The sequence below is a fragment of the Perca fluviatilis genome, chromosome 6 (genome assembly GCF_010015445.1).
Source record: "Perca fluviatilis chromosome 6, GENO_Pfluv_1.0, whole genome shotgun sequence".
Lineage (NCBI taxonomy): Eukaryota > Metazoa > Chordata > Actinopteri > Perciformes > Percidae > Perca > Perca fluviatilis.
The window spans coordinates 12,749,882-12,821,970 of record NC_053117.1 but is presented as its reverse complement, the minus strand read 5'-3'; the positions used below and the strand labels follow the sequence as shown (position 1 = coordinate 12,821,970).

The window sequence follows — 72,089 nt, the reverse complement described above, 5'->3', positions numbered from 1 at the left end:
TTCACAGTTGTTGCATGAAATGTCGTTTGTGTTTAGCTCTATCATCTAATGTGAAACAAGAGCTTCGCTACCAAGCTGTCTAGGTCCGTTCGAGTGTATGGGGAGTGACGTAAGCAAAAAAAAAAAATAAGTCTGACTTGGATGTGGGCTTGATGTCAAGTGAGATGTACTAAGTTTTAACATCAATCCTACTGAGGATTTGTGGCAGGAACATAGCTGTTCATTCAGAAGCTATGCTGAGTGACAGAGCTTGATATGGGGGTACTATTGAAGCAATATTATTCCGTAGCTTGAACACAAAGAAGAAAAGGAAAACCTACAGTGTGCACATGGGCTAATGCAGCTAATCAGTCTTAAAAAGATGAGGCTAATACTTTTTTCGGCACTGCATTTTTCAAAACTATGTATCTGTAAAACACACATTAATATAAACATGAAGCTACTGTACCAACTACTTGTAAAAAATGCAATGCATAGTTTGTATGAGGTAGACACCTTGTAGCTGTACTATTTATGTTCCCTGGCTTGCTTTGATAGGTATTAAACTATTTGCTTTTCATTGTTTTATCAGTGGACAAAAAATCCATGAATGGCTGTATGGAACTGTTTTATAGTATCATAATGCTGTTTTAAAATGCTGCTCCTAATGGATTATATGATGTATGTTTTATTAGCATTACTTTAAAATGATTTCTTAATTTTTTTTAGCTTTGTTATCTCAAATGTTTTACTGCGGCAATTTTTAAGATGGTATTACAATATTATGTAACATTTTCATTTTTCTCGCATCAAGTATTAGCGTTCATGCTTTTATTCAAATACTGCATTTCATAAAAGAAAAGTTTAAAGTTAATATTTGAGCTTCTGTCCTCCATATTGATAATAAAATCAGAACCTCGGTTTGTGCATATTTCAGTAGTCCATGTAATCTGTTATTGAAATAATTAAATTGTACATTCATAAACACAAGACAATTATATTAATGTAAATATATGCTCTGAAATCACTTTCAAACTAATTTAGAAGCTGTTGGATGATGGATTGGATAATTTTCTAAGTTAGAATATAGAGATAGAATTTAGATTTAAGAAGTTAAACATGTCATCTTTCTGGAATAATGTGTGAAAGATGGAACGTGGATACTTTGTTTCAAAGTACTATTCTCACTTCCTTTAACAAGGCTTTGGTTGGATAGGTTTTCATTAACAGGATGAGCTGTTCAACAAACTTGTAACTCTTGGGATGAATAAAAGTCAACAAAAAAGCATAGGCTAGTCCTACATGTGGTGGCTGCAGGTGTTGCTGTCCTGCAGCTACATACAAAAGAGAGTCATGATTCGAGCTGGCAGCTGCCCAAGCAGCAGGGCAGAGGGAAGCTGTGGCCTGCACATTCCTCCACAGCATCTAATAGGAGTGATGACAGCAGGGAGCACAGAGCAGCATAACTGGCCACAGTGTTAGCAATACGAGCAATAACCTGGCCATTGTGTGTCTGGCATGAGCAGGTGTGCTGCAGGTACTGATAGACACATCCCTTCCACAGAGAGGCTGAGGTATGCAACAAGTGGATTTAAAGCGGGGGTTGATGCATATGACTGAATAAGTGAAGCCAAAACATCTTGATCGCCCCCTGGTGGCTGGCTGCAGTATAGGTCATGCTCGCGTGCTTTCTCTTCACGCACGAACAGATCAGTTTCTTCTCCTAAAAATCTCTCCTTCCTGCTTAGCAAATACGCCATCATAATAGCAATGCGCCTGGCTTTTAAAGGTAATGGGAGATTGGTTTATTGCATGTTAAGCCCAAAACACACCTATGATTAATTAAGACACTAAGTACAACCTTTTTGAACCATGCGCCTGGCACACGGACCCTTTTTTCTGCCGTTAACCTAGCAGAAGTGGATTCGTACACGCCCTAAACGCACCTGCGCCGTGCACTTAGATTGTTAAAATAGGGCCCTCTGGCTCCAAAATTACAAGATGGCAGCGCCAGTATCCGGGATACTGCAAAGTAATTAAGCATTGTTTACATTCATGCATGTTACCGCCACCTGTAGATTAGCGTAATAGTCTGATACCATAAACAGGACTGTGTATCGTTTCACCCGCGTGCATGCGCCTGTGCATGTGCATCTTCATGCGTGTGCACAAGATAAACAACACGGGGACCCACTCACAGAAAAACAGCGCTACTAGAGGTCTAAAATTCCACAGGAAACCTTTAACTAATAACTTTTACTTCTGTTGCTGTGACGGAAAGTTTTGTGTGCAATACTTGTACTTTCTGAGTATTTTCTAAGTCAGGGGACTCCGCTGGTTGCAAAAAGAAGTCTGTTTCTATAGAAGTCTATGGGAAAATGACCCTACTTCTCACTTAATTCATTACCTCAGTAAATATTTTCATAATGAGAGTATGGCCTCAGTCACTACTTTTAACTCTTTGTCAACAGCATGATGATAAAGCAGGGGATGCTTTAGGGGCGTGGCTACACAATGACTTGTCAAACACGACAGAGGCTTAGTCAGTGGCGTAAAAAGTGGGTATGCGCCTTATGCGGTGCATAGGGGTGCAGCCCCGTGTGTGCACCAAAGCGATGGTTAAAAAAATAATTAAAATAAAAAAAATGTTTGTTGTGTAGCTGCTGTTGTGCGTTTCTAAATCATTTCTGGATTTGCTCAATGTTATATAACATTTTAGAGGACTAACAGGCTAGAGTAGGCGCCCTGTCTCATAAGATTCCATCATAGAATGTTGACATAGCGAGGAGCAGGGGGGCGGGTGGGCACCGCTAGCGCTGAGGTACGTGAGTTGTTGTCTATGGAAAAAGATGGATAAAGCAAAAAATCTGTCAGGGACTAAAAATAGAAAAAGAAAGAGGGGAAAGTTGATGGCATGTTAAGGGATGGACAGCAGTTAAATAAGTGGATGGTGAAAGGCAACAGGTAGGATTTAAAGTGTGACGTCTGTGCTTGGAGGATTGCAAATATTCATGTTAACAGACTAGCTAGCGTTTGCTAACACTGGGAATGTAGCAGCCAAATGGCAGTTTACGGCTAGCTTAGAATATGCAAAACCGATGTTGCTGAGCTGAAAACTGGAATATATAAGGTAGCATGTACAACAAATGACAAGAATCTGGAAAGCATAACTAATGCAGTAACTCTGGTTTACAATATGCATAGATTTGCTACCAAACTTGGAGGCTTGCAAATATTCATGTTAACAGACTGTTCTCAGACTAGCTAGTGTTTGCTAACACTAGCAGCTAAAGTGGGGTTTACGGCTAGCTTAATGCAGACCAATGTTGCTGATAGCTACATTTAGATTTTGGTTAAACCCTATGGTACCAATCCCATGCATGACATATCTCAATTTTATTAAGGTAAAATAACAACTGTTAATAAATATAAGGTAGCATGCACAATAAATGACACAAAGCTGAAAAACATTACTTATGCAATAACTCTGGTTTACCATGAAACCATTAATATATTTTTTACCATTAGCTGTTCATGTTAGCTGTGCTGTCAGACATACAGGCTACTCTGTTGGGTGACATGGAAGCTGTAATTACAGGGTCACATCTCTATCCCTCTTTAAAGGTCTGTGCTAAGTGGCTCTCCATATTTGTACTTTTTAAAATCCAAAATGTGAATGTAATTTCAACAGCAGCACAACCTTACTTACCTTACAAAATTACTTATAATAGTTGTCTTATCTGATGCCATCACTAGGCTGATTTAAGAATTGAATTTAGGCTGCTATATTTAACAGTGAGTTCATTTCATTCAGGTGTGAGGATGGTGGATCAGGAAAGACAGGGGAAGGCAACCGGTAGGTCTAACATTAGGTGAAAGTGTAGGGGGAGCCACTTGATACCAACAGATTAATTTCTTAATATTATTAATATGGAAAAACTAATGTGGAAAATCTATTACATAATGTTTGTTTGACAATATGTCTTAGTGGAAACCAGTCATGACTAGTCGAACGCTGTGCAACGTGGAATCTCCATAGACAGTATGGGAATCTCAGACTCATTTGCACGGCGCTCGTTTTTCGACTAGTCATGACTGGTTTCCAAGATGGCTCCCGCATGTAAACATGAACGCGACTGTCTTTATAATCTATCTTTTTAATATACTATCTGTACACTTACAATGTTGTCAATGCTTCGCTTCACATTTAGGGACCCTCATTATGCTAACGTTAAGGTGTGGTGATATATCGAGCCTTTTTAGTGGTATTAAATAACGATTTAATTTGAGTGTCCCCATGCCCCAAATACTAGTATTGTAAGCTAACCAGCGGTCCGCGGTAGCCTCGTCAAAGCTCCAAACTCATTCGATTAGCATGAAAACATGTCCCAGAGAGCAACAGAGTAGGTACACATCAGTTAATAACCCCTAGGTTCGTTTTGCGCCGGAATTGTCCTTTAAACGTTGACCCTCTCACTGTGTGTTTCACTTCATCAAAGTTAATTGGAACATTTGGTCGCCTGAAAATGTCTTTTCTAGCGTTATGCCCATAACCAAGCTAGCTATCTAGCGTTAGCTGATTTTCTGTTCTGCCGTACGTGCAGATGAATGGCAGCAGTAGCTGGAGGTCCACGTTTAACCGGTACATTTTCCACTGGATGACTCATTTCAGAAGGGTTGAAAATCTGCAACTTCCTTTCTTCTTTGGATGACTCCATTTCAGAAGGGTTGAAAATCTGCAACTTTCCCCTTTTAGCGATTAGTTTAGCGCCAGCACCTATTGCAAAAATTTTTTTTTTTAAACGTCACATTCAGTGGGAGAACAAAACAACAATATGGCAAAGCCCATATCGCTGAACTTGAGGCTTCAAAACGACAGACCATAAAACAATGGTTGACGTAACAGATGCTACGTCCACTATTTTACAGCCTATGCTCTCCGCCCACCTAGAGCCAGGTTCTGTTTGAGGTTTCTGCCTGTTAAAAGGAAGTTTTTCCTTGCCGCCGTCGCACCAAAGTCATGCTCTTGGGGGAATTGTTGGGTGTCTCTAAATTATAGAGTGGGGTCTAGACCTACTCTATCTGGAAAGTGTCCTGCAATAACGCCTGTTATGATTTAACAATATAAATAAAATTGAAAGTGAAATAGAGCAACTTTAAGAGAAAATGACCATATTGTTTTTAATGTCCCTTATGGAATGCTGAAAGGATGTAATGAAACCTGGAGGTTGGATTTACCGGCCTTTACCATCTAGGCTGTAGATGGAGCCATAAAATTGGAAACTGTGGGACATAAAGTGGAATCTGTAAGTGTTTAGATATTCATATCATAGCTTTTACCAACAATAAATGCCAACATTATACTTTTGTACAACAATAAATAAACTTTTATCACTATCAGGGCTCGACATTAAGGCTTGTCCGGGACAAGTGGATTTTTTTGTAGGGCAAGTGGAAGAGAAATCTACTTGCCCCACTGGACAAGTTAAAATGCGATGTTACTTCACGTTATGTGCCACTCATTATGTCTGTTTTACCGATTTTATTTTTCTGATTTGAAACAAATACATTTTTTTCCCCACAATCCGTCGAACCAGAGTCCAACTCAGAATGCTTTGATTGGCCAATCAGGAGTCAATCCAAGTAATAAATAAACATAAATTTTTACCTGCCTCGGAAGAACAGTGGTGGAGCCTGGAGTGGAGCGTGATGTTTCTTCAGACCCGGCCATGTGCCAGGGAAAGCAACCAAGAACAATTAACCTTAGAATGAATCAATTAACCTTACCAGCTTTCAATGGTTTGTTCGTCAAGTGCCTCAAAACGTTAATGTTGAGCCCTGACTATATTGTACAGGCAATCGAGGATTGTGTAGTCCAGTAGACCCATGTTTGCCTGACTACATAGACCCCAATTGGAATGCAGACCATGTATTAGCACTTCTAGTTGAGTAAGAGTTGAGTAGTTTGTTAGTGTGTGCATTTTAGAAAACGGAGAACTATGTATACAGTAAGTTAATTTAGTTATAACTGGGCCTGCAAAAGGCCTAACAACAAAGTAATCAAATAAAAAGATGGGCATTGGGTGGAGTCACACTCCATGACATCCCAGATAAAAAATGAAGATACAGGAAGCCAAAAAGTAAAAAAGTGTTAGGAGATACTGTACCAATTAAGTACAATTGAAGAAACAAATTAATAAATGTAATTAAATTAATGAATTAGCTCAAACTTTCAGAGGCCAGAGCAATCAACACAGACTCTGTCTTTCTCTCCAGTCAATCTGAGGTTTCTTAAACTGCACACTGCATTTAGTACACAAAAATAAACAAACTGGTATTGCAAAGGGACTTTAGTGTGGGAGCCGGTGGTTTAGCCAACTGACAGAGAGTGTCCTGTTAGTGGGCAGGGAAAGGTGGCACCACTACACAGCGTTGCCTGTGATTCAGAGGGGAAAATGTTATCACAGTAAACCGGTAAACAGAAAATGTTCCAGGGCTCCCCTACGGGAACTGGGACACAAACACATAAAGCTCACTGAGTCTGAGGCTGCTGGAAAACCAATATCCAGTAAATGGAAATGAAGTCACTTTGGATCAAGAAATGACAGCACAGAACGTATTGTATTTGTGAGTAAGAAACAGGCCTGGCTACACTCAACCTTGATGTAGCTCATTGCAAAAATGTGCTTCCTTCAGCAATAGCGAGATCATTTGTTTGCTCAGCAGCTAGCAGCATGCACTAATAGCCAATGACAAATATTCAGTGTTACTGCCGTCTAAAATTAGGCAGGAGTGTTTGCGCTAATATTCAACTGGATTGAGGTCATATATTCAAAGGGCGCTTTGAAATTCTTAAAGGTTTGGGGTGTGAAAATTCTTGGAGGGCCTTGAATCATTTCAAAGTGAAAGAAACTTACCAACCTGGACAGACAATATGCTTTAAAGCTGTTGCTGAAATGTAGACTTTACCAGCATCTAAATAGCACATACTGTACACTTAAAGCCCAGTCACGTTCCTGAGGAAACACATTTCTAAAGAAAGAGAAGCTGAAACCTCTCTGGCTACTTTATATATTATATATATATATATTTATAGCACTGAATAGGAGGCGGCTGGACTGTTTTTTGTCTAAGGGTGCTATCACACCTATAGGTCGGTGGACTCGGTGCGATTCAGGGGTGAAGTTGCAATATTGTTGCATTTTTCAATTGGTTCGGGATAGCTTTCACACTGCACTTTGTCAAATCTGAGCAGCTGATAGACAGCGAGTGGAGGAGAGGGAGATGATGATGTGTTGTCACACAGACGACCAGCGATGGGTGCTCAGAAATAGCTTATGAATTTGAAAGTTATCATCTCTTAAATCATATGCTGTAAGTGCATGAATTGTGTGCAAGATTGAAATTGCAGGCTAGTAAATGCAGCGTTTTTGGTTCACTTCCTGTATTTGGGTCAGATCGCGTTCTCACCTAAAGTAAACCAAACTCTAGTTCACCTGTAAGCGAACTGAGACCCACTGTTTTTAAGCGGACCAGAGTTTTTTTTTTCTTTTTTTTATTGTCCGCACCAGAGTTCGAATGAGCTTTCACACCACCCAAAACGAACCGGATTATCCGACGAAATGCTCCAGGGTTTGTTTCAAATGAACCAAACAGCTCCAGTGTGAAAACAACCTAAAATGTGTTTCATCCACCAGGCTTCATCAGTTAATTTGATTAGTTATTAATTATGATCAGGGAGAAAGCCTCTGATTGGTTGACACACTCTACTGGATTCTGGAAGTCAAGATCAATGACAAACAACAAATGGATCCGTTTTCATGCCAAAAATGGATAAATTACCGTTTAGTTTTTGATTTATCATATCGTGTTGTCTTATTAGTGCGTGCTGTGGTTTATTTGCACGTGTTGTCTTATTAGTGCGTGCTGTGGTTTATTTGCACGTGTTGTCTCATTGTTGCGTGCTGTGGCCTCTCAGGGCCACCGTAAGTACCTGCACTCTTTTACTACGAAGCCACGCTGTTGTATGATGATGAGACACTTACACAGTCCTTTATTTACGGTGCTACATCATTAATAAAGACAGAAAAACTGTTCTTCGGCCGGTAGCCTACAACAACTGCGTGCTTCCTGAATGATAGCTGTCAATCAAGGTAAACTAAGGAGGTCCATGGGTGGGATCACCTTCAAAGTGACCAATCATAGGGGGGCCAGTGCCTCCTTTGGTTTACGCCCCAAAATGTCTAAAGTCAGTTTCATCCGCGCGAGCAGAAATCTACTTTGCGAGCAGAGTTTACCTGCGAGAGCGTGTATGCCCACCACCGCTCGCACAGCAGACACTCGCGGGCGCGTGGTGGCTGCCCTGTGCGCGTGCTGCTTAGTTTTATACGCGCAGGTGCAATTCTTTCCCTCTGCCTATGTTGTGTTTCACGCTCGCAGCTGCCTTTACAACTCTTGATTGATGAATTGGTGCGTGGATTATTATCTGCGTGTGTGAAATGATATAATTTGCTCATGAGCATGTTTCATTGCGCTTGTGAGATATGATATAATCCTGACACCATAATTTCATCTAAAGCAATTCTGTATAAAATAATTTTTTTGGGACTAAATAAGAAACCATAGAGAAAACATATTTATATATATAACATATTTAAGTTATCTATTAAAGATATAGTGCGTAGTTTCTGTCTCCCCTAGGAGGAATTCTAAGTAATAACAACACTGTTGGCGCATTAACATGACACAAGCCTTCCGTGATCCCCCCCCTCCTCCACGCAGTTGCCAGTAGCCAAGGAGGACACAAAGGATTAAAAAAACATGATGGGACTCTTCAGATAAGGTAATTATCTTATCTCGAGCTTCTGTGCGCATAAGTCGCCGGACGACATAACCATACAACATAACCATACTGAGAAATACAGAGAGTTTTGTTGAGCTGAGGCTTAATTAGCTTTGTATCAACTCATTTGGCAATGGCTTGAATGTAACTGACATCCATTCATATAAAATAGTTGCGCACTATAGCTTTAAAGTTTCAGCAGGTAACTTTTATAAAAAACTATATCCTGACAGTATTACATGAAACAGATAATCTGTAAAAAAAAAAAAATAAAATAATAATAATAATTATGTTCCTCTGCCTCCTCCTAGTGTCCCTAATGGCCTTTACAAGATTCCACCACAACCGAAGGAAAACAGCCAATCAGAGCCGAGGAGTCTTTAACACAGTCAATCACTGCTCGTGAACTGCGATCAAACTGTCCAACTAGGCAGCGCTGCTGCTTGGTTTTGGCTCAACTGTTCAACATGACAGCCAGGTCACAAACAAAAACATTTTATTTCTATGATATGGACTCTCAGTTAGCCCCCCCATACAACACTCAATGATCTGCAGTTACCGGTTTTTGAAGAGCTTTTTGACTGGTAGTGTGTGCTTGGTATGGGGATTGGGAGGCATCTGTACGGTACATAGTCTGCCTTGTCCTCTGAAGATGAAGGCCTCCCACACTCAGACATAACAAGCTGAGCGTACCTCCTCCCCAGGCATTTTTGTCTCTTCAGGCTCTCCCAACAATCCCATCGATTCCAGTCTGGGTTCACAATATAGAGAAAAAAAATGTAGTGTCTGTACAGTACAATACTATCTCATCCCACTCAATGTGGGTTGGAATACTTAGAAAACAATATACAAAACAATACACTAGCTACATTTGAATCAGCTGCAGTTTTTTCAGCAAATATGATCAAGTTTAAAGAATTTTAGCTTTGTAACGTAGAAAAAAATGGCACTATCTGTATGAGTTTTCCAAAAGTAAGGGAGGTTGACATACATTAATTGTATTCACTGACAGCAAAATAGATTTACAACAACAGTTTGCCACTTTACAAGCTGTGCACACCCTTGGCACACCTACATTTAGCATTACTTCATACAAGTTAAAATGATCTAATTAATTTGTTTATGAGCAGCTGAGAAGGAATTCATTTCGGCCTTCCTGTACTGAGTTCTGTGTAATCAGGGAAGTACGTGACCAGCAGCCAGTCTCTACATGGGATGTTGAAAACACAAAATAAACCCAGTAGAAAAGTGTTGCGTTTGTGATGGCTATCAGAGTTGGCATCTTTGGAAGCCTGTACCCACTCTCATTTTGCACTTTCTTTTACGCAATCTCAGGCAGTGTTATTGATGTAGAAACACACACATGTACTGTAGACTTGTGTTATCATGACCAACTGAGTGAGTGACAATCCTCAGATGTCAGCACTTTCAATTACAAGAGTTTCAAATCACTAAAAGAGAACTGAGGTTGACTGGACTTTGGCCAGAGAGACACTAAGGCCAGAGAGTTATACTGAAGTGATGCTAATCAAGACTAGCACTGAACATGAAACTACAGATACACCACAATGAGCAAACCTGCAACAACTGTCATTTCTCTATTTTCTCATTTATAGCGTTAATAAAATGCCAAAAAGGCCAAAAAATTAAAAAAGGTTTTAAATCAAATCCCTGTCATAAAACATACCGTTTTTTCTCCCTCTGAACTAGCCACCCTGGAGTCTGTAAGAGTCTCCAAAACCTCAGTGCATGAAAGAGTATTTGATACACTGGGATGTTAGAGTAAGAAATATTCTCGTCTTTCTTCATTTTTGATACTATGTTATTTAAAGAGTTGAAGAACCTGCAGTCTGACGTACAGACCAAACCAACAACCACAACCAAAAGGGAGAAAAATGTCTGACCTTCTGGTCCAGTTTATATTTGGAGGTATGGTGTTCCTCTTGGGTGTGCTTCCTCTGTATCCTCTCCCAGAGAGGCTCAAAGACCATCGGTTTGTTCCTGAGCAGGAGGGTCTGGGCTGACCTGAGTGGCTGCTGGTCATCTTTGGCCTCAGGGGCAGCAGCCAGAGTTTGACCCACCGGAACAAGACAGTGGACCTGAGAAGGGGCAGAGGCCTTCTTCACCTGGTGGTCACTGTCTGAGCCCGTCCTGGGGAAACCAGGATCTGATAGGTCAGTATCTGCCTCCGACTTCATGGAGCCCTTCCCTTCCTGGTTCAACTGAGACTTCACAAAAAGTTTGCTTCAGCAGAGCCCTCTTCCTTGACTCGTCCTGTTTGAGTTTTTTCTAAACCACAGAACACTTCATATGGTTGAACTAATCCGCACAAATTCACTTCACAAGTTACACACTGTCATTGTAGGGTAACTCATTTATTTACAACAGATTTGTCCATCTCAGCAGGGGGGAGAGGAAAATCACTTCCTTGACAGCCAGTCGAGGAGACTTAGTGCGGTGGTCAAAAAGACAAATGGGTACAATGTAGTAGATGAAAATGGCCTAAATCAGTCCCTCCAGAAAAACGCAATCGCATAATTCAATGCATAATCAGCCAAAGTCCACATATTTATGCGAGGGCCGCATTTTTTAAATACGCCGCACTTTCGCTGCATAAATTGCCAATTTCCGCGCAAAATATGCGGGGCTTGCATGATTTCATAATCCCCGCATTTTCGTTGCAAAAGGTCACAAATATCTTAGCAGAAAGTTGAAAAATGTTGCGTTTACTTCACACAAGAGCAGCCATTTTCCCCTGTTGCCATGGGAACGTTATGAAGTGATGTAATTACGCGACGTGAACATCATCGAAAAGCAGGGTGTTGGGGGAATCACTTTTTTTTCTCTTTTTCATCAAACTGCAGTTTTTGCAAGTTTCCCGCAATTTCATCGCATAAAATTGCATAAATATCCTGCATATTCCATCGCATTTTTTAAGAAAACGTCCCACATAATCAAGGATTTTTGCCCGCAACAATCACAAAAAAACTCATACAGTTTAAAGAAAGATGAAGTGCAAAAACAAAGGTTTGTACAAACAAAGAATACACTATAGGCGTTTTCATAGTTCTTAGGCTGCTTGCACACTGCCTGTGTGGCGTGAGCGTGGCGTTTCTGTCAGTTGCGTGTTAGTTGCGTGGCGGCTGCGTGGCATTTTCTGTCTTTGCACACCAGAAACGTGTCTGACTGGGCGCTGCTGCTGCTAGCCTTGTCTGGACACGTGTATGTTTCCCATTGATAAAATGAAATACCATGTTAAACATAAATATATAGTGATTTGATTACAGCAAAGACAACGTCGGCACTATTGATGGCAAAATAGTGTTACGACCCTTCCCTTTTCTGCCTGCTGTTGGCTTCTCTGGCTTTCCTGGCTGAGCTGGCAGTATAGGAGGGGCGTTAGTTAATTGGTGGACACCTGGGTAGGCCTCAACCAAGACTATTTGTACAAGTCATGTCTCATTGTTCGCTCGCTGCCTTTTCCCTCTCCTAGGCTCCACATCTTTTGGTTTGGGTTTGTTTGAGCTCCTTTGTTACAGATGTCATTTATCCACACATCTTTCACTCACCCACACATCACTTACACTACTGATACCATTGATTTCACACATGTTGTGATTCTTTTGTTAATAGTAGTTAGTTTACTTTACAATAAACACTTTATTGGCATTTTAACCTGTTTGGTCTCCCTCTTTGTCACATGTATTGAGCCGGCTTGTAGACTACAGAATATTTCGTTCTATATTGACAGGTGCAAAATCAATAATTATTTATTATTTTTTTTAATTCCATTTAGATCTGCATTTATGTCAAAACCTAGAGACTTTCAAACATCAGAATGTTACTCATTAAATGTATTTGTGTCAAAATGACATATAAGCATCTTTTCGTATTCTATTTTGCCTAGAAACGCTTTCAACACGCTTGCGTGTCATGTGAAAAATAGGCATTGGTCCTATTTCTAGCATGCACGCATTTTGAGACGTGCGTGTCACGCAGGCAGTGTGCAAGCTCTAACCTGTTAACATGGGAGCCGAAATAAAAACGGACACGCCACGCAGCTGACACGCTCGCGCCACACAGGCAGTGTGCAAGCGGCCTTAGAACCCAGTCTAAGAACCCCCATTTTCGTGACCGCAAGAACTACGAAGATAGTAGTTCTCAAAAAGCTGTTTTATAGGGACGTTTTTAGCTCCTATTCCAGAGTAGATTCTCTTCCAGCACAAAAGGAACTTTGTACAGTGTAATGTTAAGTAATTTTATTTCCACAGGGGCTGTGCACAGTTAAACATTAACCATGTATAAAAACGAGGAGAGATGCATTGCACCAGGTTTTAGCACAATTGCTATTTTATGCCCGTAGTCCCTGGGCAGGTAGGTAAGTGTCCAAACATAAGTGTACGTCGATAATTGATCGATCCCAAGAACCAATTCAGCACCGGCAACCGGCATTTTTAACTGCAAGCTAACTAGCCAGCCAGCCGCTAAAAGAGTAAAATTTACCAACTTAATACTTCATTTACACACTCTTCTCACAGCGTAGAAAGCACATTGCTATCGCCAGATGTGACAACTTTGTTCGGCTTATTTTCTGTAACCAGTGTAGCATGAAAGCCATTAGCAATTAGGCATTAGCTAGCCAGCCATCTGCTAGTTAGCCTGCTAATTCCACCATAGTTTCATTCTACACCGGATACAGAAAACTCTCCCTCAAGCATTTTTATGGATTCCACTGCAGTTCTAGGCAAGACCCGCCCTACGAAGCAGCTCGATTGGTTGTGGTTAGGCATTAACCTTGAGTAGTTAAGGTCAGGATAGCTGATTGGTCAGGAGATGGGACCTGAACACATCGGGTTCCACAGCGTTCCTTTTACCGATGTGAATGCAAACAATTCAGTTCTCGGGGGAGCTCCCCAGTTTGTAGTTCCTCTCAGGGAATCCCTAGGACTCTTTGGTCCGAAAACGCCTTTTGAATCTCCGATTGTTGTTACATTGTGTGAGTATGACATGTTAAGTCACATGACATTGTGTTAATTAATGCTGTTGCGTGTTTCTTCCATTAGGTTGCGTTACATTATGTTGTTGCTATCTGTCATGGCATGTGAAGTGTTTTCTACCATATTGTCAAGTCATATTACTCATCACCTGTGTTGGGAGTCATGAGGTGGAAGGGAACAAGAACTGGGAACCCATATCACTACAGGCTTTGAGTACTGGGACGTACTGGTGTAACTGGGCAATGGGCTGATGCGGGTGGTCTTTAGCTGCAATAACAGTCAAAGCATCAATAAAACAGTGATTTTATAGATGATTTCGATATACGTTGTGACACAATACAATTTCTAGGAATTTAAATGAGAAACTATTTATTATTAATAATAAAATCGCAAAAAAATAAGTATTTTTGGCTAAGTTAGTGGATTAAACATCTGATGAATCAAGACACTTCTCCACAATAATGGGAAATCTTGTAAATCCAATATTGCCAAAAAGTAGGCCTGCTTTTAACTTTAACAACAAATCATCTTGGCATTCTATTTCTACTTTTCTCTCTCTCAGTAAAGCATTTTCTCAGGTTTTGAAAACTGCTACAGACGGGTGACAAATGAAAGGAAAACAAGTGTCTTTGGCGTTGTTCCATCATGAGCAGTGTCAGCACATCTTGTCATAGATTCTTGAAGTGTGTAGAACTCTACGGGAGGGATGAACAGCATTCTTCCAAAAGATTAGGTGTTTATTGATGGTGGTGGAGAGCACTGTCTGACATGTTGCTCCAAAATCTTGGGTTGACATCTTTCATACTCATCAAACCATACACAGAAGTTTTGATTGGAAGCATTTCTTATCTTTCTTTTATCGCCATCGCGATATCAACTTGCGCAATAAACACGATACTCAAGGCCAGATGTACGTACATTTGCGAAAGTAGCGTTATCAGCGTTATGGCCAACCTGCAGAAAGCGCACGCTGTGATACATCAGCTTACGTCGTATTTACCAAACCTGCAGTTCATCGGGTAATCGCCGCCTTTCTCCGCCCACTATACCATAAATTGTGCGCATTTAAAAGCGCAATTGAATGGGCGATGTCAAAGAAATCCTGCTTGATGCATGTTATTTCGGCATTAGTGGTGGGGAAATGTATGTATTGACTAGCAAGTAGCAAGCGTTAAGTACTGGTGCTATGATACGGCTGAGGACAGACTGCGATATTCCCACTGCTGATGCTATGACTGTTTGAAATTATCCTGATGCCAATATTTGTAATGCAACGAGGAAAAAATTTCGCGGCCAGTTTTTGTACATACCCCAGAATACATAATTAGGCGCACTTTAGGCTTCCCCTCCCATCTCTTTATGGTAAAATCCCACTTTCCCCTTCGCCCTCCCATGAATGCATATGCAAGACATGGAAAAGTGCAATTTGCCATTTTCAGCTCCCGCAACAAGCAGTGTGCGCTTTTACCTCAGTGCACTCTTTTTTTTTTTTTTATCATTGTCGCGATATTCAACAGCGTTATCGCATATCGCATATTTGTGATAGTGAGTATCAGTTCACTATAAAACACAGGTTAGCCCACAAATAAATACAGAGACATATGCAGGTACAAATACAAAAGATTGTGTTTATTTTCTCAATAAAGTTTTAAAAACACAATTCTCTTTAATAATATTCAATCTCTTCAAATACAAAAGTCATAAACACATTTTACAACCTCCTTGATGAAGGTTCCCAAAGGACAATGCTACTGTCCACTGCGTCTCACCTTGAGCTTGATAACAATAAATTATAATTATTATTAAATAACCCTAAACTACTCAAAAGTAATTGCATTTCAAATACAAGTAACATACAACCCATCAACTGATTGTTACCCTTTTAAATATTGCAAAGAAAAACTCCCGGACACTATCTAACTTGCAAAACGTTTCGGTACTGGGCCTGAAGATGGAGTTTTTCTTTGCAACTCTTGACCTACTTGTCCCTGTATGTCAAAGAGGATACCTTTAGGGGTACGATAAGAGTGAAATAGCTTTTCTGGCAATTTGAGATCAAGTTACATTATAAGCTACTAAAGAGGAGCCGAAGCAGCTAAAGGCAGAGGCAAGACAAGACAGCAGTGGCAATGTTGAGTCGCGGCTGTCTGTAACCTCCCACAACCAGTGAAGCAGCAGGGGATATCTCTGAACTGGCATTGCCAGACCTTCCTCCACAGTGGTGTGAAGGAGGGTCTGGCTAGTCCACACAACATTCAGGGATAGGTGAAAAATGTGCTCTGGTTTATTGGCATTTCTTAAACTAGGGCTGTCAAACGATTCATTTTTTTGAATCACTGAATTTCTATAGTTAATCGCGATTAATTGCGTGTTTTATCACATGATTAAAATTCTATTTTGCATTTCAGAACTGTTTTTAAGTACATATTAAAAATGGAAAGCGATTCTCACCAGTGTATATTGATTGGGAATCAAATTAATGCAAAGACAGTGACTTTATGAACTTGATTATAAGATTTGTATTTGTTTATTATTTATTTATTTACTGTAAACAAAAGAAAAATGTGTGAATCTAGTCACACATTTGAATGGTACCGGTGCCTGAACCGATACTTTTTAGGAAAGTAAAAAAAAAGAAGGGTACTAAACAACAGTTGGCGACATTAAAGAATGGCTTGTTTATTGCTAAGGCCATATGGTCAAAATTAAATGATTTAATAATAATGTAATAACTACAACAATAACTTATTTGACTAGTAAATAGCTGTTGAACGACAAAAATAACCACCAGATGGGAAAAGGGCATTTAACAATAACTTTGAATGCACCACGAGGCTGTAGGTTACCAGTTTCATTGAACGCACCGTCTGTGTTTTTCCAACAACGGCAGCTGCAGATTGTTACATCCTGGTGTCAGAATCCTCTACAGTGAAATACAGACAAACTTTACACCGTTTAGCGTTAGCTGTCAGCATTGTAACCGTGTTTAATCCAGCTACTAGCTAGTGGTAGGCTAACGTTAGCTGCTGTTGAGTGTAGTGTTAACTAGCGTTTGTTTCAGAGCATCAGAGAGAAGCGCAGGCATATCAGTGGCACCGGAATGAGGCACCGAAATCCGCATTGCTATTCCTGCAGCAACCGGATGTGTTACGAGGAAGTATGGCAAAGTGCGGCAAAGGGTCAAAATAGTAGCCTGTTAGGCACGACGCCAAGCCGAGTGAAGTGAAAATAAATTAATAAATGGCGGCATGCAATTGAAAAAAATGAACGCGTTATGCTCGGCCCTTAATCGCGTCACGATTAACGTGTTAATGCTGACAGCCCTACTTTAAACCAATCACAATAATCTTAGGCGGCAAATAGCCTCGGGAAGGAACTTGTTTTGGTGGAACATGTGTACGTTAAAAAGTTGTTTTAGTCGTGCAACAGAAAACTCAGATTGGACAGATTGTCTAGCTAGCTGTCTGGATTTACCCTGCAGAGATCTGAGGAGCAGTTAACCATAGTCCTCATAAGAACGCCAACACAAAGTAAGCAAAGGGTGACAGACATCTGGCCGAAATAAGGGACATCCATTGGAATTTCCGGCGGCACCAGAAAGATCCCAGAAATGAAATGTCGTCGATAATAGACTTTCTGTGGACCAAACGGCGAAATCCGAAACCTGGTACCTCTGCATGTCTTACTGAAGGAAGGTAGGCTACACGCACAAAGACGGAACAGGGCGGAGAACTGGAACATCGGCTTGGACCTAGAAACGCCAAGGAAGAGTGGAGCTCCTGTGCGCCATTTATACTTAGCAAATGATTGCTTAAATCACAAACATTAAGGGCCCTATTTTAACGATCTGAAACGCAAGTATGAAACGCAAAACGCAAGTAGCTTTGTGGGCGGATCTCGGGCGCTGTTGCTATTTTACCGGCGGATTTGCCTGGCGCACGCCAGCGGGAGCTGCCGATGCGAGATGCAGCAAAGTAATAAATGCCCGTCTTGGCTGGGTGGCGATGTTGCTGCGGCCACTCGGAACATCTCCTCAAGTCTGGAGAGGATTGCTGCAGCAATGGAGCGTGGGCCTCCAAACGCACCACCTGCACCTGTTGTGCCCCTTCCTCTTCCCCCCACTCCATCTCCGTCCACCCGCTCCACCAGGACCATTACTCCCGGACCAGATTCCGCCGGAGTGTCCAATCCCACCGTAGTTCAACATCACGTCTCCTTAAGTCCTCTAATATTTCCTCATTTATGTCATCAACACATCCATGATTCATGGAAATGTGTAAAACACAACAAGCCACAAAGAATACTGCGACTTTTTGAGGACTGTAAGTGCCTCCTCATCTATCCAAACACATGAAGCGCATTTTCAGTAATATTTTCCTTTGTAATTATGTATGGTTCTCAAAAATGGGAACTGCTGTAGATGAGAGAAGTGTATGCGCGTTGTGCACACGCTACATTATGGCCAAGCATGCGCCCCTAAAATAGCATCTGAATAACACACTACTGACTTTAGACTAGCGCCACTGACTTTAGACCAGGTTTTTCCTGGTCAGTGGCGGAATTGTTTTCTGAAACTGCAAAATAGCACAAAGTAACGTTTGCGCCGGAACACGCCTCCTCTTTTCGCTGAACCGCCCCCGGGAGCGCAAATACATTCCCTAATTTACCGACGTGCGTCTGTGGAGGGAAAAGTCCGCTGTGCGTCGGGTGCAAAATAGGAATGATACATGCGTCGGTGTACAAAAGCAATTGCGCTGAGTGCAAGATAGGGCCCTAAATGTTAAGGGGCGTACCTCTAACCGACACTTTACATTCAAATATAATTTTTACTGTCCTTTTGCTCCGCTTGGTATAGCCACACAGCTGATGAGTGTGGGGAGCAGCTTCCGAGAAATCACCTTCATGTCCAAGAAGAGAGGCCTCAATAGGTGACCCAGCATCAAGCCACTCGGATGCATTAACCGCAGTAAAGGCAGGAAACCTATCCTCTGATAACAAAGAAAGAAAACTATATGACTACTATTAGGCCTACAGTTAGTAGATCAGATGATATACTTACATACTGATGGTGTAACAATAACACATGCCATATAATAATTGTAATAAAGTAGAGATGGTCCGATACCATTTTATGCTTCCCGATACCAATTACGATACCTGAACTTGTGTATCAGCCGATACCGTTTTAACAGCTGTATACTACTATCCCTGTTTGGATGTGATATGATTTCATTTCATTTTTGTTGTACAGCCTGACTCAGGTTAAACTCTTTATGAAACATGAAGAAACACAGACAATGAACACCACAGAACTTTCTTTTATTATCCAGTTTGACAGCGAGTTATAACAGAAAAGGAACATAAATAAACTACTTTAAAGTAGATTTTCTTTGGGGCTTAATAATGTGGTATGGGATCAATGCATAAACTCCAGTACTTGCCGATAACGATACCAGCATTTTAGGCGGTATCGGAGGCTTTTCCGAAACTGGTATTGGTATCGCAACATCTCTAGTTACAAGAGGGTTACATGCGTGCCCACCTTCAGAGGCTGTTGCTGAGGCCCTTCTGGATGTAAGGGCCTTCACCTTTCCAGGTTTGCATTCACGAATACGCTGCTCAGCCTCCCAAGAGCAGGTGTGGGAGCACAGAGGCCAGAGACAATGCTCTTCATCCTGAGTGGGACTGGAAGGGCTGCCCATGCCTCTGTTTACACAGCAATACTTGTCATTCAACCATAAAGGCTAAACCATGCTAACAATTAATTGCTATTACTGTACCAGTTAATGGCTGGTGAATGTTTAAGTTTTACCAGCCACTCAATAGATATATTTTTTTGGCTGGTGAGTGAAGACCAGCGTCTTGCATAGTTTACCAAAATTTAGCTAGTGATTGGTGCCAATATTGAACCCTGCTGTACTATTATTGTACTAACTACAAGATGCATGATGCAAGACACAATACATATGAACAACAGTGCTATATATGACAGGAGTTAAGCATTTTCCAAGATTTGACATTGTTAGCATTTTTAGGTAAACTATCCGATTCACCAGCCCATTGTCTTTAGAATTCATTTGTCTTCTCAGTGGCCATTGATTTAACTGATTAACTGATTTAGCTGCCAATTTGACATACTTCTTTTTTTTAAATGGTTAGGGGTTTGAATTATTATTAATCCTTTATTTGATAGGGACAATGCACATTAATGAACATCTGCATTGAAACAACAAAAACAGACGTAAACACGCCGGATTATAGCCACAGGGCTAATTTACATCCGTAATCCCAAGAATAATTTTGGAATGCACTGTAAGTGCTTTAAAGTGAATTTCCACGCATGTATAGAAATAAATAACCAAATTTGCTTTAAAAAAGGAGGTCATTCTGGAATGTGCTTCCTCTTTTCTGGGTAGTAGCCCGGACAGAGACATTTTTCACGCTGTAGCACAAAGAGAACAGGTGTAATGAATAACATAAATGGAAGCTGCAGTGTATTTAGGTGCTGTGGTTCCTAGGGTTGGGCGATGTCCCCTAAATTGGCAGTTGACGATGTTTACAGTAAAACGTTGTGATGGACGATGATATCGTCATTGTCGGGGGGGCGGGGTTATTTTTTACATAAATATTTGTTTCTACTACTGTGGGCTAACAATTAACACAGAAACAATCTGACATACATTTAAATGCTCTCTGTAAATAGTAGGGGTGGGCGATATATATCGTTTACGATAATATCGTCATTGTTGTGTTAACGATGTGCAAATTGACATTATCGAGTATTTAAATTACTTAGAAAAAAACACTTCAAAACATGCATTGGAACCGATTGGAACGCTACACATTCACTCATGTCAACAAAGATGGCGGCGTGCTATTGTGCAGCGGCTACTACTGCAGTTTTGTGTACCAACCGCAGGATCGTTGTAATGTACAGGCCATTTTATTTACCACGAAAACAGCACACTGCCGTCTACATAGCCCCCAATGCTAACATTAGCACAAGTTTGGCTCACTGCTTACCATAGTGAACTAACTTTAGCGCGATCATCTGGAGGGGATACATATTATAGCAGGGGACTTTTACATGGCGTCCTTAAAGTCTGCACTCCCCAGCTTTTTCCAGCATGCAGCTTGTGCTACTAGAGGGAAGAACACACTAGACCATGTATACTCTAACATAGCATACAGAACTGCTCCTCTCCCTCACCTGGGCCAGTCAGGTCACATCCAACTATTTCTGATCCCAGCATAAATCCCGGTCAGAAGGACTATACAGCCAAGTAGAAGCACTATCAGAACCTGGCCTGACACTGCCCGGTCTCATCCCCAGGACTTCTTCCAATAAGGACATGGTTGTGTGCAATATGTTACAGAACAGAGCCCTTTATTATTATGATTTAATCTTGCTTGTATGCTGCACAATTTACATTACAACAGAGGTGTAGAACTGAATGTTTACTCAGAGTTCAATGTTCCTACACTAGTTCAATTAGTATAGTATTCGTATTTTGTCTTTAAATAGTTTTTACTTGAATACTTACATTTTAAAGAAAATAAATAAGAATTGTTTTCATTCAACATTGTGCCCATTATTATAATCAGTGATTAAGTAACTCAGACTTTTAAAAACACAATTTTAAAAGATATCGTCTAATTATCGTTATCGTCAAAATCTGCAAAAATATCGAGATATTATTTTTTGTCCATATCGCCCACGCCTAGTAAATAGACAGTATTAAATGCTGGCGCTGGTAGGGGCAGTAAATAACAACTTGACCTACTTTTACTTAAGTACAGTGCTGTAAAGTCTAGACTCAATCAGATGTCCGTGATCTGCTTAACGACAGGAAAGTGGAACGTATGCCTTTAACAGAGCGACAGTAATAACCTAATATACCATTACTGAGTTTAAACTACATTCTCGGTTATATTAGCACTGAATAACGCATTCAATAAACAGAAACCTAACTCTGCACATGAACAGATGCGCAGTATTAGCTCACACAATAAATAGCACCCTCGTGAATTAGCCTACTGTTGCTAACGTACATTCATAAATGAGTCCAATGAGGGGATAAAGGAAAGTGTGATAGCTTTCCACGTTAACGCTTTTTTCTCTCTCGCTCGAGACAGCAGTGTCCAAGCCGAGGCGCAGAGCATGGTTACTGCATGCTGACATGTTACTAGTCCAGGTAGCGTTTGTCTGACAGGGTGGGGGGCGTGGCATCACGATGGTGGCTCTCCATCGTGATGCCGGTCAACCATCAACCCTAGTGGTTCCAAGTCCTTTTGGTTACGTACATGGATCTATCATTAATATTAAGCTACAGCAGGCTATTTTAAAGAGGGCGCGAGGGCCCAGAATGCATTCAGCTTGACATGTTCCCTAACAAGGCCAGTGGCAGATGAAGACATGTACTGTTAGAAATTAAAGGCACTGTTTTAAACTGTTGATAGTGTTTTGATGAACTTTGTCTACTGATCCAGCAAAAGAAGATCACGTGGACAGTTGTGCTAAGAGTCTGTGTGCACCAAGCTGTAAGAGGCCACAGGATGGCTTTAACTATTAACAAATAAGTGTGTGAACTTCCCATTTTTATGTACTGTCTGTCAGCAGTCAGGTGATCTTTGTATTTGGATCTGTGGGTATGTATGTCTAATGCTTAAACTTCTAACCTGACAACTGCTAGTTTATTTGCATATATTCAAAATATGTTGGGTGTGTTGTTGTTGACTATAAGATCATATTTAGGTGTGCTGTGCTTTTGTGACCATATAGATATTTAGCGTGCTGTTTTAGAGACAACCCTCTCTGGTATAGTATATAAAGACAGTAGAGTGTGCTTCGTAAAATGTTGGAGCCTTTTTGGAATTGTGCATTTTTCCTGTTTTGAAGACTCCTAGAATTGTGAAGCAGTTTCTCCTACTTGGAGTTATATTTTTCTTTCAGTTTACTTATTTTAGACTTAGTATAGTGGCAGTTTAGCTTAGCTTTTGCATTTAATAATTTTATTCTCTTTTAATCTTTTAGTTACCATGAATTGAATAAAAACAAGTAGAGCGTTGTGGCATCCTGAAGGACAGCGGCTTTTTTTTTCAGACATCATCCACCTTCTGAGGTTTCTCCACCATCTTTCTGGTAAAGCCCCTTGTGTATTCTAACCATTCTCTAATGCAGTGTTTCTCAAATGGGGGTCAAATTAAAAATATGTCAGTCATGCATTATTCCGAAAATAATTCTACACTATAATAATGAATGTGGGGATTCTGAACATATAAAATGTAGCATTTGAGTGTTTTTCAGTTACAATATTGTTCAATCAAAAATGTATTGTGCCTCTTTATATAGGCATTGTTTTTGCTGGCCAGGGGGTACTCGGATGAATACATATTTCAAAGGAGGTAAATTATTGAAAAAGTTTGAGAACCACTGGGTTAGAATGTGCTAATCAAGAGAGATTAGCCTAGAGGAGTTGGGACAGGAGCTAAAAGAAAGAGGATATGTTTTGAGAAGGAAACAGGACATCTTCTGTCCGTGCTCTCTGTCAGGTCCGCAACATTCCTCGGAGGAATGAGACCTTGCTTGGTGGTTGTTTTGTTTAATACATACACACCAATGGCGGCTGCTGGTCATTCAAAGAGGGGAAGCTCATTTTTGGCCTACATCATACAAATTGTCATTTATTTATGTTAATATTATAATATATATATATATATATATATATATATATAAATAATAGTAATGCAATAATTTAATTATATAATAATAATAAATAATAATGTAATTATTATAATAATTTATAATGTCCACGGGAAGGTTTCATCAAGAGGAATGGCCAGCAGTATTTTCTTTGTCACAGCACAGCCAGCTAACTTTGTCATACCAGGAGAGCTGAACAGACCTATAACTTTTCCCTGTCTTTTGCACTAAATCAATCTTAAGTGTTGATCTAACCCTGCTGCTTAATTCTAAGTTTCTCCTCATAAGGAAGACTTTCAAATGGCTTCGCCAAAATCAGGTCGACAATATTAGCATTGTCTGCCATCGTGTGCAGTTTGCTAGCTGGCTAGCTCACCCCTACAACACTAGCCTAGCCTACTGTATGAATGAATGAATGAACAAACATCTAACAAAACGATATTAAACTCGAAGGAGGAAATGTAGGAATTAGGTTAAACTGAAACAAGGAATGTGGAGTATAATTGTATGAAATGTATGATGAAAATTGGCTAGCAATTTCGCCAGGCAAATACCAAGAAACAGGTTGCAGCAGTTCGTCTTCCAACCATGGATGTATTAAGAGAACTGGATACAGTGTTCGGCGGGAAGCCCCGTACGTTCCAATGAGAGTGCTCAAAAGCGCATTAAGACCATAGACAGTATATAATGGACCAACAGACCCCGTGTCTCTGGACGGAGACCAGTGAAGGATATTAGAAGCACTTTTCCGGTGATCTCTTGCTTTACTGAGCAGCCTCCAACTGAGAGCGACAGCGTAAATGTGACGTGAGCAACCTGTCTGAAAGCGTGAAGTCTTCTGGTAGCTGTGCCGAGAGAAATCTCAATCATTCCCAATCTTACAGAGACGGAGAGCGTAGGTATATGTAAGGAGATAACATAGGCACAGGCTAATTACTGATCACTAACATGCTAGTTAACATTAGTCATTAAACCTAAACAGCTCATGTAAGTCAAAACTGCCTGCAAGCTTCTCCTGTACTATACGGTAATTCCTCTACAATTCGACACAATCGTTAGCCTATTTTTACAAAAACGTCTGCTACGGAGCCATAACGTGAGCTACAAGGTAATGGAGCCTTTTATACATTGTCGTGTTTCTTTAGAAATAAACAACGGACAAATAGAGTCTTTAAACTCTTCAGATGTAAAGTTGTTCGCTGTCAAGTGGCGCCAAAATGAATGCTAGTCAGTGGAATGCTAACGGGAGGTGATGGCCAGGTAGCAACAAAATGGCGCCATAGGAGGTTCGAGATCTGAAGCGAAGCTTACCCCCTTGATTAAGACAACATGGAGCTCGGCTTTTCCGCATTCTTGGCCCATGACGTCACGGTGGACACGCGCACTAGCAACAATTTGTTTGTGTTGTCGTAGCAACCGGTAGCAACATGCTCGTTCATGAGCTTATCTCTCGTGGCTCTTACAAGTGGCGAACTCATGAACTCGCCGTTTTCATTGTCTAAAATATTCACTAACGTTAAACATTGTGTTTTCGTTGTTCCCGATCGTTTACATGCTTAACTAAATAAACGATTGATGTATTTAGCTAGACAACCAAGGAGATTTAATCATTATGTCGTGCTACTAGCTAGCGCTAGCAGTTAGCCTGCAGTTTCGTGAACAGAGCTCATCCATGGCTTCATCTCTCATCCACGTTACAAGATTTACAGCATACAGCCCTCGGATGTATCATAAGAGAGAACCAAGGCCATGTAATCACTATGTCTGTAGTAACGTTATGTAGCTAGGCATGATCTTAATACAGCCACGCTAGCTAACCCTGATGTTAGCAACTAGCTAGCTAGCCGATAGCCCCGCCAGTTTGGGAAACGCTAATGACGTTACATCCACGTAACAGGCTTTACAACATACATACATCCCTCGGATGTATCATAACTTCATAAGATAATACCATGGACGTATTAATAGAACACATGGTGAATTACAACCATTAGCTATATCCATTATTACAGCTAGCTACGTGAGCTCGGGAGAACAGTCATGAGAGCGGACGTGCGCAGTCCCGTGGGTCTGCTTGCGTCCATTATGCGCGTTTATCATTTCAAATTTAATAATTCTGTATTCGCTTCTAGTGAATGTTAAAAATGTTAAAAACGTAACGTTTTAAACAAGGACCCTTTCAGTGTTCGGGCTGGTAGGTTGATATACCCCAAAACTAATTATCCGCTGAAATATAGACGTTTCTTTCGCCATGTAATGTCTATGTGAAAAGTCTTTCTGGGCCATGGGGTGCAGTACCACCGTTATCCGCTAAGCCCATGTTGGCATTTAGACTTAGCGCTCCTCCTGGGGGCTTGCTTCCAACTAGACTTGTAAAATCCGCGATGGGACTGAGCTGAGCTCTGCTTGAAGTTGTACAGTTTCGGCGACTTTTTATAGTACAAAATCGCTGTCAATCAAAAGGAGATACAGTCCTTCAACAGACCCTCCAATCATCACGCAGAAGCCCAGCGTCCAGGCCAGCCCCCTGCTCCATTGACCCGCGGAGACGCTGAGCGTCCGTGGGCGGGACATAATCGCAGCATTTATCCAATGACCGTCTAGTTTCGAAGCGCTGAAAAAAACTGCTCAAATCAGTCCCATTGAAGTCAACGGACGCTAGGCTTCAACGGGGAAATGCACTGAGACGCTACAGGAATGTATGAGAAGGAAATCGAGTCAGCCAATTCTGAACCAACTAGTCTTCGAGATTAACGTATTCTAACGCATTTTACTCAATAAAATGTTAACACAATAGTACATATTTGACCATTTAAATTTTAGGGGAAGCTGAGCTTCCCTTGCAGTCTTAAAGAAATCGCCACTTATACACACTGATGATAATACTGATTTGCACGACTGTTCGTGTTATGAGAATGCCCCTAATTTCATTTTGGTCATTGTTGTTTCCTACCCAGTGCTTAAGACACTGAAATAAAGCATATATAATCTCACTCATCCCAGGTGCGCAACAGCCTTGTGCAATTCCTAAAAAAAACAGACAACCCAGTTGATGGACAGGGAGGTTACGTAACGTTACTAGTCTGAGTCACTCAACCCGAAAGCAAGGATTTGTGAAGTGAGATCACCACGCAACGAGCGGTACTTGATTGGACCGTGCGCCTAGACTCCTAAACAGAGCCCAGATTGATACTTGTATTCCAGATTCTGAAGTCCATCAGAACCAGGAAATACTATAGAAAGCCATTACGTGAAGTCATAGTATGTCGAAGAAGGAGCTGATTAGCTACATTTGGTCAACTGTGATAGCTTTATAGCCCCCCCCCCCGGCTCGTTATACCTGTAATTTACATGCTGTTATGGCTGTTATAGAGCATCTTTGCTAACGTTATTAACAATTTTTTTTTAGCTAACGTTAAGTCTACTCCAGCTAAAAGAGATTTTGAATGCAGTCTGTCCGGCGTAACGTCTGCTCAGTCATTTTGAATCTTTGGTTTTTATGTAAGCTAAAACCACTAGCTAGCTAACTAATATAAAACACTTTCATCTTACCTTTCACCTGACCGTAATCAAACGTTTTACTTTTGGCTGTCAGCTTTATGCAATCTGGTAGCTAGCTAGTTAGCTAGGTTGGCGCTTCGGTTGCATAGCAACACTGTAACTTTACTAGGGTCTCGAGCACCACCTGCTGGTCTCCGGCAGTCATCCCAACATAAAAAATATACTGTATATTTTAAACTAATAACAATAATTGAGAAACTAAAGCTGCTCCTCCCGCGACCCGTCACCGGATAAGCGGACGAAGATGGATGGATGGATGGATGGACAAACTAATACACTCAGACTTGATACTCAGACTGACATCAAATTTTATATAAAGCGTATTTAAGGACAGCTGTATGCATAAGCGCCAAGCATATTTGTTTCAAATTGGTTCTACTAAATGTGAACCTTAAAAGATAAAAACTAAAAACTAATGCAGACAAAACTGATTGACACGCACAACAACACGCCAAGACAAGTGATAAAGGACATTTTCCATGTCATTTATTTTCTGGAATTAATTTCAGTTTAACAAAATTGTGTAAAAGTTCTACTCTCATAGCAGCAACCTAATGATTAAAACAACAGGATTACTGCTGATCCAACAAACTAATTTGCTACATTGCCACGTAAAAATTTGGGATTAATTTACATCACCAACAGATATCACATCATTAATGAAAAGTATTTGTTTTGATTCTTCTATGAATTACAGGCTGGTTATTTCAAACAAAAATCAGAGCCAGAAATTGTAGCTGTGGCAGCAGCTGTCAGTCACCAGGACAGCACGGAGGTGAAGAGCAGGCTGTCGGACTTCTCCATCCAATCAAGTTCATCAGCAGAGGCCTCTCTCGTCATCTTGGCTGCTCCACCGGGCAGAGACGGCTGGGTAAAGCAACTCCCGCCTGTCTTTAATGTTGAAAATGAAGACGCAGACTTGTATTATTCTGGTTCCATCTCAGTTTAGCCAGTCCAGATCATTATCCTCCTCATCATCACCAAAGAGAGGGGCAGGTGGGGGACGCCCCTTCAAGCTCTGGACACAAACAAGAGAGATAAGATAAATGCTGTCCATCAATGTTGTATTGATTTGTAATGCAGACCAGAATTCTTTTTTTTAAAGTAGTGATTAAAAATGACTGACTGACTTAACATTGAAACAAAACACAAGGAAAGGGCTGGGGTCGGGGAGGGGGTGATCTACAGATTCTTCCTCACCAGCTCATCCTCCTCTTCTTCCTCGCTGGGTGCTGCAGGGGTTTTTGCGGGAGCTGTGGTCTGGAAAAATGGCTCTTCTCCATTTTCCTCATCCATTCCCTCAGTCAGACTGAGAGAATAGTAGAAAAAGAGGGGCGGGGAGTGGGGGATGCACAAAAAGACCGTGAAGAAAATGGGGATGAAGCAAGCAAGAAACAACACTTCAAACAGGCAGTTAGTTTGCAGGAATCATGCATACATGAGTAGAGATGGGCGGCACAAATAGGTTACAATTGTAGTGTAGTTAATGAATTCTGTTATATTGGCCTTCAAGACTGCATCTGACGACATGTGACCAAGTCCCCAGGTCCAAATGACCTCTCAAATGAAACAAATAGGTACAAACAGTATATAAGTTAAGTTGTTTATTGGGTTCCAAACACACAAAGTTTTTAGATGCATTATCTTCATTCCACACACACAGAACCATCTGAGAAACTTTTTGGAAAAGAGCAGGCACTTTCAAAATATACTTTGCAGGTGGTTGGATGAATTATCCGTTTGTCAAACTATAAACGAAGCCAGTTGGGAGTGGGAGAAAAAAAAAAAAAATGTCAGTCAAGAAAAGCCTTCAGTGCCATTCTTTGCTTTTCTTTCAATGACGAAATCTCCAGTTCTGATATAACGGATGCTATTGCAGCAGCTTTGCTAACCTCTTTAGCCACGTTGTTGTTCTGAACAGCCGCCTCTCCGTGTTGTCACACACACCTAAAACCACAGCCGTAGCTGCCAGTGGCTCCTCACGGGACGCTGCCGAGATAGATTTTTGTGTGATCTCGAGATCTTGTGATATTGCAAGAATCCAGCCGCTGTGCAAGGTAAGTTTGGTACTGCAGTTGCAAGCAAACCATTTTCAAAACTTTGTGGTGCATTCAAGAATGCCTTGACTAACTATCGACTAGTCTTTGGCCGAAAAACATATAGTATATGGCCACTGCTATCAAAATAAGCAATAAGAATATGTACTGTACATAATGAAAGAATAATTTGGCCATTTCTTGCGACTATAGGGTGTTTTTGAATGTATCAACAGCAGTTTTCAAAGTGGCTTCTGCTTGAAAGTGCTACACAAAATTGTGACTTTATAAAAAGGTGATTGAACTGTTGCTGAGTTTTAAAGGTCCAGTGTGTAACGTGTCTAGTTGTTCATTATCAAAATCTGTGTTGCCCGTTCACAAACTTTATATTTACCATATATTACCATATATTTACCTCCACCATCAATTCCAAGTATTCCTTTTGGCTTGACATTTTACATTTGCATGAACTGGGGTCGACGCTCCATATTGATGCGCCATCTTGAAATACGTTAGCCGGTAAGGGACATACAGGACATACTGCTCCGCCTTTCGCGTTTTCGCTGTCACATGATAAACTCACAGGGTGCTGCTAATGCTGCTAATGGCTATCGTAGATTCCCGGCCACGGCTGCAAAACTGTGAAAAGCCGTTTAGGGTCGTCTTTCCACTTTTCCAACCATCCCAACTCTAACACAGTTTACTGATTTGAAAATGTGAAAATATATTGGCTCTATACACGCGAAAAGTAGCCTATTGCTTTTTTAGAGGGAGTCTGGTGGGTTTAGCGCTAGCGACTTCAGAGCTCTTTCTGGGTCAACAGAAAGGTCTCAAAGAGGTTTTAAATCTCTGAAGGGATCCTTTCCATAATGTTTTCAGACACTTATAATAACTTTTGTGAAGTTAAATACAAGCTGGACAATTGCCCTATTAACTTACATTGTAGTTTGTTTCGCCGCTGCTGACTGCAGCGATCTTGCTTAATACTGGACCAATGTCAAGGATTGTTGTTCCCATCAGTCACTTAGGCCCCGTTTACACGATGAAGTTCGCGGGTGAAAACGAAAAAATATTTTATCGGATGTGCCTTTCGTTTATACGCCGACGACGTTTTTGGGGCTTAAAAAAAGGGGCGCAAAAAAGTGAAACCTCCCTCCAGAGTGGAAATCTTAAAAACGCTCCACCGTCGTGTTACCGTCTAAAGGGTAAAAACGCAAAAGTCTGAAGACAGAGGTGTGGAGAGAGACGAGAAAAAGGCGTCCAGGTAGTCTGTTGTTACAGAGTAGGCTACAGAAATTATAGGCTCCTGTTATCTAAAAGATTATCAATGTAATGGCTCAATATTTAAATGATTTCAACAATGTGGATAAGGTTGTTATAGTTCGACCATATGTAGGCTATTCATTTGAGCCAGAGTAGGCGACAAAGTTGCGGATGGAGAGAGAGAGAGAGAGAGAGAGAGAGAGAGAGAGAGAGAGAAAGAGAGAGACCAGCGGGCAGAGGAGAGTCTGCTTCAGCCTCCTCTGCCCGCTGCCTCTCGCTCTCAAGCAGCGGCTGAAGGGCTGCGAGGCTCAGGGTATTGGTAGTGCTCCCGTGGGTGCTGTGGCTTATCACAGTCGACTGTGCTGGGCATCATCAGACAAACATGCAACTCCACCTCCTCGTCTTTCCAGACAAGCTTTTTTGTTGTTCGCTTCGACGTGTTTTGGTTTCGTGCTACTAAGGAGAGAAGCAGAAGGAAGGTTCTACGCAGGCGCGCGGACTTGGTGGGGTTGTGTGGCAGTGCCACCTAGCCGCCTGGCGTGCATACTACATCAAAAAAACAATTGGGAAATAGGGTCCAGGTTGAAAAAACACCGGTAGTTACACTTTCAACATGGAAGACCACACGTATTCAAAATCCAAATTTCAGGAACAGGAGTCTTCTTCTTCGCCCAGAAAAAGAAAAGGGATATTGAAAAGAGCAAGAGACCGGCTTTTTGAAGCGTGAAGGCTTCGTAGCTGTAATAAGCACATGGAACTGCGTGGTGCAAGAGAGTTGATTGCGATATATGATCTCAACGCTAAATGGGAGAAATTCCTACACAGTGGACCTTTAAGTCTCTGCAAAGTTATTTTTCATACTCAGACTATTCAGGAAATTAGACAAGCTGTCGGAACCTCCATATCAGGCCTGATTGCCCTTGCGTCCACTTTAATCAATTCAACTAGCGTGACACAATTAGATCCCAATTTAACTACCAAACCAACCTGGGAAATTCGGAAGCAGCTCTTGCTGCTGCTTTGATATTCTACCTACAGAGGTACAGCGATCTTGCTTAATACTGGACCAATGTCAAAGATTGTTGTTCCCATCAGTCACTTAGACACAAAAAACATAGGGTAATAGGGTCCAGGTTGAAAAAAATGGTAGTTACCCTTTAAGCTTGACCAGGGATTTCCACTAGATGCGTAACGGCTGCGGACCGGCTCCGCTGCGTGCCGGCTGCGTGCTCCGCCGTCCGTCAATACCCACCAGGTCCGGATTTGTTGCGGAATGGCTGCGGCCATGACTGACAGCTGTAGTCACGAGGACCCACAAGTTCTCGCGAATTCACGTAGAATAGAACCACAAAACCAACAACAGTTTGTTTCCATCCAGAGGAGTAGAGGGGAAACGACTCTGTGCTGTGTTTTCAAGGTGTAGTGCAGGGAAATGTGAGCACGGTGTATTTTATTTTGAAAATTAACCGGATATTTATTTTGTTTCTGTGCTCGACTTCCTGTCCCGCACTATCTGCCGTGTGCCGAATTGCTGCGGAGCTCTCCGGCGTCCGGCAAAAATAGAAGCTCTGTGTATCTGCTCCGGAGGGGCTGCGGACTGACGGAACTGGGACGGAGTCGGGACGCAGACGCTCCGCAGTCATTGACTTTAATGGAAACCTAATGACTCCATCAACGTTCTGGAGACGTTCCGCATCCAGTGGAAATTGCCGGTAAGAATTCACTGTGTTGCATGTTGTTTAATTAAATAATTAAAACATGATGTATAAATATATGAATGTTAATCATTTTTTTAATAGCTTAGTATTGTATGCACCACAAAAATGTGTAAAGGCTTTAGGCCAGCCCACAAATTATTGTAGGCCCAGTTATGCAACTAAATTTCACACAATATGTAGTAGTTCCTGCTCTGTCTCTCTTTCTGCTAAGGGGTCCTTGGCCTAAAAAAACATTGAAGACCCCTGATCTAGACATCTCACCAATGAACAATGACAGGCCCATATCAAGACTCCCGTTTTTAAGTATAACCATTGAAAATGTTGTCTTTCAACACCTTAACACCCTCTTGGCCCTAAACTGTAGTTGTGATGTTTTCTAGTCACGGCAGAGAGCGCTGCTCTTGCAAATCACTGAAGGCCAGACTTTGAGTAAGGGTTGATGCCAGGACTCACCTTGTGTCCTCTCCTGAGCTGTTCGGTAGTGCACTCGGTGGCGGAGGAGGGTTGGCTGGGGGTCCAAAGGCTTTCAGAGAAGCAGCGTGCATTTCTTCTACATGCTCTCCATCGTCCACGCTCTCCTTGTCCTCCTCACTGCTCACTGCAGCATTTCTTTCTGAAACCGTTTCCTGTCCATCCTCAGGTGGTGAGCTCTGATCAGGTTCATCCCCTGGATCTGCAGGTTTGTTGGTGTCCTTTTCGTTTTGTTGGTGTCCTGCCTGCTCCTGCTGTACTTCAGGCTCTGCTGTCTCTTGCAGTTTGGGCTCAGTTGGAGAATCGGGATGGAGATCGGCAGCCTCTGGCGGGCTTTGTGCGTTTGACTCAGTTACTGTCTCCGTCTCCTTCTCTGCTGCTACTTCCCGATCCACCTGGGTCTCACTGACTTGGTGGGAATCCGATTCAGCCTCATGTTCTTCTTCCTCCTTTTCTTGCTCTTTGACTCCTCGCTCACCGTTCACATGTACATTCTGCACAGACTCCTGTCTTTGCATCACATCCTCACTTTCTTCTTCCTCTTCTTCCTCCTCTTCCTTCTTTACCGGTCTCGGCGGAGATCTGTCTGTGCCACTGAGCAGCTGCAGGGTTACGTTCTGGAAATAAATGATTGAAGAGCTGAACATATGCTTGATAAAGTAGCTGAGTAGGACGGCCATCAAAATGCTGCTGCCAGGTTTTTAACACCTTCTAAGAGAAGTGACCAGTGATCAGCCCTTCACTGGTTACCTGTGAGTTTTGAGATTGATTTTAAAATTATAGTGCTGTTTTTTGAAGCCTTGAATAGTCAGGCCCCTGCCTATATCTGATCTGCTAACCTAGCCTGATCCCTAGCCTGATTGCTGCATGAGATCCTCCGGCAGGGCCTTTATAATAGTTCTCAGACAGGCAAAATCAGTAACCTCTTTTGAATCTCTTCTTAAAAGTAACTTATCGTGGCTGGTTAGCTCAGTTGGTAGAGCAGGCGCACATATATAGGAGGTTTATTTCTCGATGCAGAAGGTCCAGGGCTCAAGTCCGACCTGTGACTGTTTTCCTGCATGTCTTCCCCATCTCTCTCCCCTTTCATGTCTGAGCTGTCCTATCATTAAATGCCCATAAAGAAATCTTAAAAAAAATAAAAAAGTATCTTATCATGTGGCTTTTTCTTAAATGGTGGTATTTGTTGTAATTTTTCAGTGTAAAATTCCCTTACCTTAATGGTAGTGACAATCACCCCTAGCACAGCCTGGCCACTGTACGATTCACCAAGGTCAAACTCCCCTCGCAGGGAATGAAACACTCCGTTCATCACACGCTTCACCTGCAAGTACACACATCTGGCCTCACCTTTCATTGCTCAAAAGAAATTAGTTATGTCACATACTGTAGCCCTACTAAAAGAAAAAAAAACTTCTACATAAATAAGCCTAAGCAAAGGTTGTACCTCAACTGGGAATTATGATTATGCAGCATTAGTCAATAATCCTGTAATAACATGAATATTCTATACTTATGTGTATATATAATAAATGAATACCCTGCCTATAGGAAGTAACGCTCATGACATAGACAATCTTTAAACTCTCTACTGAAGAAATTACTTATAATTAAAATATTTCAATATAAAAATGTAAGTAGGTCTGTTTACAAGGATGTCAACAATTAATATTACAAAGAATACTATTCATATTTGTATTACCTTACAGTGCTTAAAATGTAGGAACACCTGCACTCAGGGTTTTTACTGCATAGAGGAATTTTTGGCGCCCCGCAAAAGATATTTTAGCCAGCCCCGAAGGCAAACCGGTGCCAAAATGATAAGAATTGAGAAAATATCGTTATTGCAATATTCAACAATGTTATCGCATACCACATATTTTCCTCGTATCGTGCAGCCCTAGTTGGGTAGGAGAGTTCTAATTCAAGACAACTTTTACAGCCTCAAATAACCAATGAGTTGAATCCAAATTCTTTTGAAATAGTCTCAACAAATACTGAACATAATAAGCTCCACGGCAGAGTTTATGGCAGGGCAGTTTGAATTAGAATGTGCGAGAATGCATCATATTTTATGCCCTGTTGCCTGTACTTCCTGTTTGTGGGTGGTGAAATACAAGCTGGGAACTACTAGTGAAGTCTCAGCGATCCTTTACTGACATCTGGAGGTGGAAATGAGCCATTACTGATCATTTTTATTCTGCGACTTGCACTTGAGAAAGTTATCGTCTTCTCATGAATGATGGAAACAGGAAGTTTGTCAATGATTGTGCAACACTCATTTTAGTGTGTGTGTGTGTGTGTGTGTGTGGATGACTCCTCACCTCTGCTGAAGTATCTCCTGAACTTTCCTGCTCTGCCAGTTTCTTCTCCAGGTCAGCCACTTTTCTTTCCAGTTTTTCCCTTACAGCTATTCCTTGCTGCTCCAAGGCTGTGTACTTAAAAGAGAATAACAAACAGTGACTGCGTGTCGGTGTCTGTCTGTGTCTGTGTGTGTGTGTGTGTGTGTGTGTGTGTGTGTGTGTGTGTGTGTGTGTGTGTGTGTGTGAAGGTGGTAGGAATGTAAACAGGAACATAAAAAGCAGCAAACAATTATTTTCATGAGGAATGAATAGCCCTTGTGTATGTGCATGTGATGTCCTACAAAATTCCTGGAACGGCACATTCCTGACAGATGCATTCCCTGCCAACGACCACTTAGTCAAATTAGAAGCTGACTGACAACCACTCATCCATCTTACTTTTTCCTGAAGGCCTTGCAGCTCCTCAGTCTGCCCGCTATGTTGTAGCAAAGTCTGCTCTTCTACATCTCTTGACTGCTTCAGAACCATAAACTGTTGAAAAGTGAGGGAGGCAAGAAATATGTCAGTCACAAATCATATATCCACACTTCCATCACACTAAAAGCTTTGTTAACAAGAACAGTAGTTAAAAGAAAAAAAAAGGGATGAATAACTACCTAATACGCTAAAAAAATGCATATTTGTTTTCTTCGGCATCAGCTATTTGAGCCTTTGAGTTTTTGGTATGTGTATTAGAGTTTTTCTGAATTGCTAAAACACTAAACCCCATTCTCTGAATCAAATGCTCAGTGGCCTAGACCCATTTGTCGAATCGATCACTCTTTTGGCAAAACCCTAAACACATTCTCACTCGCTAAAACACATTTCACTCTATGATGCACTTGTGTTGCAAAATGGTTAACACGGGCAGCAAAAGTTAAACACAACTACAACACACAGTTGTCGTCGACTCAAAATCGTACAAACAAGTTTCTACCATAGACTGTTACAGTAATATGAAAGGTGATCAAAACCAATTGTAAAGAATATAAGCCAGTTCAGAGTGCACAGAGGTGACGCTGAGGCAGAGTACGTCTTTCGTTGACTTTGATATTGCAGTTTCACAATATGTTTGAGTGTACCGTCGTGTGCTTTTCATTTCGTTTTCTTTGTTCTTTTGCAGTTGGACTACTGCATTGTTCTACAAGCGCCTCATATACAGACATTCAATATTGCAGTGTACAAGGCATTCACTTACAAGTTGTGATTTACTTTGTTTTCATCGCAAAGTGTGTTTACTATATGAAAGACATTTTTCGGTGTTTCGATGTCTAAAGCCCCGTTCAGACCAAAGATTTGCGATGAAACTTGCAACTTCTTGCAACAAGCTGGTCTGCAGCGTTCTGAGACCTGCCAGTTCACACCCATGAGACGAGACGAGACGGTATATCATCTCCATAGCAACCACTATTTGCACTTCCATCCTAACTTCTGACTTTTAGGCTTTTTTTGTAGCTGGATACATCATTTGTTTCGTCTAAATATGAATGTGGATAACGTTAGTGATATTGACATGCTTGCTACAGTTGCTTTTCTAGTGATGAATCGGCGAAAACACGTTTTTATTTCTCTGATTCACGGCCTTGTTCTAATGCCGCTGGGTGCTCCCTCTCTTCACTCTAGATGGCGCGACCATATGTCTGCTGTACAACTGTCTCATAGGCAATATTAGCTCTGCTACACAACCTGGACTGTGGTCATAACATCTACATCTTTTAACTTATTCCCAGTTATATATTATTCTTCCAGTTATATATTATTCTTATTCTTATTCAAAACACTGGAGGCTACACCCGTAGTGTAACCCTGATGACATCAGAACTTTCATCGTAACTACTTCAACTGGAGCTCCTCAGTAAGTCCGCAGCCGATGAGACAAAGCTTCTGATTGAACTTGCGCGCGTGTCCGCGTGCGTGCGTGTGTTTAATGATGGCTAGCTTGTCTACCTTTTCCTGTAGCTGGGTATGCTTGTCCTGCAGAGCATCTCTCTGCTCTGTAAGTTCAGCCAGCTCTCTACTGTGCTGCTCTTTAGCAGAGGCCAACATCTGCTCACACTTCCCCTTCCACTCCTCCTCCAGCTCCGCCTGCAGCTGAGACAACTGAAACACATGCATGATATATGCCATTAGTACGCCGGCGTATAAACATAAATCTCCACTTGAGATAAACAATTCCGCAAAACATGTTTTATCAACGCCTCCAGAATATATTTAAGTCAATTCAATAATTTATTAAAAGGTGCACTGCCACACAAAACCGTTTTTTCCTTGTATTTTTTGAAATATGTTGGGTCCATATGTGTTTGTGTTATGTTGTGAATGTGAAAATGAACTGCTACCTCCTCTGTCAGCTCTAGCCACTGAAAAGAAATAAGCGGAGAAATCAGGCCAATTACAAAAGCTGGTCAGTCTGACATCATATTGCCTGAGCTCATTACTATTCATGAGCTCGCCCAGTTGCGCTGGGTAAAGGATTCTGACAGCCAGGCTCTCACTGGCTAGCGAGTCTTCCTGCAGGCTTTCTCTACCAAACTAGAATGGCTTGAAACAAGGTAACCAAAGCATTCCATGGTAGAACTTCAGACATCACCACAAAGTAGTGAAATATGTGTGGCAGGGCACCTTTAAACAGTCACGCTATCATTCATGTTCCTAGAGTAGAGCCCTTTGATTTGGATGCAACCTGTTCCGATGCTGCGTTGTCAGTGCTGGTCCTGGCCTTGCGGAGTTGAGCTCGGAGGTTGTCCAGCTCCTGCTGGCTGCTCTTACGGAGCTCCTCCACCTCCTCATCCCGACGCTGACGCTCCGCCTGCCACTTCTTCCTCCTTTCCAAAAGTGTCTTAAAAGAGAGGGGAAACCCACCGTTGGTCAAAATGTACACAACTACTTCACATTTCAAAAACTGTGTACTAATACTGATATTAGCTATTAGACAAATTGCCGAACGCGCACCAAAAGTGTTAGGTCTACTCCGACCTTGTTTCGATTTTGGAGCATCAAAATGAGGACCCAGTGTAACCAGAGCTGTTTTTTTCCCCACACTACATGTTTGGAGAAAGTTACTGTAATTTGCTATGTAATGATGTGATACGAATCAAAATGTATATTAAATGTATATTCAGGCGCCTTGCAGCCCAAAAGTGCTCACAAAAGTGAGCACTTTTGTGAGATACTGTATTTGTGCTCATCATCATATGTACATTTTATGTACTGGTGTTATTGTTGCATACATTGTGAATATGTATTTCTAAAATTGTATGATGTTTTTGTTGAGTAATTATTACACAATACTTTTTTCTGACCTTTTTGAATCTTGCCCCCAACAAATAACCCATATTACAAAAAAAGACTAAAACTAAGACTAAAACTAATAAAAAACTAAAACTTTGCATTTTCCAAAAAAAAAATAAACTAAACTAGCAAACCCGCTTTAAAAACTAATTAAACTAAACTGAATTTGAAAACAAAAAGTCAAAAAAAAAAAATTAATGAAAAATGCAAAACTATAATAACCTTGGTGCACACCACGGAGATCTGCTCTACCAAACTGTCTTCTATTCATATATTTTTATTGTTAAACACGAGACCAGAGGACGTTAATGATCGTGTGAATCAAGCTCCTAATTCCTGGCGCCGACACCATTGCAAAATGTCACGGCAGTTTCTTAACAGCCCAATAGGCTAATAATTGTGATGCCGTTTATAAAGGAGTTGAAATAATGAGCGATTAATGCGGGTGGAGGATAAAGAACAAGCACTATAACTACATATTTATGTTTTTAGTGACCTGCGCTCAGAGGTGTCAAGTAACGAAGTACAAATACTTTGTTACCTTACTTAAGGAGAAATTTTGGGTATCTATACTTTACTGGAGTAATTATTTTACAGCAGACTTTTTAATTCTACTGCTTACATTTTCACGCAATTATCTGTACTTTCTACTCCTTACATTTTAAAAATAGCCTTGTAACTCCTATTTCACTTCAGCTTATTTTCATTCTGGCTTGTCATCGTTCAAACCCCCCCCAAAAAAAACCTATCCAGATAAATCGCGCCATAGAGAAGTATAAACATATACCATTCCGACACCCTACTGGTTTGTACGCGATCCATCGCACCTGCATAGACCCGGTGCCTTATTAGGTGCCACTTAAATGCCTGCGCTTCTCTCTTCTCTCTCCGAAAACGGACGTTAGAGGGAACTGAAACATTGCCGCACGGGACGATAGTCAACACTACACTTGGCAGCAGGTAACGTTAGCCTACCGTTAGCTAGCAGCTGGAGTAAACACGGTTAAAATGCTGACAGCCCTTCTGAGTTTGCAGGTATGATTTTAATATAACATTATAGTCATTATGGACTTGAGAAAAATGTTTTTTTGTGGAGGTGGGGTAGTGCACTATAGGCTCCTGTGGGGCAGGCTAAGCTTTTGTCCTTAATGGCATTTTTTTTTTTTCTTACATTACTTTTACTTTTATACTTTAAGTAGTTTTGAAACCAGTACTTTTACTTGAGTAAAAAGCTTGAGTTGATACTTGATACAAAAATCACCTGGCATCTGGGAGAAAGTCTAATGCCCCCACTGACCGGGGTCTCCGTAACATGCAAAACCTTTGCCTAAATAGCGACCTTTTCTAAAATACGGCTGGTTCGGTTGTGTTGGCGCTTCAAATCTGATGCCTGCAGTGCGCCATAGAAGCATCAAATGAGGCCCGTCAATTATCGCTTTCAGTGCGTTTGGGCCTTAAGTGCATACCCTCTGTAGAAAATCAAAGTCTGTCAACTTTCACTGACACAAAGACAAAAACATGAAGTATACTTACTCGTTCTAGGCTCTCTTTATCAGTTTTTAGGTCCTGCAGTTCCTCCTCCATGTTGTTGACTCTCAGCTCCATTTCTTTGCGTCTTTGCTTCTCTGAGCGGTACTGAGCCTGCGCCGTCTCTGCTGCTTGCTTCAGCTCTGGAACACACAAACAGCATTATTAGACCAGCGTCTCTAATGTACGTTAGTCAAAGTGTCACAATGTTTAACATCCTCCATTCTCAGCATTTATTTTGTCTTTTACACTCCAGAGCCATGTTTCTTTGTACATGGTGTTGCCTTGATTTGACTGTTGATCATTTTACACAAAGTTTATCAAAAGCTGTTAACGAAGCAACCCATTCTGATGCCCAAAACTGTTAAAATGCGGTTATTCACACATCTGAATCATACTCTTAGGATGACGATTAAGACATTTCGAGCTGAAGCCCATACTCATTTTCAGATTCACATGACTCACATTCCTTAGAGTAGGGGTGTCAAACATACGGCCCATGGGCCAGAACTGGTCGCCAAAGGGTCCAACCAGGCCCACTGGATGACTTTGCAAAGTGTGAAAATTGCAGAGAAGTAATTCATTCCAATTCCAAATGTACCACTTTAATCTCAGAGAATATCAGAGTTCTTTTTCCGTAAATTCACGACTTTAATCTTAGAATATCTGAGTTTTTTTCTCAGAATATTACCCCGCTCTTCTGGGTCCATAACATTATTATTATTTCCTACAATGGCCTTAGAACGCTGTCGTAGCAGAAGCAACTTGCGTTTGCCAACATCACGCTGACAAGAAACAGAAAGGGTTTCTGATCTTTCAGGAGTGGTTTACTGGTCTGGCCCACTTGAGATCAGATTAGGGGGATGTGGCCCATGAACTTAGAGGCACCAATATAAAAATGTTGAATTGATCAACCAGTTGTATCAGTGCTAATCATGGTTTTGACTTTCAGAATAAGAACACACTTTGGTGTAGGATGACATCATCCAAAACTGAAGGATAAGTCTGGTGATATTTTGTATTATCTCTTATTATCAACAAATCAAAGCCTGAATACGTGTCCTTTTAGCAAGTAATGTGTGTGTGTATTAAGGCCTGATACAGTGGTGCTCATAAGTTTATGAACCCATGCTAAAGTTGACTAAAAAGAGGAACAAAAAAAAAAAAAATAAAAATCATCTTTTGGAAATTGATCTTAATGCCTTAATTAAAAAGAAATTGGGAAACATCCAATCTTTAAGGGCACCAATTTTCTTTGTGAATGAATAATGTATCATAAATAAATAAATAAACGTTCTTCCTGTAAATAGAGGGGGCATAAGTATACACACCCCTATGTTAAATTCCCATAGAGGCAGGCAGATTTTTATTTTTAAAGGCCAGTTATTTCATGGATCCAGGATACTATGCATCCTGATAAAGTTCCCTTGGCCTTTGGAATTAAAATAGCCCCACATCATCACACAGCCTTCACCATACCTAGAGATTGGCATGGTTTTATTTCAGTTAGGTAAGGGAGTGTAAGAACATACACTCCAGTTGCCAGTTCATTAGGTTTGTTGAAGCCCCTTAAGAGAGGTTTAAATTCAACTTCATGGTCATTTTGAAGGCTGTAATTTGCGCTGCTGTTGATTTTTAGGGTTAAATGCATCACAATCGGCCTCCAAAATGATAGCAAAGTTGAACACCTCTTGACTCTAAATCCCCCCCGACACCTAGTCACTACACTTTGCATTATCTTTCATCCTGGACCATACACACACACGATATATTTTTTTTCTCTGCACTCAATCCATTCAGCGTCTTTTTTCTTATGTTAAGTAGCCGTTTCGTTTAGATTTGTTTCTGTATTTATTGTTTATTTCATAATAATTTTCAATATGTTTGTTTATGTACATATGCACAAACCACCAAGGCAAATTCCTTTTAAGTGTTAACCTAACTAACCCGTTTCTGAGTTCACCGCTCTAAAAACCGTTTCAACAACAAAATGAACATTAGAACTTTCATGGAGGTTGGACTCATTGCAGGACTGTGGTATTAAACCCATCAAAAACGGCAACACAGACCTTCCATCTGTGTTTCCAGGGCAGCGATGCGTTGGCAGTGCCTCTCACTGTCCTGCAGCGATGAGCCCAGTTTACCCTGCAGCTCCATGGCCTTCTGCTGGTGAGCTGTGGCTTCTAGCTGCAGCTGAGACAGCTGGGCCGTGGCCGTGGTCAGATCCTCCGTCAGACGAACCTGATGGAAACGCAGACAGACAGTGGGAGGGGGTGAGAGGAGGGAGGGTGTACCAGTGGCTGTCTACAGTACAGGAAAACCCAGGCCACACAGAGACAGTCTAACAACATAGTGACAGCCTAGATGAGAGGCTACTGGTGCTAGTGGCGTGAGCAGGCGGACCCTGTGGGAGAAAAAAAAATTGTGAATGATTGCTGATGGAAAAGGAGACAGAAGGGATAAAAGAAGAAAGAAAAGTTAGTTAAAATGTCAATGAAGTATGATATAAAAAAAAAAAAAAAAAAAAAAAAAAAAGGATGATTCCAGTGGCAGCGGTCAGATCTGGATCAAATAGTAGTTCCACATGATACCTGACATTTTGGACAGCAGGTTTGAAGTGCGGCTTGATCAGGACAAACCAGTTGGATCAGCTGTTAAATCTCAGTGTAATCCCTCACTACCGTCCTGCGCCCCGTTTGGTGGAAGTGACCATTTACTGTCTCAGGGGACGTCTCTGTTATCTGTATCTGTTTCTCTCTTTAAAATGGCATCATTGCAAAATCATTTCAGGCAGAAAGTGAAGGTTCCTCCTGAGTTTAAATTGTCAATGATGAACTCACTGCGGAGCTATCTTTGCTTTGTTTGCTCAAAAAAAAGCTGCTGATAGGAAAACTAACTTTTGGAGTGCTTACACAATTTGACTTTGTCTTTTTTTTTTTCTTCTTTTGCAGATACTATTTGACCCCAGTCTGGTAACAGTACACAGAGAAAACAGGCTCACCTGGCCGGAGCCCAGGTCCTGGGGCAGTGCTTGCTGAGAAGAGAGAGCAGTAAATGCTAGATTTTTCTCAGAGCAGCACTGCAGCGTAAATATCCAGACAGAAAGCAGTTGGTAAAGAGTGAAGCAACTTATAATTAGCATCAGATTTGTAGTTTTCAGTGTCAGGAACAGAAAGTAAATGATTAAATCAAAACCAGCCCAATCGCCACTGACGGTGGTAAATAGAAAGTATATTACTGAAGTGAAAACCTTGTGTGTGAAATTTAGATTGCGTAGAATAGATGATAATGACGCATGTGTTCTTACGGTATTATTCTAAACATATCACTTATTTCTAGAACAGAACAGTGTATAGCAGTGTTAAATTAGCTTTGCAACGTAATTTTGACAATCGTCACGGTCCTGTGAAAACCTTGTAACTCGAAATCGTCCACTTTTTATGAGCTACTGAAACCAGCTGTGTCTAAAACCTGTTGGTAACCTGTTGATGGACATGTGAAATAAAAAGTGGAGGACTTTTTTGACATTTGAGACTCAAATGCAAAAATGCTTAAGTAGTGAATAATTGCAGTTGAAAATGGAAGTTATTTTAAAAAGGTTGCAGCAAGAGACTGCTGCATACTCACACATATTTAATTGTGTTCACTCTGATGTTTGATTATTGATTCATTATTGATCATTGATTCATTGGGCCCTATTTTAACGATCTGAAACGCAGTATGAAACGCAAAACGCAAGTATCTTTGTGGGCGGATCTCGGGCGCTGTTGCTATTATACCGGCGGGATAAATGAGTCTTGCGCCCGACGCAAATCTTAAATGGGTTGGTCTGAAGTAGCTAGGTGTGGTTTGGGCGTAACGTGAAAATAACCAATCAGAGCGTCATCTCACATTCCCTTTAAGAGCAGGCGCGCTTGTTCCATGGCGGATTGCTATTAAGATGGCGGATTTGCCTGGCGCACGCCAGCGGGAACAGTCCGAGATGCGGCAAAGTAATGAATGAATTATTTTCTGAAACTTCAAAATAGCACCAGGGAACGTTTGCGCCTGATACGCAAATACATTCCCTAATTTACCGACGTGCGTCTGTGGAGGGTAAAGTCCGCTGTGCGTCAAGTGCAAAATAGGAATGATACATGCGTCAGTGTACAAAGTAAATTGCACTGGGTGCAAGATAGGGCCCTTTACGTGTTAAGACTCTCACCTACATTTGGGATTTAGCCCGACCAATTCTGGATTTTGAGGTTGATACCAATACTGATATTCCAGTATACTGACTAATAATCTATTTTTTCTTCATAAATGCATAACAAACATTTACGATAAGAATCCCTTAAATTTGGTTTCTAAAGACCAAGATATGTACTGAGAAGGACATTTTACAATAAACATGTCGAGACACTCTGATGGACTCTCTGAACTACCTCAAATATAGCTTTGGCATTTCTGTACTGACATTTCTGGTCTCTCATCATCTCACATATTCGCCTGGTCCCGCCAAGGTATCAGTCAGGCTCTACTTTGGACCAATCACTGAAATGCTGAATAACAGTGAAGAAATGCATCAGGTTGAAGGCACAATGTCTCAATGTTTCCCCGTTCTCCTGTAAAGAAACATCCTCACCTTGTCCTGCTCAGCATGCAGTAATCTGGCCTGGATCTGTTCACTGGAAGACTTGAGGGAGTCGTTCCTCTGTTCCAGCAGCAGGTTACTCTGCTCCATGTAACTAGAGAAGCACATCACGACCACATTACATCCACCTCACATACATTCAAGCTTGCTTTATGGTTGTGCGGAGGCTCCACACAGAGCTTTCGCCGCAGCCAACGTAAGTGGTCTGAAGTTTACACTTGTGCGTTGGTGTCTGCGTCGATCTCTTTAGTGGTGTGTGTGTGTGTGTGTGTGTGTGTGTGTGTGTGTGTGTGTGTGTGTGTGTGTGAGGGGGGTGGTAGAGAAAGTGAGAGGGTGAAGGTGATTAGTTTCAGAGCAAGTAGCGACTCTAGAGTCATAGTGAGAGAAACAAAGTGCTTTCTGACCACGGTAGGAAATCTGTAGCAGAAAAAGTTAACCGTCTCCTTGATTTCATGGGGCGGCTGTGGCTCAGTGGTAGAGTGTGTAAAAGCGCTTTGAGTAGTCGTTAAGACTAGAAAAGCGCTATTATAAATACAGTCCATACAAATACAGTGCATGTTGTTTATGGAGAAAGAGAACCAGGAAATGAGTTGGGGGAAATGCAACGCTACCAAGCTACGGCTGAGCAAAGTTCGTTGCCACAATGTGTAGCTAAATTTTTCGGCATAGATTTTACGCAGAAGCATAAATCACGCTTTAGAGTGAAAACATTCCAGATAATTTCTTTACACAACTGGTTCTCAAACTGTGGTACAAGTATCACTGGTGACACACGAGCTCCCTCTAGTGGTACGTGGATGTAATCTCTGATTTATAATTTTTTTTAAATGAAATTAATTTAAAAACATAACACTATAGAAATAGAGCATAACTGCTAGTCGCTACTTAAAGGGTAACTGGCGTTTTTTTTCAACCTGTGACCTATTTCCCTATGTTTTTGTGTCTAAGTGACTGATGGGAACAACAATCTGTGACATCGGTCCAGTGTTAAGCAAGATCGCTGCAGTCAGCAGTGGCGAAAGAAGCTACAATGTAAGTTGATAGGGCAATTGTATTTGTATTACCTTCACAAAAGTGCCCGTTTTGCAAAAGTTTGCAAACGATGCAAAACAGTCAGGAGATATGACCCGAGTTACCTCAAATTTAGATTCCGTTGGAGCGGGATAGCGTGGCTGTCGGTTCAGCGAATTATTACGATGAATTGGAAAATTCATAAACCAAATTGCTTTAGCACAGACGATTGGTTGAAAGGACTTTATGGATTTGCTTTCAATGGAACGGGCTGCATCTGCCATCTATAAAAATACTTTTTTCATTTAAAAAGATGACAAACCAATTAATGGATTATCAAAATAGGTGGCAATCAATTTATTAGTTGACAACTAATCAATCATTCGATTAATCTTTGCAGCTCTACAAAATAATAACATAAGTGACGTAATGGTGGCTTTAAACTATGAGATCCACATTATCATAAACATTTCTATTGAAGAGACAAGTTCTGGCCTTCTGTCAGCAATTATTTTCTGACTCACCTCTGGTTCTGGTTGATGAGCCCCCCGATCTTGCGGTTTTGCTCCTCAATGCGAGAGCTTTTCTCAAAGACTTCCTTTTTTAAACATTCATTTTCCTAAAAACAGAGTGAGTTTTCAGAACAGTTTTCAGATTTATTTATTTATTTTTTTTTAAGTTCCAGGGTCAATCCAAAGTGGGATGGATAAACACATAATAAGCTGGGTCAGACAGATTATTTAAGGGGATGGAAGAATGAAGGGGTGCCGTCAAACCAGGAGTGGACTTGTGAGATGGCTAGGGTGGCGGCGTTTGAAAAAAAAAAAAAAAAAAAAAAAAGTCATAAACGGTTTGCCAGATTGGATGTCTATACTAGAATATGGGGAAAGTAACTGAGCTTTCTGGAGGGATCCTAAGAAGCTTTGTGTTTGGGAGAGACGTGAATGATGGGCTTATGGTGTTTCCATTTATACATATTTTTTATTTGGTTTATTAGTCTCGCATTGCCAGACCTTCTGGCTAGTCCACACAGCATTTTGGGATGGGAGAGAAACGTGCTCTGGTTTATTGGCATTTCTTTAAACCAATCACAATCATCTAGGGCGGCGCTAAGCACCGCACGGAGCCCCGGTGCCTCTGCAAAATAGCCTCGGGAAGGAACTTGTTTTGGTGGGACGTGTACATTCAAAAGTTGTTTTAGTCGTGCAACAGAAAACTCAGATTGGACAGATATCTGCAGAGATCTGAGGAGCAGTTAAAGGGAAACTTCACCGATTAGCATTAAGTTTTGTATCAGTAGAAACCTGGTAGTATTTTTGAATGACCATGCTTGCCTCCCTCATGTCCCCCTGAGAGGGGAGATCTCTGTATTGTGGGTCTGGAAAAAAGCCTCAGATGACGCAAAATGACGATTTTTGCGTCAGAGGTTGTTTTGCCCAGAGTCAAAAGACTACAGCCTGTATTAGGAGCCACTTCCGGATAGCCCAAAGGGGGTTGGACTGTCGGCTTTTTCCAGAGATTGCCGAGGAAAAAACGAGTGTCAGCCATCTTGAATCCTCGCTTAGCTTCTCAGCAGGAGCAGAAACTGTTCATCCCGACGGAAATTTTAGAACAACAATTATGTGCATTCAAACTACCGCACACGTGTACCACCCGGATACATTGGTACAGATCGGAGAATATGCAGGACACTTTATTACAGACGCAATACTCCACACACTACGCGAGCTTCGCCTGCACGGAGACCAGCGGTGGTGCTCGATGCCTCTGGCCGGTAAAGAGACCTCATCAGCGGGGAGCGTTGAACGAGTGTGCCAGTGGAAAGCTAACGCTAGCCAGCCATCTGTTCACCAATCCTGCTTGCAAGTGTCCGCTCATTAAACAAACTGGACTACATCCAACTTCAACGAAACTCCCAACGTGAGTTCAGAGACTGCTGTGTTTTTGTTGTTGTGGAAATATTGCTGTGGACAATCCAGCCTGCTGCTCAGTCACCGTGTAAGACTAGCTAGTAGAGGAGGGCTGTGTTACCACGGACTGCCTGATGCAGAAATGGGGTGATTTGTATCAAACTAACTGCTAGCTAACTGCTGGTGGAATTTGTGACTGTAAAATGCCGACAATTCTAGCTACATCCCCCGCAAATGTACGGCTGTGTTTATACTCGATGTTTATACCACAGCCCACCAAGAGTTAATGCTAGTAGCTATGTGTTAGCCTTCTTTTATGGCTTGGTTGAATTCTAATGTAGAATGCGGTCTGTTATTTCTTGATAACAGACCGTTGCTAAGGATAACACACCATTGCCATGCATAGCAGAGCGTTGCCATGGACACAGTTCTGTTCACTCTGGAGCTATCAATCAATCCGCTAAAAGAAGTCCGGATAATGTATCAGCTGTGGCCAAAAAAAAGCATGTTGTAAATGTGTAACACCACTTGAGCCACGGTGAAACGTTTTTTCGTGTATATGGTTGAAATGACAATAAAACACTTGTTGAGTTGATCGTCTCACTGTCTTTCTGTAAAGGGTAGGCGTGGCTTGGGAGTGGCCTCATACAGCAGCAAAGCAAGTGCATTCTGGGATTTGGTGTCTTTCATCCATATGAGCCAAAAACACATTTTCTGGCTTATCTCGGCCTAGAAGGCACCACATTTCTACTACATTAGTGACCCAATTTAAAGATATATTCAGCGGTGAAATTTCCCTTTAACCACAGTCCTCATAAATCCACCGGAGTTTAGAATGCCAACACAAAAAAAGAGGAAGGTAACGGACAACCGGCCGAAAGGAAGGACATACGGCGAAATTTCCGGCGGCAACTGACCAATCCCGGAAGTGGAACGTCGTTTGGTTTATTGACTGTTAATTTTGTTCAATGGTCTTGAATATTGTAGTTACGGTCATCTTTTCTTGATTTGTGCCGGGTTTTGTTTTGTATTTTGTTAAAAATGAAAAAGACACACACACACACACACACACACACACACACACACACACACACACACACACACACACACACACACACACACACACACACACACAGACACACACACACACACACACACACACACACACACACACACACACACACACACACACACACACACACACACACACACACACTAAAAAGACCTGAGGGGGAAAAACCACCAGTGACAGAGCCTCCAAAACCACAAGGCACTATTCTGGTGTGTACCTGGATAATTCTTTGGATGTTGTGCATGATCATGGAGGTTTCCATTGACATACTAGGAACAGCCGTAGAAAGACTTCCCTGCCTCTGGAGGTCATCTATCTGTCAAAGTTCAAAAAGACAAGAACCAGATGTATCCGCTTTCTATTAAAGCCCCTAAATGAACATATTCGTGTACAAACAGCGTATACCTTCGAGGCTAGTTGATCCACTTTATCTGCTACTTTTCCGACAGATAACCGGATCTCTGTGTTGTGTTGTCGGGCCTCAGTCATCAAGAAGGAAGTCACATCACTTGAGCCTGGCGAGAACAACACAATCGCAAGGTTTATCATTTTGACATTTAACAGTTTCGCCATTTAAATCAAAACGCAAAACTGTCTTGCACCAGTGTAGTTATATTAATTAATGAGATGCTGTTGCAGAGGAACTGCATCATAAAAATGGTAAAATTAACTTAAAAATTCAAGGCACAATTCAATTAAATTTTATTTATCGTATCAAATCATAACAAGAATTATCTCAAGACACTTTACAGATAGAGTAGGTCTAGACCACACTCTAGACTTAGCTTAGGGTACAGGTTTACTAACAAACTGCCCTACATTTTACATTTCATTTTGTACAACCCTTGACATAAACACCCCGCTGGTTTGATCATAATGGCTTTCCTTGTAATTGAATGGAAAACTCTTACCCATGTATGGGACAGTTTGCGCAGGGTAGACCTGGCCAACAGGCTGCAGCTGAGACGGAGCCACAGAGGTCTGTGTGTAGGAGTAAGGCTATGAAACAACATAATGCACTGATATTACCAGATCTGTCCATGATGTACTTACTGATAAGTCGGTGCAAAATATGGTGAAATCTCACCTGAAAGGCATGGCTGCTGCCCGACAGCCCAGGCTGTGGGGGAACAGTGGGCGTAATAGGAAGTAAGGCAGAGGGTGGAGCAGTGTGAGGATGAGGATAAACTGCGGGAAAAACAATATTTAATTTCAGAGCAGACGCAGGGACTCTACTAAGAAACTGTTAAACATACTGTACACCATCATAGGAAACTGTGTTCTTTGTAATGTAATGTAATCTGAGCCGTGGGAGGAATGCATATTAAACATATGAGAGAAGCTTACCGTGTGCTGAAGCTGGAGCAGCAGTGGAGATCTGCACTGGAGATGGAGCCGCAGGCCGATCCTTCGCTCTGTTGCCACTAGTGTCCTAGAGACCAACGCAATATTTAGACATTATGTTGGTTGAGGTTCAATTCTGATTGGAAAGTTTAAGAACATTGATTTCTCCTTTTCTGAACAATTCCTGAAGTGATGCAGATGGCAGCCCCAGATATTCTTTTTCCACGCTGAATCAATGACTAAACATTGTAATATACTTTTATCTATGAGCTTTTGTAAAGATGGAAGCCTTCATGTTTCCCCTCATGTTTTTTTGGACACATATATTATCTCACAAAAGTGAGTACACCCCTCACATTTTAGTAAATATTTCATTATATCTTTTAATGGGACAACACTGAAGAAATTACACTTTGCTACAAAGTAAAGTATTAAGTGTACAGCTTGTATAACAGTGTAAATGTGCTGTCCCCTCAAAATAACTCAACACACAGCCATTAATGTCTAAACCGCTGGCAACAAAAGTCAGTACACCCCTATGTTAAATTCCCATAGAGGCAGGCAGATTTTTATTTTTAAAGGCCAGTTATTTCATGGATCCAGGATACTATGCATACTATGATACTATGTTCCCTTGGCCTTTGGAATTAAAATAGCCCCCCCACATCATCACACAGCCTTCACCATACCTAGAGATTGGCATGGTTTTATGTCGGTTAGCCTAATAGCTGGTTTGATTTGCATTGAGAGATGATTTTATGGAAAGTACCCCCATGCCAATCTCTAGGTATGGTGAAGGTTATGTGATGATGTGGGGCTATTTTAATTAATGGCTGTGTGTTGAGTTATTTTGAGGGAACAGCACATTTACACTGTTGTACAAGCTGTACACTTAATACTTTACATTGTAGCAAAGTGTAATTTCTTCAGTGTTGTCCCATTAAAAGATATAATGAAATGTTTACTAAAATGTGAGGGGCGTACTCACTTTTGTGAGATACTGTAGGTATGGGTTTCTATTTCAGGTGTTATTCTATATTTTTCTTATCGTCAACAAATCCCATTAAAAGACCGAAACCAACAATGCGTTAGTACTTTCTGACCCTGTCTGCTCTTACTGAAGGCTTACATTTTCACACCAGTTTATTTTTCAAAGAACATAATTACATAATTTCTTAAAACAGCTAGTTATTGTAGTTTTTAAATCAACATTATAGTTGATTATAGTAGTGCATTTTTTAGGACTATTTTCAGCAGTGGATTAATCCACATTTGGTGCCCCAGTGAGTATTTCTGGCAGCAGGACGGTGTGTGTGGGATTGAGTCAAAATAAACTACAGTGTGTGTTCATGGTAATGAAGGAACAGGTCACCCAGTCCAACAGTATGTCTCATTGATGCATTTTTATTAGTTAAGACAACAATGGAAGAAAATAGATCAGGCTTTGATTAGGGCTGGATCTGAATATTCGATGGGTAGGTATTCGATTTTCAATTTTGGGATTTGAATATTCGCTGTTGTTTTTTTTTTTTAGAACGTACATGCAGGCTGAATTTCACTGTGGTGTTTTTATGTTTTATGCTGCTAGATAAATGTCTGCTAGCCGCTGGCTAATTTACACAGAACTACGTCGTCTATCTCATCTCATCTACTGTAACAGCCTGCTGGCTAAGCATTCATTCGCACACACTGTGTCGGGCGTCACTCGTTAGACAGGCAAAAGGTGTCTTTTCGCTTGTTTTGAATGCCTGCGGCAAAAAGTTGAGTCCGATCCAACTTTTGGAGAAAAGCAACCTGACATCAACCTGCTGTGGACAATAATGTTGTAAATATTTTTTAAACACTATAAAAGGTAAAAATAAAGTTTGTTTGTTAGTACATTCCATTTGTTAAATCCAAGTTAATATGTATGTTAACAATTTGTCGTGCAACGAAACCCAAGCACTGAACCGCCCAGGATTTTGTGTAACAACAGGTGACTGTGTCCTGCAACAACAAAGCAGTCGCTTCATCGCCTTTTATTTTCTCTCTTTTTCGTGAAATAAAGCTGCCTTCAAGTGCGGTTGGAAATGTGGGTTTCCCCCGCCACCAAATCTTTGAATATTCTCTGTTAAAAAGCACAGAAGCTTCAAAGTACAAAAAACGGTATTCGGTACAGCCCTAGCTTTGATACACAATACTTGTTAATAGGTTACATACATTTTTTATGGAATTTGTTGATCAATAGGAAATATATAGAATATTGCCACACTTATTCTTTAACTTCCACAGAAAAGCCTCTAAAACCCCTTTAAAATTAAAAAATTCTGCCGACCCACCTCGAGCTCAGAATCACTGGATTCAGGCTGGCTGGCGCCTCCTGTCAGGAAGGGCAACATGGGCTGGCCCATCTTCGCCATGCGAGAGATCAACTTGGCTTTAGTGGCGTCTGGATTCTGAAGTTTGAAAAAGAAAGCTTCCATCAATACAGCAGCAAAATAACTGAATACAATTAATTTCAGGATTGGCTTACACTATTTGTCCCTCCAGTTAACAGTAATCTCGGTAACACAGCCTTTAGATATTTTGCCCTGTTTCTCTGGAATAATGTACAGAGTAATCTAAACTTGGATGCACTAATACCAATTTTGAGATCTCATTCATGTGACTTTTTACATAGTACAGTCATACGTCTTTGTATTTGCACTGTTACTTTAAAATGCACTTTTTATAAATGGGGTTTCTTTAATGTGTTTTTGATTTTTAATCATTCTTAATTATTTGAATGAAATAATTTTATAATATTTTTTCCAATTACGCCTGCATACTGCTGTCTTGATATTGAAATATTTCTTATTTGTACTTGTAAATGAGATCTTGATTTCAATGTGATTTCCTGATTAAATAAAGTATATATAATATCAAGTACGTAGTTAATAAGAAGAAAAAATGAGCAGTGAGCATTCTTACTGCCAACTGTTCACTGAGGGAGTTTGACTTTGCACGAAGTGGTGGCTCCCTGCAAAAAAACAAACACAAAAGAAGGTCACAGACAAACCATCTTACAAGACACACGAGTTAATGATAATGCGGTTGACTTTTTCCTGAGGCCTAAATCTCACCCTGGTCTGCCTGGACTGGAGGCGGCCAGCTGTACCGGAGGATCTGAGGCCAGACTCTCCACACTGGGGGCTGGGGAGGGAATAGGGGAGGGAGCAGCAGAGCCTCTGGAGCTGGTACTGGTACTAACAGACCCATTGTCCTTGGAAAACTTCACCTTTAGCAAAAGAAAGCAAAGAAAAGTCAGTTCACACTTCATCAACACTACTGATAAGGAACTCAGGAGCAGCACAACTCATTTCACATACATGAAGAATGATGAATTACACAGTAGCATTTAATAAATTGAGGAGAGAATTTAGGCAGGCGGTACAGTTTAACGGTGATGTGTTTTGTGTCGTGCCGTTCCTAACTCTCTGAAGTTCCTGTCTGAAGTCAGAATTTAAACTCATGCAGTAGGCGTTATGTTTAGCTGAACCTTTAAAAAGGTAAACAAAGATATTTCGGGCACCCAAATATCTCAAGACAGACAAAATGTGTTATGTGTTTACTTTCTCTATGGCAGGGGTCTTCATTGTTTTTTAAAGGGATACAACACCGTTTGTTGAAATAGAGCTTATCACGGTCTCCCCTAGCTGTAGATAGGTGGGCCAACGCATTTTTTGTGGATACATTGTTTTAGTCCGGTGCAACATCGGCAGCGCCACCGCTAGCTAGCTTAGCGTAGTGAATGGAATCCTATGTTGCCGGTTAGCATGTTGTGAGTAAAAGTGAGCCAACAAAAGACAAAAAAACAACCTAATTACTTGCACTGAGACAAAAAAATGTGTTTGCCCACATATCTACAGCCAGGGTAGACCGTGATAAGCCCTATTTCAACAAACGGTGGCGTATTCCTTTAAGGGAAGGACCCCTTAAAAAGGCAAATTCCGGCCAATTTTTACGTTAATCTTGATCGCTATTAAATATGCGTGTACTTTTGATTGAAAAAAACCCGACCCGAATCGGTGCAGGCAAAAGGGAGTAGCTGCAGCTACATGTACAAGCTTCCACTGAGCTAAAAAAGGCAGTTGTCAGGGCAAGTTTTAGAGTGCCTTTGTGCCTCTTAACAGACACAAAATGCAATTAAAATGTCTGTGCAACATGAACAGGGCCCTTATGTGAAAACAAGATGCGTTTTCAACTCATACATTGTTGACCCCCCCAGGGGATCTTCAACAGACACCCTGTTGAAGATCTCTGCTCTATGGCCTTGGCAGGATGAGGCAGCACTGTCTTATCATACAGCTGCTACGTCTCCCGTCCTCCATGGAGACACAGAGGCGAAGTACTGCTCTGCCTGGAAAGTTTATGAGGTTATGTTTGCCCCTGACCTGAATGAGACCTGAGGTACCACTATCTCAACTTAAATAGCATCAGTTTGTAAGCTGGAAACTCCACCACAATTACAAGCAACTAGGAGTAAAGGGGTCATATCAGAAGTTGCAGTTACTTAACCACATACATAACATAAGTGTTCAATGTGACTGGAATGTTTAGGTATTTTAGAAAAGGTCAAATACAAGAGCAGATGGATGCAGAAAATTGTTCAGTGGTTGTTACCCGTCGAAGCTCTGCTTCGAAAATAAGAGTGCTGTTAGCCGGGACACGGTTGGGGACGCCCTTGGATCCGTAAGCCTGGTTGGGTGGGATGACAATGAGACGACGGCCCGCCTTCTTCATCCCAAGCATCCCTTCCTCCCAGCCCTGATAATACAGAGAAGGTAATAATACATAGTAATAATAATGTAATACATGTATATAGTAATATATACCTCATCCTCAAATGCCTTTTTGTCTTTTATGCTGGTTTTTAACATTACCATACTTCTTTTTGCAGTACCCTCATTCCCACTAAACCAACGTCTCACTAAATATAAACGTATACAGGGTTTCTACAGGTTTCACCAAGTCAAATTTAAGACTTTTTAGGACCTTTTTAAGACCATTATGAATGAGATTTAAGACCTAAATCACGACATCAAAAACAAAGTCAGATGTCAGAGTCTGGAAACAATGTCTGAAACAATTCCCCAATTTCCTCATCGGCATTATAAGACTGGTGTCTAGATTGGCTGTAATAAGTTGCATGTTGGTCTCATTTGTGGTCGTAATACAGCAAATGATATTTGTACTAGCGACAGAAAGAACTACAACACCACAGAATAAATATAAAAAAAAAAGAAGAAAAAAAAAAAACATTCTGAAGCGCTGCAGGAGCATTTCAACAAGCATTAGTGTATATATATATATATATATATATATATATATATATATATATATATATATATATATATATATATATATATATTTTTTTATATATATATATATATATATATATATGATGAGAAGGATATTACCCCTCTAGGGGAGTTCGGGGGCATGCTCCCCCAGAAGAAAATTTTAAATATTCCATATTTTAAAGCATCAATCTGATGCATTTTGAGATGCATTTTTTCCAACCAACAGTTTAATATTTCAATATGCACTCATTAAAGTTAATTTGACTGGCAATACAGTTAAAGTCCTTCTGACATTACACAATAATAAAAGTCATAATTTTTAAAAATTAAAAACTTTTGGATACATTTTTACTTCTTCCAACCATATGTTAAATAAAGAGTCAATGTGGATTTACATATTGCAATAATATCATAATCCTAAAATGAATTATTTTGAAAACTAAAGCGGATAAGCGAATTAGTACATTCATGATTTTGTCCATGTTGATATTAGCTGCTTTATTTACATTTATTAAAAACGTTGCATTGTTTATCTTTTCATATAGCTATACGTCTAGACTCTGGGACAATGCCGTTATGTTTAAATAACGGCCATGCTGATTCCAAACAGACAGCTTTGTCAAGGCAGTTTGGGCTTCAGATAGCTACAGTGAACGTGCACACACGTATTGTTTGTATCACGGTCGGTCAGTGAAGGCACAGTCGCAGTGGTAGCGGTAACGTACTCATATGACAGAGTGCACGGACCGAAGCTTTGTGACTAGCAAGCACTTTCTTACCGCTGCTGCCGTACAGTATCTTCCTTGAACACGCGCTGCAGAAGCAAGCACCCAGCTCCCTCAATTTGAGGCACCAAGTGCTAAACGGCTTCCCGTCTCCAGCCTTTTCCTCTTGTCCTCTGCGCCATTTGTTTTTAACTCCTTTCTCAACTAAAGCTGTATCTACATGCTCCAAGTTTGATATAATGACAATATAATGATGATAAACTTTGCCTGGATTTTTTTAGCTGTGTTACCACGGAGACCACACCGCACTCACACATTTCGGCAAAGACCCGCCCTTCTTTGGCTAGAACTAGTTTCTGATTGGCTAGAACTAGTTTCATTGGTAGGTGGAAGTTCGATGATTGATTAAACCCAGCGCATCAAAAACAAATCCCATGTGGACTTTTTAATTTATTTATTTTTCTAAAATCTTCATATGCCAGAAATCCGGCACCAGGCCCGATTACTTTCAACCCTGCGTTAGTTAGAGCTGCGTTCCTCTTATATGATTGGTATGTGAAATCAATTGACTCGAAAATATTAAACCGCATGCAAGTTTTTTTGTTTTTTTTTCCTCACGGCCGTACGTCGGAGATCCGGCACGGTGCCGGAATACTTTAAGCCCTGCATTAGATCAATCATTAGTAGAAGAGCAAATGCAGTAGAGAGTCAATAAGAAAGCGGACATACAGTTTATAGTTTTCTGAACAATTTAAAATGTTGCTGAGCAGAATGATCACCATATCTACATCATCAATTATTTCTCAAAATGTCTTTCTTACTTGTCCTCTGATAGACCAACATATGATTTCCACACAACAACAATTAAGACATGTTGCAATGTTGCAACGTTCAGTATTTCAGCATCACGAGGCCTAACGAGACACATGGGATACTGTACCACCTGACTGATTATGTTTAAATCAGAACATCCAAACATAATCTGGTGGTAAAATATTTTTATATAGAAATGTCGTGCATTACTCATAAAAAAAACAAGATACCTGAGTAAAAAAAAGATACAGAAAGATTAAAATTAAATATAGCAATAAAAGGTAGAAGTAGAAAAAAAAAATTTCAATAAGAATATGTTCAAAAACTACAGTGATTGGTGGCCGGGTTGGCTCAGTGGGTAGAGCAGGCGCACATAGAGGTTTATGCCTCGACGCAGTTGTCCAGGGTTCGAATCCGACCTGTGACAAGTTCCTGCATGTCATCCCCCCCCCCTCTCCCCTTTCTCACCTAGCTGTCCCATCCATTAAAAGGCGGAAAAGCCCAAAAAATTAATCTTAAAAAAACGTAGAGTATGTTTTGACTCACTTTGATCACTTTTCCAGCTCCAATTTTCAGTCGCAGCAACTTGTCTTTGTTCTGGTTGGAGTCAAACATCTGAAAGGATATTTAAGATTCAGTGAGTTGTGTGCCATCAACGCAGGGTCCAACATAATATTTTTCCCCCACAGGCCCCCCGGGCCAGTAGATCAGAGTTTCCCTGGTCCCTTGTATAATTTTCCTGGCCCGAAAAAAAAAAAAGTTGTAATGATTCATCCAAACAACAAACAAAAAGCCTATTCTGCATCTACAAATATGAGTTCAGTCTGTTTAGTTTTGGATTTGCACTATAGTTACAGTGTCAAGGCCATGATACTGCTGCCTTCACCCACTCTCTATAAACTCCAAATGTCAATGATTGTCATTAATCAATGTTGTGTTGCGGTGGCCGCTACCACAGCATGTGCGGCCTGTTAGTGGTGGGTGCCGACATTCGTTTGTTGATGTTAACGGCAATTTTTGGGCTTATGTTACCTGATGGTGTGCACCGAACTGACTCGTGACTGTAATTAGGCACATACAATGACCAATCAATTTGTCCAACATGCTTTTTTACTGGTCTACTGCTTATGTAGACCCCTGCATCAAAGGAGTCAAATGACAAAATGATTAAATTGAATAAATAATGATGGAAGTGTGTTACCTGTCCGATGGCGTGGTTCTGCAGGAGCCAGCCTGTGTACACCACCTCCAAAGAGTCTCCATTCTCCACCGCCTGGCCCTCACCAAGACTCAGATCCTGAACCACCACAGCATCTAGGGAGACTGCGCTGTTCGCTTTCGCCAAACACACCTGATGCACATAAAAGGAAAGAGGTCATCATCTAATAGACAACATAACTCATGTGATTTGGCAAAAGTTTGTATCTATTGTAGGTCAGAATGATACAGGAGCTTTGAAGATAAATCCTGATACTTATGGAACTTGTGCTGTCAACACCCTGCTACGTCCTGCTATGCCGTGCAGTGCCCTGCTACGCCCTGCTTTGCCCTGCTACGCCATGAACTACTACAACTACTATTTCTAGTCATAGTTTAATTACCTTTATTGTGACTATAATTGCCACTGTTCATCACACCGCCAACCAGCACCATCAGACACCACCTACCAAGAGCCTGGGTCTGTCCAAGGTTTCTGCCTAAAGAAGTTTTTCCTCGCCACTTGACTTAATGCTTGCTCTTAGGGGAATTACTGGAATTGTTGGGTCTCTGTAAATTATAGAGTGTGGTCTAGACCTACTCTATCTGTAAAGTGTCTTGAGATAACTCTGGTTATGATTTGATACTATAAATAAAATTGAACTGAACACAGACAGCCTGTCTGCTTATTTACTCACTAGGGGTGAAAAAATAAATAAAATCGAATGTATCATGATTTCTTTTTCTTTTTGATCTTCTTTTTTTTAACCAATGATTCACCTAAACATTCTCCGTTCATACGGTACCACCAACAGCAACTACATCATAATCATAACAGACCGAAAGCACAAAATGCACGTTATGTACTTCTTTACAAATTAAATGTCAGACTGACTGACTTGTGATGTGCATTCTTCTGAGAAATGTTTTTGTTTTTGTCTCATGATATATTGTCTCTAGAAGTGTATTATTCAACTTTTGTTTTTCGTTAAAGAAGGAAAAGAAAATCAAAATTCTCAATACTATCAAATTGCAATACTTATACTACAATAAATGAAAATCACGATACAAATCGAATCTGCACATATATATTGTAAAAGAAGCGAATCCGGACAAAAGCATATCGCCCCAGCCCCATTACTCACTCTGTTGGTCAAGCATTAAATCCTCCTGCGTCACTCACCTCTTTACAAAAATCTGATGCAGCTTTATCCGATTCAAACATCAGGGACCAGTTCTGCCGCTGCTCATCATAAAAAGTGAAGTAATTGTTCGGCTGTACCTGCAGGAGAGAAAGAACATGTGGTCAGGGACAAGACAAGGAACACCTCAGGGCCAGGAATTTTCTAAACTGTAAGTTGACTAATGTGATTTACATGTTTCCATGTCCCTGCAGCCTAGCATACGTTGGACAAACCAATCGACTCCTTAAAAGGGGTGATAGAATGATTATATAGGGTATTTCACACTGTTCCTTTTGGTCTCCTAATGGGGTATGTAACATTGGTTGGGCTGAAAATGGCCTGGTTGATATTTTATTGGCCCTTATGCATCCCTGTGTTTTGGCCCTATTTGTAACAAGAGCTTTTCTCCCAAATATAGTATGGTCATGAATATTTAGATGTGATCTGATTGGTTGAGCGAATCCCCCATACACACACATTAGAGACGAGCGCTGATTGGTTGAGCGAATCCCCCATACACATACATTAGAGACGCGCGCTGATTGGTTGAGCGAATCCCCCATACACACACATTAGAGAAGCGACAGAATCTCATATTCCAAACACTGCAATGTTTCATTACCAAATTCACTTCTGAGACTTTTTTATGCAAGAAATCAACTACATAAAGCTCAAATATGGGCCATTTTACGAAAATGTATGACCAATTGCAAATTTGGTAAGATGTGTCGGACTTTAGGAGCTCCACACAGTCTGACGAGAAAGCGGCAGCCTGCTGGGCTCCATACCAAAGTCACCCTTTGTGGATTACTGCACTACGGGGTTCCGCGGCCGGCTGCCGGCATAACTATAATATATTTACAGTTTGAATTTCGTCATGGCACTTATATATCACAGCTACCTCAAGGTCTTACAAAGCTAACGTTGTGTCCGTTTTCAATGTATGGCATTTTTATGAACATAAGGCATTTTGTTAGGAGGAGCAGCTAGCTAGCTATATGTCCCATTGAATACAATGGGAAAAGATCGCTGCTAGCTAGCTACACTTTTGGCATAACTATAGTAGCTATATTTACAGTTTGAATTTTGTCACGGCACTTATATTACAGGGTCTTACAAAGCTAACAATGGTGTCAGATTTCAATTTAATTAATTTTTGTGAACACTAGCTAGGGGTTTCGTTAGCTGCGACTGTCCCTTCAATCCTAGCTATGTGTAGCTACAAAACACTGACAGTTAGCTTCATTTTCGGCATAATTCGAGTATATTTACAGTTTGAATTTCGTCACGCCACTTATACAACATCTACCTAAAGGTCTTATAAAGCTAACAACGGTGTCCGATTTTAATTTTATAAATTTTTGTGAATTTCAGAGGAATTCTAAGAGGAGGCTAGCTAGCTCTCATTGATAGAGCTAGCTCCATCCAGCCGCAGGCTCTATCAATGAGACTCACGGACAAGAGGTGTTTATTTCAACGATCGTTTGTTTAAATAACTCAACACATTATAATTACACACATTATAAGATTAACTGGAACCTGTGGTAAGAGACTGCTGGCGTAACAAGCTCGCTGACCGCGCTCTCACTCACACACACAGGGAATTTAGCTAGCAGGAAGAGGGGAGCTGCAGGCCCTGGAGCTCTGTCCAGGCAGCGCCGTTTGGTATTCCATTAACCCACAAAACGGTAACTTTGCATGGAGTGCTGTGGGCTGCCAGCCGTGACGGAGCTCAATCGAGCTCACAGCAGCCCGGGTTCTGTGAAGGAAGGCAGGCCAGGCGGCGGGGCAGCAACACAGGCAGCACCGACCGCTGAACTCCGACACACAGTCGGACAAAATTTGCAATTAGACATACATTTTTGTAAAACGGCCCATATTTAACCTCTACATAGTTGATTTCTTGCATAAAAAAAAGTTTCAGATGTGAATTTTGTAATGGAATAGCAGAGATCTGCGCGACCTAGATTCAGAAGACTACCTGATCTCAGGTCAGTTGTGTAGCCTATGTAAATATTGGGGCGTGAACGTTCTCTTAATACACCCATGGGCGTGACAAAGGTACAGGTCTTGGGATGCTTATGTAATTTTTTTTGGATTTATTTTTTTTTTGGGGGGAAATTAAAAATATATTTTTTTTTTAAAAAAAAAAAAAGATGGGGTTTGGGTATGTATGTCCTATTTACCCACCAAACTGTCGTTATTCAACTATGACAGAGTAAAAATCGGTTTTGCATTCTATCACCCCTTTAAACAACGAATGTCTGAGCATAAAACTGCCATCCGTACAGGCAATATGGACTAAGCAATTGCATAACATTATGCTGAAGCAAATCAAAGAATAAAAAAAAAATGTTCTTTGGCATTCTGGCAACACTAAAGCAGAGCTAAAATACATAGGATACAATCTTAACAGAACTGTAAAGGAGGGGGCAGCTTAAACAGAGACATATTTTACGATGTCACTGTTTAAGATGGCCACAGCAGAGGGCACGGATGATTTCTTGTACCAATTTTTCTGGCTAGTGGGACCTAAACATGCAAGTGTATTTCTGACATAATGTGAGCCAACTAAAAGAGTAAAAACGTGAGTATTTCGTCCTTCTCGACTTTAAATCTGAGCTGTGCTACCTTTGACCTTTTTTTGGAACATGCTCATTGGATACTATTACCCGCATCAGAAACGTAACGCACCACATCCCTTTTTCAGGGCAGAGGGCTGGAAATTTCTTTGAAAAGGAAATGTAATGTGGCCAATGCCTTCAGAGGTCCTGTTGCTGTATTTAATTTTAATCCATTAAGGCATCCATCCATTTTAAAATTCATCATCTTATAAACGGATTTGAATTAAACAATAAACATGTCTATACATATTCTAGTGACACGCTCAAGACTCCATAGACTAATGCAGTCTTGAAAATATAATGTCCACATTATTCTGATTGTGAAGGATTCTATAATTCTCACATATTAACAGAAAGATGTATCACAGTACAGAGTACTGTACATAAGAGTAGGGTTAGTCCAAAGAGGACAAAGGCATTCGAGTAACCCTATTAAATGTGTTAATTATCAGTGGCTCTCCTAGTGTACTGTATTGTATATTGACAGTATATGTCAATACAACAAACAGATTAGTAACATTACTTTAAAGATTATTTATTAGAATTTCCTGTTGGTAGTATGTGATAAAGCTTTGGACTTTCTTCAGTTAGGAATAGGGATGTCACGAGAACCCATACTACCGACACCTTCCGGGTTCTAAATAGGGTTGTGCCGATGGACGATATCATCGTCCATCGTGATGGCTGCCCGACATCACGATGGAGAGCCACCATCGTGACGTCTCCCCCCCCCCCCTGGTAAAACACACTAATCCTAGTCGCGGGAGCTGGACGGGACATTGACAAGTGCGTCGGTCTTAAACTTGCAAAGACACAAAGACAAGATTGGCTGTAGTGATACATTCTCTCTCTCTCCCTGTCAGTTGTAGCTCGCTCTACCTTCTAGTAACATTGGACACAGCGGTCTCGAGTGAGAGAGAAAAAAGCGTTAAAAGTGGAACGCTATCACACTTTCCTTTCTCCCCTCATTGGACTAAGTTTGTCGACACTACTCTGTGCGTGCATCAATAAGTAAGTCTGAGGTCCTGTAGGTATGGGACGATGTTATGCAGGATTTATGAATGTACGTTAGCAACAGGCTAATTCACGAGTGTGCTATTTTATGTGTGAGCTAATATTGCGCATCTGTTCATGTGCGCTGCAAGAGTTATGTTTCTGTTTATTGAATGTGTTATTCAGTGCAAACATAACCGTGAATGTAGTTTAAACTCAGTAATGATGGTATGTTAGGTTATTACTGTCGCTCTGTTGAAGGCAAACGTCCCACTGTACTGTCGCTATGCAGATTACGGACATCTGATTGACTTTACTGCACCGTAGTTAAGTGAAAGTAGGTCACGTTGTAAAACCTACCAGCAGGGCACCATTTACAGAGGGCATTTAAATGTATCTCTAATCTTTTCTATGTTAACTGTTGGCCCATAGTAGTAGGAAAAAATATTTATGTAAAGCTACCGCTACCCCCTCTGGAATGTGTCTGGGGACACTAGTGGTTGCACTATGACCATTAATTGCACTTTATTATGTTGTTCTATGCTCTATTGCACATATTTTGTATGTCTTGTTATGACATTTTGATATTTTTCAAATATTTTAATAAAGAAGTTCATGTTTCAAGTTAAAGTACATGGAATCTTAGAAAATCCTTTTTTTTTACCGTAGTATCGAAATCGGCATCAAGAATTGTGTTATTTTACTGGTATTGGCACCGACTACTGAATTTTTGGTATCGTGACACCCCTAGTTAGGAAACATTGTAAGACCTAAAAATGATTCAAGTGTGTTTCCATACATTGTTAAGACTTCCCCGCCATGTGCTAAGTGTGATATTACTCTAATGCATCACATTATCTTTCCAGATGTATTCAACATTCTTTACTTCTCCACTCACCGTGAAAACAAAGCCCATATGAATCTTGGCAGCGGTCACTTGCTTCTGTTGGCTCAAGTACAGAAGCAGCTTGTACTGCAGAAAAGAAGAGGTGCATTATTCATAAGAATCAAAAGTCACACCAATAATCTCAAACAAGTGACCAATTAGCAAACCTCAGACCTCTTTTGTTGTGTGGTTGCCCAGCACGGCTGCTCCCAGCTTTCCCTGCTTTGCATACTGTCCGTTAATACTGCACATGGGACAAAAGTGACAGAAAAGCTTTTAACTCGACTTGGTATGACATGATTTGGGGAGTCGTGACAGTGACTTCATTTATGCAGTTTACTACGGGAATCATTATAAGTTTTTAAGTTTAGCAAAATAAATATTGTTTTTATCCTCTGTGATTTTTTATGTCGACCTATGTCATTACAGTACTGTTGTGTAGTGTTATGTGTGTTCTTTTTTAAATCATCAAATAAATAAATTATTGTGGGAAGTCAAGAGTTGCAGCCCACAGACTTTTCTTTTTTTTTACATAATACATGAAATAAGCTGAACTATTCCAAGAAGCACTTCAAGCTACAATCAAATTCTTTTAAAATATATTTAAAAAACTGGTTTCTCACTATCTGAAGGCTTGGACTGCTGTGGCGAATAACACTGCAGGAGCTCCAGGTGGTGGAGCTGGTTTCTGGGTGGCCGGCGCTGTAACAGGACAAAAGACTAATTCAGCTCGGCCTCCAGGTCATGTCTGAATCTGAAGCCACTGATGTCTCTGTTCTGACTGTCTTACCTGAATTGGGGCTCTTTCTAGGCTGTTTCGGTGCTGTGTACTGGAAGGACTCGTTGCCCTGACTGCCTTCCTGGTCTAGTCCAAACAGGGAGGCCAACTTGGCCCTGCAAGGAGAACAAGTGCAATCATCATCTAGATATTAGTGAGGTTATGTTCTGTGCCGAGGCTTCGAAAGCGTGCGTCGAGAAACCCCGGAAGTTATCCGTGAAGCGCGTACCGAGGCTTGTATCGTTTTTAGACAAATGGCGCCATTGATGACATCCGAAGCCTCGCTGCCCGTCCGTACCACGTGACTGGTTTATGAAGTGGTTCGAAACGACACTGTTTTATTACACATCCATGATCCACACAAGCACATTTACCACCCTCTGCCCAGTTAAACCACTGCCACTTTCCAGTTTTAGGATAGCCTACTAATATTGCCCCTCCTGCTATTATATGATGACAAAAAGGATTGATTTACACACTTTGGCTGTGGCTCAGAGGTAGAGTGGTTGCCCCTCAACCACAAGGTTGGCGGATCAATCCTAGGCCATGTCAAGGTGTCCCTGAGCAAGACACTGAATCCAAAGATGCTCGCCGGGTGCTGTATGAATAGCTGTCCACTGCTGCTAATACTTAGGATGGGTTAAATGTAGTAATAGAATTTCATTACATTGTACTGTGTGTATGTGATGATTAAGAATAAAGTTTGATCCTTTTGGTTAGATCCTTTGATTTTTGATAGCCGCATTCCTCTCAAGGATTATAAAGGTTTAGGTGCAGCACCCGAGCCATTTTGGGCAGCACCTTAGCCGAATGAATGCGACTAAAAGACTTGTAGATTGTCTTTGAGCTTTTTCAGGGGTTAGTTTTTTTATCATCTGCCCTAGCTTTTCCAACGTTTTACACACAGATATGGTGATAATAATGCTACAAAAGGATGTGAAAAAGAGACGCAAAGCTACCACAAACTGACTACAAAGAAAACAAAAACGACCACAAAGAGACAGAATCCCACAAAGACACAAAAGAAAATGTATGGGGAAATTGCTTCTTTTTTTTTTTTATGCCCCGCTTGTCGAATAGGGGGGCACTACGGCAGTAAGTGGTTAGTGCACATTAACAGTGTACTGACGAACCGTGCGACCCACACACGCTCCGAACCGAGACAAACGAACCGAGCGGTTCGGATGTTTTTTCATGAACCGTACCACCCCTACTAAGTAGGTGAAGGCAAATAATAGAACAGTTACAACAGTCTGGTAAGTTCAGAAAATGACATCACTTACATTACTTACTGTAATGCAGCCTTTAAACCAGGAAATGACAACACTTATGCCATATTACGATATCGAAAAATCTAAGACGATATCTAGTCTCATATCACGATATCGATATATTGCCCAGCTCTCAGTCAGGCTAGTTCCTATTCAAGGGTAAAGCTGCTTATACTGTACAAGCCTTTCATCTGCAATCCAGTTATTTTAGCTGCCTGCCACACTTCGAAAGCTCTAACCAACATTTTTTATCCACATGAAGGTTTAAAAGTCAAGTACACAATGGGCTAACATAATGCACATTCTGCACAAAAAAAAAAAAAAACTGGGCTGCATCCAAGTTATTTTCTTCGGTTATTTCCACATTAAATTATTCGGTCAAATGTTTTTTTTATTGATAAACAATGGATTAGGCTGGGCAACTGGGCATATCGATATTATATCAACATCGACATATGAGGCTAGATATCGTCTTAAATTTTGGATATTGTAATGATGTGACACAAGTGTTGTCTTTTCCTGGTGTTAAAAGGGTGCACAACAATATAGTGACTTACTAGCTGTTTTATTATTTGCCTTTACCCACTTAGTCATTGTACCAACATTATTGGTAAATATTTATCAAAACTCTCGTTGTTAATATTTTGTGAAAGCACCAATTCAGTCAACCCTACAATATCACCATTGATGTATTTGGTCAAGAATATCGTGATATTTGATTTTCTCTATATCGCCCAGCTCTACAATTATTCAATATTACAGTGTCAGAAAGGGATTAAAAAAAGTCCATCACACTTTCCCAGAGCCCAAGGTGAAATTGCTTTATGGGTCTGACCAAAACTCCAAAATCCAAAAGATTATTAAAATCTCATTTCGCAAAAATAAAGAAAATAAAAACATAACTCGCAGTCCACTAACCAGCTTTATCTGGAGCTTTCTACCTCATATCATGGTTTACCTAAGCAGATTCAGGTTGATCAGTTATCATGGCACTACATGACAACCTCAATGACAACTGAGCAAACAAAAAAAATTGCTTGAAAGTTCATTCTAGTGGTTTACCAAAACTCTTTTTAACTCTACTAACTTAGTTATTTTACAGGAGCTTTCAACAACATCTCATGATCTTTCTCAGTGAATGAAGGCTGCTCGGTTGTCTTTGAGGCTGCCCTAGCTCCATAAAAAATTGCCAAAATAAATCTTAACTCCAAGTCCACATACTAGCTTTTCTCCCTCAACTGATTCCCAGGTCATCCTCATTTTTTATGTCATATTGTACTGACCTTAAAATTGAGAAGCAGCGGTGCAGAAACAACTAGACCATTACTACATCAATACATACTGCAACATCATTACAACAGCTACCCCAATCATAGGCACCGATGTCATTATTTGCAACAGTCAGGATCAACAACAGACCAACAATTTCCGCAAAAGTTTCTGTGGTTTCAAAACAAAGACAAGCCAAGCTAACTCGTACTGACCCCTGGAACTCCTTCCACTGGTATTCATTGGTATCTCCCAGAACAGACATGTTGAAAGCCTTGAGGCCCTCATCTCCGATGGCAAGGAACTGGGATGAGAAGGGGCAGTCTGTTTGCATGTGTGAGTCAAACTCCTACAAGTGTACCTTCCAACGCTTCTTTCCCAGGCTACCCCTGATCTTTCATTCTTCGGTTCAGTCACACCACCATGGTAGATTCAACAGCATAGTAGAGGAAGAAACTGAAGAGCTTCGAGTTAATGCTGAGCAGCGATGGGCTGTGACAAAAGGCTTCACCTTCCTCCTCTAACAGGCAGCATGTGATGGGAATTAGCCGCCATAACACTCCCCCCTCTGAAAACATGCACTACACTGGCTGCTTATTCCACCAGCTCATAAACACTGTGCTGCTATCACAAAATGGCCATGCAGTGCCAAAGAGAATGTGGCAAAGCTGTAACTAAAAGTCTCACAATTGAGAGGCAAGGTATATTAATAGTAAGTAATGGTGCGTTCTTTTTGTCCACCGAAGTCGATCTACGAGTCGTTTTCCGGAGTTACGACCCGGAAGTTGCAAAAAGAACACCCCCGAGGTCGTATTTACGACTCGTCAAGTTGTCTGAACTCAGAGGACCCCGAGCTCACTTTCAAAGATGGCTACGTCGTGCATCACACGTAGTAAACATTGTGGTTTTCTACAATTTTAAGCACTTTTGTCTTTGTTGTAACCAAATGAAGAAGTCATACACATAGCGCTGTATACTGCTACCTATAGGCATGTCGCTACAGTCTTATTATGAGTTAAATACCGCCTAATTAGTTATTTTGTAGCTTGTGCAGCTGAAATTGGCTAGAGACGCTCGGTTGCTATATGACAACAATGGCTTTAAGCCGAGTCTTGAGCAGAAAGCAGAGCACTAGCCTAACGTTAACGTTAATCAAAACGTAATTTTCATGTATCAAACTGTGAAATATATTTGTGTAATATGTCAATAACTGGGTGAATAGAATCCTAAACGTTACTAAAAATGTTACAAAAATCCATCTTTTCTCCGACTCGTAGTATTGTGTGACAAAAAAAATGCAACAACCCGCGGTTATTCGTTTTTCGACACGGATGTGACGTCACGCTCGAGCTACTAGTCGCGATTACAAAACAAAAAGAAGCCACCATTAGTCTGACTGTCTCATAACCAAAAGGGTCACAGTTTGGATTCCTGAAACATCTCAATTAGTGGTCAACATCACAACCTCCATTGTAAGTAAATTTCAGTTACAAAATGGACATAAACAATGAAAAAACATAACCTATGCATGTAAAACAATGAGTTTGATAATAGGGGGTTGGTTTATCAGATGAAAAGACTCAAAAGAGTTGTGAGGTTATAAAATTTCCATTGGTAACTTAGCTAGTCACAACATTAAGTCATTGTCTGCCCAACAGGAACCAGTTAGATAAGTAGCTTAAACGTGTAATCAAATTTCGTGTATGACCTGAACATACCAGACACTCAGTATAAGAGGCTTCATGCATATTTTTAAAAATAGTCTTTGGCTGCAAGGTCAGTGGGGATATGAAGGCATATGATGTGACGATAACTCATCAGACCAGCAGTGGGCCCACCAGAGATAACGTTACAGTCGACATGAAATCAGCGGAATTGTATTTAATAGAACTTTCTACAATGCTCTATGAACTCGGCACTGGTTAGTTCTCTTAAAGATGTAATCTTTATAAAACTCTGCTGCTAACTTTTACATGGTCAAAATAGTCATGAAATGAGCTTTCAGCTTTTCGTTGAACGTTCCGCTCTCTTGGAGATGAAAAAAATCAAAATAAGTCTAATTAAATATCTATCAGTGAAATAACGTTAATGATTAACTTAAGTTACATAAGTTACCAGACAGGAACTTCATAATTATCTGAGGTAATTTTCTAATTCGGTACACATGTTTTTCTGAAATAAGTCAATTTATATTCTTTTAGAAGTGGTTCACCGTGCCCCCTTGGTATTTTGGTGGAAGAAAAAATATACACACATTTTAAAACATTCAGTTATTAAAATATGTGCTTCATGGTTAAACATTAAGCCGATAAGAGAACAGCTTTTAAATGCCGGGGCTTCAAGTTATTCTCTAAAAGTAATGTAGCTACTGCTTTCAAACAAGGTCGCAATACATTGCCACATTTCAAATAAAATTTGGCTCGTATACGACAATAGCTAACGTTAACCGTGGCTAAATGGTGGTAACGTTAAGCTAGTTAGCTCACAGGCTAGGGGCATTAGCTTGGTGGAAACAAACAAACACACTCACCCTCCTGTGGGAGACAAGAAGTCCCCCTCTTCATCGTCCCCGCCGAACATCTTTTGAATGTTAAGCCTTGTTCTTATTAAATAAAACAAGTGCACAAATGAGTATCTTATGAGTTAGCTAGTTTGTTGTAATGTGACTTCCCCTTCCTGTTAGTGGTACAATCAGCTGACTTTCCACCTGATCTGAATTCAATTAGCTCCAGCTACCACTGGAGAGCGCCAACGACTAATACAGAATTTCAAAATGAGCCCCAAACGCAGTTGCTTTTGCTTTTTTTAAATTTTTTTTTTAACAGGATTAAGGTTAGACGGCAGCACAGGACAGGCACATGTTCATCATTAGTTTCAGTTGAAAGGGCTACTCAGTTATTAAGTATGCACACTGACTGTCAGGGGATGCTGCACTGTAATCAACCCTGACCTTTGACCCCACAGAAGGGTTTACAATCTATTGTTTAGAGGAAGAGAGGACTTTGTATAGAATAATTGCATAAATGTGGCATAAATAAGAAAAAATAAATAAAAGGCTAACACTAACTAAATAACTAAGAAGCAAATTCTATTGGAAACCACATTTGGTAGAAGGAGATGGGGGGGGGGGTCCTCATAACTCCTATTCCTAATAAGGTCATGGAAGTTCAATTCTAAATTCAACAGTAAATCTATCATCGTCTCAAGATGTGTGGATGTAACTCCTGCTTGTTTGTGTAAACGCTCATAAAAACAGATTAGAAAAATGTGCATGTTTTAATGCCACTATTCATTTCTCACAGTGGTTACTATAAGACAATATATGTAACAAGTATTTAGAATATATTATCACTGTCTTTATTCATGTTTCTATTTATATATACATATAATTTTATATAAATGTTATAGTGTTAAAAATGTTATCAGCCTATTATATACCTAAAGTAATATGTGCAGCTTATTTATTAAATTCTAAAAAGAAAAAAGGTTAAAAAGATTAAGTTCTGAGTATAGAATCAATAAGGGTCTCATTATTAGGCTGAGGTGACAGTGGAACCTATAAAGAAAAGTCAGTCATCTGTTATATGTATCATTGTGTTAACAAGTACTAGGCTATATAAAGTAACAGTATAAAAAAGAGCCATCCCTCATATTGCAAAAACAATACCTTGGATTCCCAAGAAAAGCTCTGGGTATTTAAGGAATTATAAAACATAGTGTCATTGTAAAATAATATGGCATGCCGTACAGGACAGACAGATTTGTCTCAATCTAAGTTCCAATCTAAAGAGATTCTTTTCATGGTCTTCAAAAACATACAGTGGAGCCCATCTAAAGCAATTTGGCAAAACCTAAGTTTTCTCAAAAGTTTTTCAAATCTGAGTCTGTGGCATCATGTAATATAAACTTTGTATGGTGTATAGAACAGAAAGTGTTGGTGATCCCACCAACCTGTTATCAAATGTTTTCCTATCATCACTGCAGAAATAGATCTCATCACATTCACATAAACACACTGCCATGTTTTCAACAATCAATGTTAATTAAGTCTAAGGCTCGTGCCTTCCTTCTTCGCCAAGTTCATTAAAAGAGCTACATTGTTTGGCTGAACTCCAAATAGCATCTTGATCCGTCACATTGTGTCAGTCCTGGCAACACATTAATACAATCTAATCTGATGTGTGACATGAGCTGTGCAAGTTGTTTGTGTGTGACTTGGACTTGTCCTCTCCTGCCCTCATCTTTTTCAATCTATCGTTCCGATATTTTTCACCTTCAAGTTGGTCCTGAGCATATTGTAATTCTAATATTTTCCTGTCCTTGGCCTTGAGAATCTGTTGACATGCAGCACATTCAGCATCACGCTCATCAGGAGGATGAGCAGCACCTTGCATGGTAGCCTCTGCCATCAGTGTATGAATGTGTGTGTGAATGGGTGAATGTTGGGTGTGATTTGCGAAAACAAAACATGCAAGAATTAAATCCCCCTTGAAATACCATGGAAATAGTGCCACTTGGCCAGGCATGCCAAACACCTAAATATCCACTTCAATATTCAATGGAAAACACAGCGCTTTCAAGCCGGAGAGCAGAGTTCACTTCGCGTATGACGCTCACTTTTTCTAGCTGAACTCCACTACACAGCCCCTGAAAGGACCGCCATCTGGCGGTGCCTGCAGCCGGCTCATAGTCACCTATTCGCGGCTAAACAACTGCCGCTGGTAGCCGGCGTCCCGGAGCTTTGTAGCGGCTAAATACAACCAGCAACTGCCGCTTGGATGTTATCGTTCTATCGCACTATGGACTTTTCACGTTACAGCGCTTTACTTAGTTTAAAATCCTCCTATTTCAGGTATATAATATATCGTCTATTGGTGAAGTAGCATTGGTCACATTGAGGAGGGGGGGGATACATTTAGTCAATAAAAATAATTCAGCAGAGGCAGGGATATGTAGACTAGAAAGGTGGAAATCCCATCGCATCCCGGACAAATCACATCCTGGGTGAATGTACGTAAAGCACTTATTTGCAAGACTTTGTGGAGTGTTCTGGTAAGAATCACCTGCTGCTGAACGTGGATAAGACCAGAGAGATGGTTATTGACTTCAGGAGGAAGGGAACGCCCCCGCCGCCCCTTTGCATCCTGGGAGAAGATGTGGACATGGTTGAGGAGTACAGATACCTGAACCTGATAGGCTGAACGGGAAAATCAACAGCACGGCTGTTTTACAAGAAGGGTATGAGCCGTCTCTATTTCCTGAGGAAGCTGAGATCCTTCAACGTGTGCAGCAGAATTTTGGAGATGTTCTACCAGTCCGTTGCGGCCA

The 72,089-nt window shown here is 40.8% G+C and overlaps 1 protein-coding gene across 4 annotated transcripts; it reads right to left on the bottom strand.

Moving 5' to 3' along the window:
• Positions 1-27,539: 27,539 nt before the first annotated feature.
• fkbp15b (FKBP prolyl isomerase family member 15b) lies at positions 27,540-69,461 on the bottom strand. 4 transcript variants are annotated; one of them, XM_039802808.1, is made up of 29 exons: positions 69,292-69,461; positions 64,234-64,337; positions 64,067-64,145; positions 63,618-63,687; positions 63,456-63,530; positions 58,940-59,038; positions 57,761-57,910; positions 57,106-57,174; positions 54,342-54,485; positions 52,802-52,956; positions 52,650-52,698; positions 52,019-52,135; positions 49,704-49,788; positions 49,444-49,544; positions 49,268-49,355; positions 48,762-48,871; positions 48,574-48,672; positions 45,899-45,993; positions 44,355-44,457; positions 41,800-41,971; positions 39,737-39,873; positions 37,596-37,751; positions 36,860-37,012; positions 35,312-35,404; positions 34,895-35,008; positions 33,787-33,894; positions 32,553-33,187; positions 28,283-28,391; positions 27,540-28,100 (listed from the first exon to the last, which is right to left on the bottom strand). In XM_039802808.1, exons 1-29 carry the CDS (start codon positions 69,339-69,341, stop codon positions 28,023-28,025), a joined length of 3,597 nt encoding a protein of 1,198 aa, XP_039658742.1. In that variant the 5' UTR covers positions 69,342-69,461; the 3' UTR covers positions 27,540-28,022. The 4 variants fall into 4 exon arrangements, with proteins under 4 accessions (XP_039658742.1, XP_039658741.1, XP_039658740.1 ...); XM_039802807.1 differs by lacking the exon at positions 69,292-69,461 and adding an exon at positions 66,977-67,271 and having other exon boundaries at positions 49,268-49,337; XM_039802806.1 differs by lacking the exon at positions 69,292-69,461 and adding an exon at positions 66,977-67,270.
• Between the last annotated feature and the right edge of the window lie 2,628 nt (positions 69,462-72,089).

Coding starts and splice junctions, on each gene's coding strand:
- fkbp15b (XM_039802806.1), bottom strand. CDS start 67,095: ATGCAAACAGACTGCCCCTTCTCATCCCAGTTCCTTGCCATCGGAGAT. Junction 63,688..64,066: donor GCAGTCCAAGCCTTCAGATA/GTGAGAAACCAG, acceptor TCCCATGTGCAG/TATTAACGGACAGTATGCAA. Junction 52,957..54,341: donor TCGAAGCAGAGCTTCGACGG/GTAACAACCACT, acceptor CTTTTGCTAAAG/GTGAAGTTTTCCAAGGACAA.